Source organism: Miscanthus floridulus, chromosome 8, assembly GCF_019320115.1.
Source record: "Miscanthus floridulus cultivar M001 chromosome 8, ASM1932011v1, whole genome shotgun sequence".
Lineage (NCBI taxonomy): Eukaryota > Viridiplantae > Streptophyta > Magnoliopsida > Poales > Poaceae > Miscanthus > Miscanthus floridulus.
Window position 1 is genome coordinate 38,558,775 of NC_089587.1, and position 60,948 is coordinate 38,619,722.

The 60,948-nt window shown below is 42.9% G+C and overlaps 9 protein-coding genes across 11 annotated transcripts; 6 read left to right on the plus strand and 3 right to left on the minus strand.

Annotated features, from left to right (window-relative positions):
* The first annotated feature begins 143 nt into the window (after positions 1-143).
* LOC136476200 (reticulon-like protein B2) lies at positions 144-4,268 on the plus strand. The gene is made up of 5 exons (XM_066473950.1): positions 144-440; positions 3,050-3,230; positions 3,307-3,448; positions 3,539-3,608; positions 3,695-4,268. The coding sequence occupies exons 1-5, from the start codon at positions 308-310 to the stop codon at positions 3,862-3,864; spliced, it is 696 nt and encodes a 231-aa protein (XP_066330047.1). The 5' UTR covers positions 144-307; the 3' UTR covers positions 3,865-4,268.
* An 801-nt stretch (positions 4,269-5,069) lies between these two features.
* LOC136471680 (F-box/FBD/LRR-repeat protein At1g51370-like) lies at positions 5,070-7,136 on the minus strand. The gene is made up of 3 exons (XM_066469423.1): positions 5,991-7,136; positions 5,734-5,868; positions 5,070-5,614 (listed from the first exon to the last, which is right to left on the minus strand). Exons 1-3 carry the CDS (start codon positions 7,047-7,049, stop codon positions 5,261-5,263), a joined length of 1,548 nt encoding a protein of 515 aa, XP_066325520.1. The 5' UTR covers positions 7,050-7,136; the 3' UTR covers positions 5,070-5,260.
* Positions 7,137-23,844: 16,708 nt separating this feature from the next.
* On the plus strand, positions 23,845-26,380 carry LOC136471681 (N-(5'-phosphoribosyl)anthranilate isomerase 1, chloroplastic-like). Its single transcript, XM_066469424.1, has 5 exons — positions 23,845-23,957; positions 24,238-24,297; positions 24,990-25,348; positions 25,432-25,589; positions 25,903-26,380. Exons 2-5 carry the CDS (start codon positions 24,240-24,242, stop codon positions 26,132-26,134), a joined length of 807 nt encoding a protein of 268 aa, XP_066325521.1. The 5' UTR covers positions 23,845-23,957; positions 24,238-24,239; the 3' UTR covers positions 26,135-26,380.
* Positions 26,381-26,790: 410 nt separating this feature from the next.
* LOC136476202 (U1 small nuclear ribonucleoprotein C-2-like) lies at positions 26,791-30,357 on the minus strand. Of its 2 annotated transcripts, none has more exons than XM_066473953.1 (5): positions 30,231-30,357; positions 29,897-29,939; positions 29,049-29,090; positions 28,696-28,948; positions 26,791-27,442 (listed from the first exon to the last, which is right to left on the minus strand). In XM_066473953.1, the coding sequence occupies exons 1-5, from the start codon at positions 30,236-30,238 to the stop codon at positions 27,108-27,110; spliced, it is 681 nt and encodes a 226-aa protein (XP_066330050.1). In that variant the 5' UTR covers positions 30,239-30,357; the 3' UTR covers positions 26,791-27,107. The 2 variants fall into 2 exon arrangements, with proteins under 2 accessions (XP_066330050.1, XP_066330049.1); XM_066473952.1 differs by having other exon boundaries at positions 26,804-27,442; positions 28,687-28,948.
* Positions 30,358-30,411: 54 nt separating this feature from the next.
* LOC136476201 (pentatricopeptide repeat-containing protein At3g16010-like) lies at positions 30,412-33,843 on the plus strand. The gene is made up of 2 exons (XM_066473951.1): positions 30,412-30,627; positions 31,762-33,843. Exons 1-2 carry the CDS (start codon positions 30,546-30,548, stop codon positions 33,594-33,596), a joined length of 1,917 nt encoding a protein of 638 aa, XP_066330048.1. The 5' UTR covers positions 30,412-30,545; the 3' UTR covers positions 33,597-33,843.
* A 1,230-nt stretch (positions 33,844-35,073) lies between these two features.
* On the minus strand, positions 35,074-38,595 carry LOC136471682 (uncharacterized). The gene is made up of 7 exons (XM_066469426.1): positions 38,283-38,595; positions 37,277-37,387; positions 37,074-37,172; positions 36,876-36,986; positions 36,478-36,778; positions 35,961-36,100; positions 35,074-35,813 (listed from the first exon to the last, which is right to left on the minus strand). The coding sequence occupies exons 1-7, from the start codon at positions 38,424-38,426 to the stop codon at positions 35,262-35,264; spliced, it is 1,458 nt and encodes a 485-aa protein (XP_066325523.1). The 5' UTR covers positions 38,427-38,595; the 3' UTR covers positions 35,074-35,261.
* Positions 38,596-43,023: 4,428 nt separating this feature from the next.
* On the plus strand, positions 43,024-53,371 carry LOC136476203 (uncharacterized). Of its 2 annotated transcripts, none has more exons than XM_066473954.1 (12): positions 43,024-43,223; positions 43,318-43,527; positions 43,784-43,868; positions 46,898-46,973; positions 47,571-47,747; positions 48,050-48,155; positions 49,296-49,405; positions 49,519-49,608; positions 49,737-49,817; positions 50,012-50,818; positions 51,252-51,413; positions 51,515-53,371. In XM_066473954.1, the coding sequence occupies exons 1-11, from the start codon at positions 43,046-43,048 to the stop codon at positions 51,342-51,344; spliced, it is 2,013 nt and encodes a 670-aa protein (XP_066330051.1). In that variant the 5' UTR covers positions 43,024-43,045; the 3' UTR covers positions 51,345-51,413; positions 51,515-53,371. The 2 variants fall into 2 exon arrangements, with proteins under 2 accessions (XP_066330051.1, XP_066330052.1); XM_066473955.1 differs by having other exon boundaries at positions 43,321-43,527.
* Positions 53,372-54,252: 881 nt separating this feature from the next.
* On the plus strand, positions 54,253-58,387 carry LOC136471683 (chloroplast processing peptidase-like). The gene is made up of 6 exons (XM_066469427.1): positions 54,253-54,870; positions 55,840-55,908; positions 55,992-56,060; positions 57,132-57,218; positions 57,706-57,773; positions 57,882-58,387. The coding sequence occupies exons 1-6, from the start codon at positions 54,394-54,396 to the stop codon at positions 58,033-58,035; spliced, it is 924 nt and encodes a 307-aa protein (XP_066325524.1). The 5' UTR covers positions 54,253-54,393; the 3' UTR covers positions 58,036-58,387.
* Positions 58,388-59,596: 1,209 nt separating this feature from the next.
* Positions 59,597-60,593, plus strand: LOC136471684 (expansin-A13-like). The gene is made up of 3 exons (XM_066469428.1): positions 59,597-59,738; positions 59,865-60,180; positions 60,272-60,593. Exons 1-3 carry the CDS (start codon positions 59,597-59,599, stop codon positions 60,591-60,593), a joined length of 780 nt encoding a protein of 259 aa, XP_066325525.1.
* The last annotated feature ends 355 nt before the right edge of the window (positions 60,594-60,948 follow it).

A 60,948-nucleotide genomic window follows, 5' to 3' on the forward strand; every position in this document is an offset into this window, starting at 1 on the left:
TTAAAATCATAGCTTACCAAAATCTTCGGCTTACGTATCTTGGAAGGTGGAAGGCCACCAATCAGGCCCTGAATTCTCGTAGCCTCTGCCGTCAATTTTCAGAAGGTTCCAGGAAAGGAAGCACACACACTGGACACACCAGTCCAAACTCCAAAGCACGATCACAGGAGGCGTAGCAAGAAAGAAAGGCCCAGCGCCAAAGAAAAAGGCAGCACACCAAGAAAGTGGGGAACTGCTTCTGCCTCCACTCCTCCAGCCTCCTGCTCGTCGATCCTGCCGCTCCACAAGCTTGATTCCTCGATCGGCCATGGCTGCACCCGCGGAGGAGACGCCCGCCGCCAAGGATACGGCGTCCTCGCCGCCGCCGGCGGCGAGGTCCCGGGGGTTCTGGTTCCTTGGGGAGGACAAGTCTGTCCACAAGGCTCTCGGCGGGGGTAAAAGTATGAGGCCTTTTCTGATCTTCTTGCCTTATTGTGTTCTTTTTTGTTTTTGGCTAGTTGATTGCTTCGTCGGACAGGAATTCTGCTCTCCTTAAGTAAGCACGACACGATTCGTGTAGGCGGATTTCTTTTCCCCCTATCGATTTCTTGAACGCGGTAATTAGTTGTTACGTTTAGCTCCAGTCATCGCTGCCTTGCTAGGAGCGGAATTCTTTCATTCTTCCTCTAGGGCTATTCACAGTTCGCAAGGGTTTCTTGATATGGGTACAGAACTACGGATAGTTCTTAACACCCAGTAGTTTTTTTTTGTCAGTTTACTTGAGTAGTTAGGCTGTGAGCGCCGACCGCGACCAGTACAGTAATCTCTGTCTTCCAGACTTTCATGCCTCTGTTCTTGTTGAAAGGCGCAGGTTCATATACGAGTTTAATATGTCCTTAGGAAATTTCAATTATATCACATTTAAATATGCACTGATGGATTGGGGTTTTATTATTTTGCTGTACCCCTACAGAGCAGTAAATACGTAGCCAGCTTTCGGCGACTGAGTGCAGATAATCACGAAAAGTATCATTTCTATCCAGTCGGCGATTTGGGGCTTCTCCAATCTACATACTCCCTCCGTATCACAAATAGAGGACGTTTAGGACATGAGTACGATTACCAAGGGGTGATTAATTAGGGATTAGTTTTCCTGTCTTGCCCTTATTAAATACAGCAGAGGGTGCTATAGCAATCCATCGTAACTCGGTTGGCCAAGGCTCCGTGGTCTGAGACCGGAGGTCCACGGTTCGACCCTGGCGGCCACGGTAGTTTTTGTTGCCATGATTTTTGCATGGACGACGTCCACCGTGCCGCCGTCCACCGCGCCGGGCTCCATGGCGAAGCGCGCTGAGGGAGATGGCGAGCGTGCGTGCTCCGCGGCGAGTCGTGCACGCTGACCCTAAACCCTAGCCGGCGGACTCCGCGCGCGGCGAGCGAGCTGTGGACTGCGAGTCGCGAATAATTAAGGACGCGAGCCGAGGAGTGCTGAGGGAGGCGAGCGGGGCGATCGGACGGGCGGCGCGCGTGGGAGTCGAGTCAAGGAGACGCGATCGAGGCACGCGCGTGGACGAGGGAGGCGAGCGGACGGGCGGACGGGCGGCGCGCGTGGCCCAGGGGCAATCGCGTCCAAAACCAAGTTCCAGCGCGTGGACGTCTTCTTTTGCCGCAAACCCGCTCGGCTCCAGAACGTCCTCTATTTGTGATACGGAGGGAGTATATATGTAGTTGTCATCCTAAAGCCAATAAGTATCTGGATTTTGCTTGTTTAAAAGAAAGGTTATGGATTCTGTTCATAGACATGGGAATGAGAATGCTACAAATTCCTCAAGATTTCCTAGCTTTTCAGGAATGCGACGATTAGCATATCATGCTATTAACACAAAGAAACTTTGGATTACAAAGACATTTTCCACATCCGCAGCTAGGATCTGACAAAAAATCCTAAACACAGATACACTGTTATTTATCTGGAACTGTTTAGGTAGGGGAAGATTCAATACTTTTAAACTAAATTCTATAAGCATCTTACATGATCAGTATGTTCCCCTGAATCCCCTGCGACAGCAACAGGTTCCCCTGTTGGCGTCGACTTCCTGCAGCGCCGGCTGCTGATTCCAGTATGCCCATCATAAACACATGTGTTGGCTGAACAGCCGCTAAGGTGATGCATCTCCATGTGTCCTGAAGACCTAAACCTTGGAATTATTATTTGTAAAGAGAGAGGACGGTACCAGAAACATATCTGAAAAGAGAGAAACGTGGACATATCTGAAAAGAGAGGACGGTACCAGAAACATATCTGAAAAGAGAGGACGGTACCCCCCACAACACTGCTTGCTGGAAACGAAATAGACGCGATTTGAGTACACCTAGACCGCTAGACGCTGCTGGCGGCGGATAAGAGACGCTGATGGCGGTGCTACAACCTAGAAAAAAAGAAATAGTTCTGTTCAATGAAGAAATCATGGGCCCAAATAGCTGATGTGACGTGTTTGAAAAATAGGATGGTGATAATTAGGGGAACTGCTGTGGGAGAACAAGTTTTAGGAGGGGTTTCAGTTTAGGGTGCACCCTGTATACGAAAATGAGATTAATTTAAGTGTTCTCTTGGAGATGCTGTAAGGTCCCTGGTAGACTTTTCTTTTTTGTAATTTCAGTGTTACTTCAATTAAATGATTAGAAGAATTGAAAGCTGCAGCCCATGCCCTCAACCATGGTTAAGGTATTGAACAGCAATACAGAAGTTTTGGATGAAGATAGAACAATTCAAGGGGTTAATTTTTATTTTCCTGTTAGTTTGCATTAGAAATGGAAGATATGATAGAGATGTGGAGGGAAGGGACAGAGAGTCAGAGACCATTTTTACAGCCTCAGCGATACCATGTCCTGTGGTGAAAAAAAAGGGGGAGGAAAGGAGAAATAAAAATCTGATATGCCATGTTATAAATGATTTTCATTAGGAAAATAACCACAACAGAATTATGTTAATGAAAATGTTACTCAAATTTATGGTTGCATAATCTATCCTGAAGCCATTCCATCTTCTCATCTGTGTTCCTCTGTGAAGCTGCTGATGTACTGTTGTGGAAAGACAAGAAGACCTCTGCTTCTGTAGTTGGTGGTGCAACTATCCTATGGGTTCTGTTCGAAATTGTGGAATACCATCTCCTGACCCTGGTTTCTCATGTGCTGATTGTTGCACTGACCATCTTGTTCCTATGGTCCAATGCCACTGTCTTTATCAAAAAGTAAGGAAGAGATACATAGATTTATATGCACTTCACGCTGACCAAATTTCTTAAATATCAAGTGTTTCACTTTCAGGAGTCCTCCTGATGTTCCTGAAGTGCAGATATCTGAAGATCTTGCTGTGAACATTGCGCTAGCATTGCGTGCTGACATCAACAAGGCACTTGCCTTGCTTCGGGAGATTGCTCTGGGCCATAACCTGATGAAGTTCCTAGGCGTATAAATCTCAGAGACCCATTTGTTTTTTTCCCTTTTCAGTGACAGTTTGCAAGGTTACACTGACCAAATCATTGTTCCAATGTTTCAGGTGATCGTTGCCCTTTGGATTCTTTCAGAGATCGGAGAGCTCTGCGATCTCCTGAGATTCATGTACATTGGTATGGGTTTTTACGCTCCAAAAACTCTGTTTTAGTGATTCTTTGAGCTCCCACTCTAGTTAGCTAAACATCAATTCTCCAAACAGCGGTCTTGATCCTCCATACGGTGCCGATATTGTACCACAAGTATCAGGACCAGGTGGACGAGTTCGCTGCAAAGGCACACAGTGAGCTCTGCAAGCAGTACAAGGTCCTGGACGCCAAAGTTCTGAGCAAGATTCCGAGAGCTCCACCAAAAGATAAGAAACAGAACTAGATCAGGCCACCCAGAAACTCAGACCTGGAGGATGACAGGCGACTTGTTTTCAGCTTGGGCGGCGAGAGTTTGTATTCAATGGTCTGATGCGGTTCGTCATTCGTGGGCTTTGTGTAGGTGTACAGCTATCACGTATATGTTCTGGTCGTGTAACCCTATATGTTTCTACCAACCTGTACGGATGTAGACGACCCTCAAAAGTGTCGTAAATATATTCCACCAGGAATTATTTTGGGTCCTGGATTTAATGGCCTTTTGGTTTAATGTGTATATGTAGCTTAGGACTCAGGCAGTTGTGTTTATTTATTTGCTCATTCTTAGTGGAGAGTTTTACAACCTTATTTTTAAGAACGTAGAATGTAATGAAATATGAATAAAAGTTTTATTTTATCGTTTCATAAACATTTAATTTTGTGGCTCATCTAAAGTTGAAAGCGAACTAAAAGAGTTCCGTCGGCATGGCACTTATATTTTTTTTCTCTTTGAAAAAATATTGCCACATCACAATGATAAGGTCGTAAGGTAATGGCTCCGTTCGTTTGGAGAAATTCTGGATGAATCTAGAGTAATTTATGAAAGGAAAGCACTGTTCCGGATGAAAAAAAGAAGCGGATCGGAACATCAAATTCGGGAAGGTAGCATAAGAGTCAAGCCCAGAGGATCTCTCGATGACTGGTGACTGATGGAAGACATGCTTGATGCCCGCGAAGACCTTGAACTGAAGGTCTGGAGTTTACGGCTGAGCAGGAGGTCCGCTTTTTGGTAAACCGTGATGTTAGAGTTCATTACTGGACCACATTTTTGTGGAGTACAGTTCATTCATTAATACCATTAATATAGTTCCTGAGACCTGAGTGGACTGTGGACATTGGAGGTGGTAGTTTGAGCCATGCTTGTGCTGTCTCAGATACCAGGTGCCTGATGTTGTTAAATGTTTGAACCTGATTTTTTTGCTCTTGATAGCAATGCTAAGGGTCCGGGGTTTTCCCCTGAAACCATAAGAAGAAACATCTAATTGGTGATTTTGTAACTAAGACACGACATGATTAACTACGTACAGCACTGCTTCCTTGAGTTGGAATTTACTGGACTAATATGTAGTACCAACTGAAGATTTCATAAATCTACTGAGGAGGTTGCTGATATTCAGAACTCGAAATAAAAAATGTCTACTGCAGCAATCTTGCACAATAGCACACGGCTCATATTTACTATTTCTACTATAGTCAGTTTATTGCATATACCATAAACTAAGAATGGGCTATATTTTGTTTAGATATCCCATGTTCCAGGTAATAGATATTCAAAACACTACAATCATGAGAAATAGTTGTTCCAACAAATACCAAATGAGAGTGGCAAGACCAAGGCGAAAGACCTAGACCAATTCTACCATCTACTCCGTACATTCGAAGGGGTTTGCTACAGACAAATCACGGACATGATTAACATGTATACGATGGGTACATGTTTTGTTTGTAAAATGTAACCGTGCACCTCTCGAGGCCCTTTTCTCCATCTGAAGCATCCCATATTGTTCTGCAAAAAAAGCCTCATTGTAATTTGTGTTTCCAACTTTGAGCCTCATTAACTCTAACTCTCGCGCATTCAGTAGAAAGAATGAGGCAAAGTTGATTTGTGATCTGATGCCTCGATACATCAACACTATTTTCTTGAGATGGATATAAGAGCTTTTAATGAAATCCCTGTGTTTACGACGCCACCGATTCATTTCTCCTGAAATATAAGACTGAAGAGCAAAACAGATTAAAATGGGAAAACTCAAACCGCATTGGTACAAGATTAACACCAAGTCAAGAAAAAGAATATAAGAACATTGTGATCCACAAACTGTAACTGAAGAACTACCTTTATGTACAAGTTCTCCAGACATGGAAAGCATTTCATCAACTCAATAACCATATCGAGATTAATACTATATGATGCGACAGCTAGAGTCTTGACACTGCTCAATGTTGTTGTCAAGCTTACAACTTTTAATCCCTGAATCAAGCATTTAACAAAACATCAAACAATGTGCAAATGCAGATGACATGAAAATCTCTGTAATAGAAAACAAAACTCAGCAGACTTTTCATGGGAAGAAAATAGAGTGCCATGACTACCTGAATAAATATGGTGCCAAACACGAGCCTGGTACGTTCAAAGCAATCATCATCAAGACAGCCTAATGTCTCCAGTTTAGGTGCAGAGATTATAGTTAAATTGGTTGGCTTGAATGAACCAAGACAGAGAGATCTTTCAAGACAAGGGGCATCGACAATTATGACTTCCTGTAATAACTGGAGATTGTCCCTACAACAATAAGAATCAGTGCCGACACCGATGCTTCTAAGGGTATTGGAACTAATCCGGAGACAGCCAACCCCAAAGATGTCGTTAAGCAGCAAACACTCCAGGACAGGGCAGCTGGAAATCATGGTATGCAGTGAGCCCTCGGAGAAGCTGACATTTTCAAGGCCGAGCTGCTTAAGGTGGGGAAAGTGAATCCCTTCCACTGAGCTATCCGGGAGCTCGCATTTGCTCAAGGTAGCAACTCGGAGGGTAGCCGAGAACCGGAAAGTAGAGGCAGGTGGCGGTGCCAACGGATACGGGCGATCATACCTATGTGTCATATGTTTCCCTTCCCAGAAATCAAGCTCCTGGAGGTTGTGAAGCGCCGGGGAGCTGAGCCAGGCGTCCACGGTGGCGGGACGGTCGTGGAGATAGTGCGGCGGGACGCAGAAGCGGCGGCCGGGGCCCGGGTGGGCGGAGAGGATGAGGGAGACCGCGCTGGCGAGAGCCTCGTTGACGGCGGTAAACAGCTTATCGTCGCGGAGGCCCTTGGGCTTGGTGCAGAGGTCTCTGCCGTCGATGACGAGAGGGGAGGCGAGCCAGACGTGGCGCCACCGGGAGGCGAGGATTTGGGTGCGACCGGCTTCCTTGGTGGAGAGAAGCGAAACTATCTCACCGAGGACGGCGTCGGGGAGACCGCTGATGCGGTCGACGTCACCGCCGCCGCCGCCGCCGCCACCACCAGCATCAGGCGGCGGCGGCGGTTCCTCGCTGTGGGTTGTAGGTCCTAGATTGGCCGCCTCCGTGGCTTCCGTCGCCCGTGGCGGGGGCTCACCGGCTGCGAGGTCCTCGGATCTCCTCCTCTTGGCACTGGGACACAGAAGCTCCATCTCCGCGGCCGGTCTTGTGGGGAGGCAGCGCCGCCGCACCGGCAGTCCGGCACAGAGGCTCAGGACTCTGGTGTGTGCGGTAGTGTGAGGGTGGGCCGTGCTGGGTTTTATGGACCAACACAAAATGCAAACAGGTTTGTGATCTGGTCACCGTTTCGCAAGGTTCTTATATATCATTATAGCATTAAAAATCTAATTTATATGGACGTAACTAGCGCCGGACGTCGCACCTGCCCTGTCTACTGCGCCGGACTCCACGTACCGCCTGACTCCACGCGGTGTCTGCGCCCCCGCTCGACCCCAGGCGTCGTCTGCGCCCCGCACATACTTACAACATGCATAAAACAATTAAAACATATGTCTGAAATACTCACAAAAACAACAAAAAAAAATATATAAAATCATTGCAAACATACGCAACATTAAGATTAAATACGTGTAACATATGTGTGAAACATATACAATATTCAGATAAACATACTTGCAACATACGTCTGAAAAAACAGAAGAAACATTAGGAACGTACGTTTGCAACATACGTGTATAACTATTGGAACATATACAACATCCCGATATACTTTTGCAGCATCCATATGAAACATTTGCAACATACCTCTGAAATATTTAAAACACTAGAAATATACGTTTGCAACATGCGTTTGCAACATCAGAGGAAGGAAGCGCGAGGTGCAGCTGGAGATGCCCGCTCTAGGTCTAGCCACTCTGGATCTCGTGATGTCGCGAGGTGAGGTTGAATGTCGTCGGAGCAACAGAATCGACAACGGCCATGACCTCATGGTGGGGAACGGTGGTGTCGGCAGCACCTCGACGCGGTGGGGGACGGGGCACGACGCGCAAGGGCGGAGACGAGGTACGGCACGACAAGGCGGAGTGAACGCGACGGAGGATGGACCGCGGCGCGGCTGCAGACGTGGCGTAGGATGGGGACGCCGCGCACGAGGCGGCTTGGGGCGGGGCGGACGGCGTGGTGAGCCGCGACGAGAGAAACAAGAAGTTGGGGATTTCTATTGGATGTCGTAGTGTAGATACAGGAGAGTGCGTAGATCGGGAGAGAGTGTGTAGAGTCGAGATGACAGACTATAGGGGAGGTGAATAGTCATTTCTAAAACTAAACGCACCGGCTAACCGAAACAAATGTGCAAACTACTTAGCTGCATAAGCTAAGCAATGTGATTAACAAGGCTACTAAAACCAAATCAGCCACGCAAGGGAGCTACTTCTATACTACACAAGCAAGAAGGTAACTAGCAAGCTATACAAACTAACTAATTACAAGAATAACTACACAAGCACAATGTAAAGAATGTAAGTATAAGCTTGTGTTGGGGAATTGCAAACCAACGGAAAGAACAATGTTGACATGGTGATTTTTCTCCCGAGGTTCACATATTTGCTAATACGCTAGTTCCCATTGTGTCGGCCGCTCACTTGATGGTTCGGTGGCTAATTGGTATCACCCACCAAGCCCACACGTTAAGCACCGCAAGAACCTACCCACAAGTGAGGGTAGCTCAATGACACGCTCAACTGGAGTTGCTCTTTACGGCTCCCGCGGAGCGAGCACAATACCCCCTCACAATCACTTCTCCAGAGCACCGCATAATCTTCTTTGTGTGCTTCAACGGAGACCACCACTAAGTCATCTAAGAGGTGGTAACCTCCAAGAGTAACAAACACCATTGCCTTACAACTCGATCACCTAGTACCACTCGATGTAATCTCACTATGCAATCGTACTAGAATCACACTCACACTCAATCGAATGATCACTATCAAGCGTATGTGAGTTAAGGGGCTCCCAAGCACACCTACATAAGCTGCCAAGGCTTAAGGGTGTTCAGCAACCAGCCCAAGGCCGAGCTCCACCTCTATTTATAGCCCCCAAGACAAATACAACTGTTAGAGCAAAGCTGCTGGTTTCTGTCAGGGCACCGAGCATGGTGGTGCCCCTCCAAACGGTCAAATTCCAACGGCTCGTTGGTCATCGGACAGGGGTGACGGTGGCACCACCCTCGGTGTGGCGGTGACCACCTAGGACAACCCTCGAGAAAACCATCTCTTTGGAAAATTAGGACGGTGCACCACCATCACCATGGCGGTGACCCACTGCGCTCAACACCGAACTCGTCAGCCTCGGTTAAAAAATGGTAGTGCCACCAGACAGGGCAAGGCGGTGCACTGCCCCTAGCACGGCGGTGCACACCGGTGGCGGTGGTGACCATGTCACCCAAGCCCGTGCGAGACAACCCTCCAACTGGTCACCGGACACAAGGGGGCGGTGCCACCGCCAGGGCAGGGCAGTGTGAAAAGTCCTAATATGCCTAGAGGGGGGTGAATAGCCTATTTTAAAGACTCTACAAAGCACTAGAGCAATTGATTAGTACAACAAACTGCGTAATGCAATTTTGCTCTAGCTCTATAAGGGTTGCAAGCCACCTATTTTAATAATTCTAGTTGCTATGATCACTATCACACACAACAAGCTAGGTCACTACTCACTAAGCTAGTGTGCTCTCAAAGACTAACTACACTAAAGAGCTTAATAACTAGTTTGCAAAGAATATAAAGGAGTGGGTAGGGTGATTATACCGTCACGTCGAGGAATGAACCGATCACATAAACACAATTAGTCCACCTAGGTTGTCACTCAATTACTAAAACTAAATAAGGACCTTTCAATCTTCCCCTTTTTAGTAATTGACGACAACTTTACAAAGATATGGAAATTATACTCTTTTGGATTCATGTTGCTTACCCAAACAATTTTACCATGTGTAAATGATTTTGGACAAGTACCACAAACCTAAAATGGTAGCATTAGCTCCCCCTACATATGTGCTAGAGTGTTTGGTTTGAAGCTTGTACATATATATAGATTGAAACTATGGGAGAGTAATTACTACCAAATGATGCTAAGGTGTATAGAATAAACCTTTAAAGTGTGATACCAATAGGAGTTGCACTTTTAACACCATCCTTAGCACAACACTTGGAAATCAAAGCATTAAATATCTCGTGAGATCAACATTAAAAGTAAGGTACTAGCATTACTTGAAAAGCATACCAAGTGTCTAGCTATCATCCTATGCATGCTAGTTTTCATTTTATCAATCAAATTTTATAACTAGCATACACCACACAAGCATGCATATTGAATTTAAAAACTAATGCAATTCAAGCAAGTACATGAATATGCACATATCAAATGCAACCAATAAAAGTTCATGAGCTTGCTCCCCCTACTTGTGTGTTTCTTTTGTCCAAAAATTTTGATCCATCTCTTTTCTTCAATGTTGCTCCCTCTTTGTCCATGTCCATGTCCAACCTCTACTTATTTGTCTCAATCTCTCCCAAAGCTTTCATATATTTGTTACTAGTGGCGGAGCCAGGATTTATACTCAGGGGGGCCGGCCGTCAGGAATTATACTTAGGGGGGGCCGACTCGGTCTTTTTCATTGCGATAATTTTATTATCTAGTTGTGTTTTGTATGATTATATTATCTAGAAGATATTAATAGGTATATATGACAAGAATTTTATATAATCTCCCTCTTAATATAAATAAAAAATATTAAGTCATACTACTAATTTTTTTTGTTGTGAAACATTGGGGGGGCCATGGCCCCTACCAACCCCCCCTTGGCTCCGCCAGTGTTTGTTACAATATCTCCCTCTTTGTCATCAATTTCTATAAAAGGTATGCTTCTTATTGGTACAAAGATTTGCAATTGGGGTAGATGGTTTAGGCTTGAATCTTGCATTTTTATGGACATCACTTGATTATTGGAATGACACCACATGTAGATACCACTTGTAGGACTTCTTGAGATACCCCACATAGGATCTTTGATCTTGATACCAATTGGTGGGACACCTCCCCTAAGTCATTTCATGGGTCATCTATTTGATAGACTTGAGCTCTTGTTGGTGAGGGATACATTCTTCATTTGATGATCACTTAAAGTTGAGGATCACTTGTGAAACCATCGTCTTGCATGATTGATACCACTTGTAGATGTGATACCACTTGAAAGAATCTTCTAGTATGGAACCACTTGTTGGATTTATCAATAAAAAATATTTCTTGAACCATTGTTATCTTCATGAGTACCACTTATAAGATATCACTTGTGAGTTGATCTAGACATCACTTGTGAATTCTTGATAAAATACTTGAGTCTAGATACCACTTGAAACAAATAAACTAGATATCCATTTGCATTGTTACTCTTATCACTATCATGAGATTCTAATTTTGACTTGACTAAATTGATTTGCCTAAGCTTCCAAGTTCGGTTTGAACCAATGACAAACTTCTTCACACCTCTTATAAGGGTTATCTTGCCAATGTTGTACTTGTCACTTGTTTAGCAATCCAAATTAAATCAAGTACTTGGGTTCACTAGCTCATGAATAAACTTATATACTACCATTAGATCAATTAAACATTCAAGCAATAGTGGTAGGCTATGAATTAAAAACATTTCATTTGTTATGCATGATACTATAAAGCATGTACTATATGCACTAATCGCATACTAGTAAGGGATGAAATGATCATGCACATTACAATAATACCTTTGCTATGTTAGAGTAGAGGATAGTCACATATATTCTAATTCATTACTCCAATAGCAATATGAAATCCAATTATAAGCTTGGTGAAGACCAATCATGAATAATGAAAACCATTCTTCACCCATATGATTTAAGAACCACTAATAATCAAGTGTACTTTCTTATTATGGTTAGCTTGCTTCTTTATTTTATCTTTGCTTGCATGAGAGCATCAATGTGAGAATACCACTTAAAATATCATGATTAACTCTCTTTTGGGTGTTCCTTGCTTTTCTTGATCAACCATTTTGATTGCTTCAACTAAGCATCTCAAATGTCCCTCGGATCATCACTTCCATGTTGGCCTTCAAAGTACCATACTTGGTTTACCTATACATAGGCGACAAGTCCCTATACTAGGAAGAAGTGACCTCTCTCTAAGAATCATTCTTGAAACTCACTTGAAATGAATTTATTGATTGACCCAAGTGATGGACTTAATTTGATAAGTAACCTTGATTCCTTCTTTAAGTCATTTTCTTTCTACTTGTTTAAGTCATTTTCTTTCTATCAAATGATTTTCAATTATCACTAGAACTTAAACTCCATCTTCATCTTGAGTTTGATATTGATCTTTGAGTATCAAATATGTGCAACGTATACTCCACAATCAAATGCACTTGTACTCTTTGCTTGCCATGCTTCTAAATCATTTCAAAACCAAACTTAGGTACATCAAACACTTGTAAATATATTTCCAACTTGAGGACCTTTCAATCAAAGTGACTCCAAATAAATCCAATAATTGTCACTTTTCTGATAGATTCTGTACTCATCATAGAAAAATATATATCTCTCAAAGTACAAATCCAAATATCACGAAATTTTGTGGAGATGTGATTGACTAAGTTATCTAGCAGCTGTAAAAATTTGAGCTTCATTTGACTTCTATATTGCTACCAGATTTCAATTCTTCCACCATTGCTACATGCTAAAAACTGCTGCACTATAGCTGTCAAGATCCACTCCACAACCGAAGCATCTCTTATCCAATTATCATGAAATTTGAATAAAATATTATATAATAAGTCTAGAGCATGTACACCAATTTTTATACCAATCCAGTAAGTTTTGATTACTCAAATATGACTTAGATCACAGCTAGCTCAGATTTTTAATATAAGACATATTTCAATCACTTGAGCTATACTTCATCAATTCTGAATCAAACTTGAAACCAACTTGTTTGAATACTTTCATAAGATATAAATACATTCAATCCACTCACTAAAACTCCAAACCACTCCTCACTAGCAAGGTGACCAACATGACAAATCTTGATGGTAAGCATCTTAAGAACTTATGAGAGAAGTCGTTGTCCTTCACTTCTTCACCAAGTGCTTTGAAATCATTGAGTAGCATTTATAGCCTATAGAACATATCTGGCACACTCTCATCATTCTTCATCTTGAAACTAGCAAACTTCTCCTTGAGGATGTATGCCTTGGCACTCTTCACCGCTTGTGTGTCCTCAAATGATTCCTCCAACTTCTTTTAAGCCTCATGAGCCATCTCAATGTTCTTGATTTGTTCAAATGTTCTCTCATCAATAGCATCATGAATGTCACTAAGAGCAATGTCACTATTTTGGAGAAGCACTTCTTCGGCCGTGGTGGGATTCTTCAGATTGGCTATCTTAATTTTGGTCTCCACCATTTTTCACACCTTTCTATTGATTGACTTGATATGTGTGGTCATCTTTGACTTGCAATATGGATAATTTATGCCATCAAATTGGGGTGGCTTCTTAGTATTGTTGATTTGGGCCATTTTGATACTGAAGGTTGTTAAGCCTCAAATCATGGTGACTATGACTCTGATACCACTTAAAAGGTCCTAATGGCTAGAGGGGGTGAATAACCTATAAAAATTTCTACAACAACACTAAGCAATGTGGTTAGACAAATATTAGGCGAAGCAATTCTTGCGCTAGCCTACTAAAAATACAAGCCACCTACCACAATTTTAGTTACTATAGTCTCTAAGCACACAAAGGGCTATGTCATTACCACTAAGTTAGTGAGCTCTCAAAGACTAACTAAAGAGTCTCACTAAACACTAGACAAGACACAAGCTAACTCTCAAAACTAATTACACTAAAGAGCTTAGCTACACTAAGAATGCAAGTACAAGAGAGAGGTAGTGAAGATATACCACCGTGTCGAGGAATGGACCAATCACAAGATGAAATCAATCAATCATAATAGATCTTGGTGGCAAGAGATGACACAATGATTTTTTTTCACAGAGGTTCACTTGCTTGCCGGTAAGTTAGTCCCCATTGTAGCGATTCACTCACTTGGAGGTTCACGCGCTAATAGGCATCACACATGTAACCCGCAATTGGGTGCCACACAACCAACACAAGATTAGGATCACAAAAGCCATGAGCAATCCCCTAGAGTATCTTTTGGCTCTTCGTCGGAGAAAGGTCAAGAACCCCTCATAATCACCATGATCGAAGCCAGAGACAAGCACCTTCCTCCGCTCGACGATCCTCGCTGTACCAAGCTATCTAGGTGGCAGCAACCACCAAGAGAAACAAGTAAATCCCGTAGCAAAACACAGTCACTAAGTGCCTCTAGATGCAATCACTCAAGCAATGCACTTGAATTCACTCACAATCTCACAAAGATGATGAATCAATGATGGAGATGAGTGGGAGGGCTTTGGCTAAGCTCACAAGGTTGCTATGTCAATGCAAATGGCTAAGAGAGTGAGCTAGAGCCGGCCATGGGATTTAAATAGAAGCCCCCACGAAATAGAGTCATTGGGCTCACCATAGAGCTCTACTCGGGGTGACTAAACATGCTAGTCACGCTGACCAGATGCACTAGCCCTAGCTCCAGTCGCTGCCAGATGTCCATGTGTCCCCCGTGTTCAATGTCGATCGCCTAATCCCAACAGTCAAAATCGCTCGTGCCTTCGCTGAAGTGATGATCGGACGCATGACCTTATGACCGGACGTGTCACCGCAACGTCCAATCACGCCTACGCCCGAGCCAGCCATGCAGTAATCAGACACACCATTCCCCACGGTAGCCCAGCGTTAGATCACTTCCAGTAAGCATCCAGAGCCGATTTTTCTTGACCGAACACATCAGGTCACGCATGACTGGACGCGTCGGTGAGTCCGGTCACCTCTGCCTCACTCTATTGCTTGCGTCAATGTACATCACCACCTGACCAGACACAGGCCCTATGCATCCGGTCACTTTTACTGTACAACATCTGATCACACGACCGAGCGTGCCCTTCTCTGCGTGCCACCTGACCAGACGTAGGACCGAGTCCGGTCACTGCCCGAGGCAGAGTCCGATCAACTCAGGACACCTCCTCCACTTCTCAAACTTCGCCACCCTTTATCAAATGTGCTAACCACCAAGTGTATCACCTTATGCACGTGTGTTAGCATATTTTCACAAACAATTTCAAGGTTGTTAGCACTCACTAGAATCTAAATGCATATGCAATAAGTTAGAACATCTAGTGGCACTTTGATAACCATATTTCGATATGAGTTTCACCCTTCTTAATAGTATGGCTATTTATCCTAAATGTGATCACACCCACTTGGTGTCTTGATCACCAAACCAAAAAGCTCCTATCAAGTTTCATCTTTGCCTTGAGCTTTTTGTTTTTCTCTTTCATCTTTTCCAAGCCCGAGCACTTGATCATCACCATGCCATCACCATCATCATGATCCTCATTTGCTCCATCACTTGAAATGTGCCACCTATCTCATAATCACTAAAGCAATAGGTTAGCACTTAGGGTTTTATCTATTTACCAAAACCAAACTAGAGCTTTCAGCTTGGTCTTGATCTTCAATTTGAGTACCACATATGTGCCAAGTACATGCCACAATCAAATGGCCTTGTACTCTTTGTTTGTCATACATCTAGCTCGTCTCAAAACCAAACTTAGATTTCTCAATCACTTATAAATATGTTTCCAACTTAAGGACCTTTTAATCAAAGTGGCTCTTGATCAATCCAATAATTGTCACTTTTCTCACAGATTCTATACCCTTCAAAGAATAATCCATATCTCCCAATGTATAGATTCAAATACCACAAAATTTAATGGAGATGTGCTTCACTAAGTCATCTAGTAGCTGTAAAATTTTGATCTTCATTTGACTTAAAGATTGTTACCAGATTTTATTTTTTCCACCACCGCTACATGCTGAAAACTGCTGCACTATAGCTGACAAGATCCACTCCAAAACTTAAGCATCTCTTATCCAATTCTCATGAAATTTATACAGCAACTTATACAATAAGTCTAGAGCATGCATTCCAAATTTCAATCCAATTCAAATAGATTTGATCACTCGAATTCAGACTTGATCACAGCTAGCTCAGTTTTTACAATTTTGGACAGATTTCAATACTTGAGCTATATTTCACCAAATGTGAATCAAACTAGAACCCAATTTGTTTGAATACTTTCACAAGACATATATTCATTCAATCCACTTACTAAAAGTTATCTTATGAATTTATCCAACTCAAATCAATTCAAATTTGATTACTAAGCAATTTATCCAATCAAACATCTCATAGAAAGCAACATATGCATATATATCCAATTTAATCAACTCATATGCACCCAAATGAATGAGGTCAACTAGGGATATACCTTGATTAGTTCATGATCATCTATAGCAAGCTTTAACTCAATTATTTGCAAGCCACCAAATAATTTCAATAAATCACCACAACTTGAATATGACACTTGTATGTTGTAGCACTTGGACTTAACTTGTTTTGACTTGGCATTGGGTTTGGATGTGCACTAAGCTTCATAACTTGACTCAATCATATGATGAACAATATGAATTGAATTGAATCAAGCCTCCAATGTTGATGGTACCTACAAACAACCATTCACTTTTTGATGGTACCCAAACTAGTTTGAGTCCTCTCAAGTTAGGAATAACATACTTAGTCATTGCCTTAGTATGGATGATGGGATGTTTTGCAATAGCAATCAATGAGGTACCATTTCCATCCTTTCTAAGCATATTATTATCATCAATTGAAATAGGCTTAGAATTATTACCTAGGGGACATGAATGTGCCATGTGTCCCATTTTCCGGCATGAGTAGCACTTTCTTTTTAGTTAAGCCTTCTCTTCCTTGCTCATGTTGTGCTTCTCATTGCCTTGCCTCTTGTGAGTTGCTTGAGCCATCATCTCAAGCTTGGTAGGACACTTCGAGGCAAAGTGTCCCTCATTTTTCACTCAAAGCACTTGATATGGGTGAGGTCTTGTGTTGATCTTGATTTTCTACCTCCCCTTCTTGTCGTCTTCTTCATCATTATCAAGTCACCACCATCTTTTTGGTTGATCTTGATTTGCTCTTAGGGTGATTCTTCTTGCTCAACTTATGGCTTTGGTTGATGCTTCACTTGATGCTTCACCAATTGCTTGGTTGGGCACATAGAGGTGAGATGACCCCATGTGTGGCACTTGAAGCATTTGACATGCTTGAGACTCTCTTTTTCTTTCTTTAACTTGAGCTTCTCTTCATTGGGGCAATCATTTGCAAGATGTCCCACTTCATGGCATTTGAAGCACATAAAACGAGATAGCATCTCCTTTTCTTGCTTCTTCATCTTTCTTTCTCTTTTTCTTTCACCCTTGGTCATGCTCTTCTTGTTAAATCCGACGCCACACTTGTCACCATAGCTTCTTTGATTCTTCAACATGTGCTCAAAGGTGACTTTGAAGTTGTAGCACCTCTCTAACTTGTTGCTCAAATTCTACAAGACATAGAAATAGAACAAGCATCTATATGTGAAGAACATGGTATATCTAATAAATCATCACAAGAGGTGGATACATGCTTCTTGACTACATCACAAGAGTTAGTCACATGTTGCAATTGATCACTTGACTCATGTGATGAACTCTCATTCTTTTTAAGTTTCTTTGAAAACACTTTAATAAAAGAAGCATGTTGTTCTAATAATTCTTCATGAAATGTAAGTAGTGTCTCATGAGTCAATTTTAGCTCACCGTGTGAAGATTTAAGAACATCAAGTAAGTGCTTATGTTCTTCACATGAGTTCTTTAGAAATGAGTTTTTATTTTCCAATTTCAATATTTTAGCTTTCTTATTTTATAAAGACATGGTCATGCTAGCAAGTCTACTCACAAGCTCATCATATGAATCAACATGATCAACCACATTAGTATTTTATACCTTTGTGCCACCTTTGAAAGCTCTAGTTTGGTTTTGGTGAATTGATGAAACCCTAAGTGCTAACCTAGTTTATCAAGTGATCATGACATAGGTAGCACACTTCAAGTAGAAGAAGCTAATGAAGATCATAGCATGACAATGGTGATGGCATGGCGATGATCAAGGGCTTAAACTTGAAATGAAGAAAGAGAAAAACAAAAAGCTCAAGGCAAAGGTATAAACCATAGGAGCTATTTTGTTTTGGTGATCAAGACACTTAGAGAGTGTGATCACATTTAGGTTTGATAGCCGTACTATTAAGAGGGGTGAAACTCGTATCGGAATGTGGTTATCAAAGTGCCACTAGATGCTCTAACTCATTGCATATGCATTTAAGATCTAGTGGAGTGCTAACACCCTTGATAATATTTGTGAAAATATGCTAACACATGTGCACAAGGTGTGTGTAGGGTTGAGATGGGTTTGGGTCCCTCTCTCCCTCCCGCCGAGCTTGCGAGGCGAGATTCGGCGCTTTCGGGAAAATGAAATGCCTATTTTCTATTACGCCGGATGCAAATTCTTGGTGGTTGACACATTGGAGCAAGGGTGAAGAAGATAGAAGTGAGAACAGAGCTGATGCCAGCGTCGGTCCAGTGACCGGACGCTGAATCCAGAAGCACCAGACGTTGACTGCCTGCGTCCGGCCGCGTTGACTGTCGGTACAGTGGCTAGGGTTTACCACCGGACGCTGGCTGTGTCCGGTCGAGGTGGACCGGACGCGTCCGGTCGAGGAAAACCAGGTTTCGACCCTTACTGTACTCGACCGGACGCTGAGGTTCCAGCATCTGGTCAGTTTTAATCAGACACGTCCGGTCGAGGTCGGTACCTTACTGGAAACGACCGGACGCTGGGGGTTCAGCGTCCGGTCAGTTGAAGCTGCTGCGTCCGGTCAGCGTCATAGCCATTGGAATCTGACGAACAACGTTTGAAGGCGATGACACGTGGCGTCCATCGGGCGACCGGACGCTGAGGGCCAGCATCCGGTCAGTATGACCGAAGCGTCCGGTCAGAGCGCATTTTGCCCAGTGAAGGGGTATAACGGCTCTATTTGATTGGGGCTCTATTTATAGCCCCATGGCCGGCTCAAGGGATGACTCTTGTACATTTTCATTGACATAGCAACCTTGTGAGCCTAGCCAAAGGACTCCCACTCATCTACATCATTGATTCATCATCATAGTGAGATTGGGAGTGATCCAAGTGCATTGCTTGAGTGATTGCATCTAGAGGCACTTAGTGATCGTGTTTCGCTGTGGATTTCGCTTGTTACTCTTGGTGGTTGCCGCCACCTATACGGCTTGGAGCAGCGAGGATCATCGAGCGGAGGTGGTGATTGTCTTTGGCTCCGATCGTGGTGATTGTGAGGGGTTCTTGACCTTTCCCCGGCGGAGCGCCAAAAGGTACTCTAGTGGATTGCTCATGGCTTGTGTGATCCTCATCTTGTGTTGGTTGTGCGGCACCCTATTGAGGGTTTGGCGTGTGAAGCCAATTAGCGCGTGAACCTCCAAGTGAGTGAATCACCACAACGAGGACTAGCTTGCCGGCAAGCAAGTGAACCTCAGTAAAAATCATTGTGTTCATCATTGATTCCGAGGTGATTGGTCATCATTGTTATTCATCTTCGTGATTGATTGGTTCATTCATCTACACGGTGGTATAACCCTCTTGATCACTCTCTTTACTTTACCGCAAACTAGTTGACAAGCTCTTTAGTGTAGCTAGTTGTGAGAGCTTGCATGCTTGGTTGGTGTGGCTCTTTAGTTAGCCTTTGAGAGCACACTAATATAGGGTAGTGTCATTGCTCTTGTATGAATTGACACTATCTAAACTAGAATTGTGGTAGGTGGCTTACATTTTGAGTAGGCTAGCGCAACACTCGCTTCGCCTCATAATTGTCTAACCATTTAGTTAAGTGTTGTTGTAGAAATTTTTATTAGGCTATTCACCCCCCTCTAGCCATTAGGACCTCTCAACCTTGTGATATGAAGTAATGTGGTGAAGATGGAGAGCTTGTTGTGGCATCACAATCATGGCTTGAGCATGAACCATCATCATCAAGATCATCACCAAGTATGCTTGAGGTAGAATCATCATGTGCATCACTTGTGACATCATCATCAACCTTGTCAAGTTAACTTATGGTAGAACGATCATCATCGTCACTTGATCATGAGGTGGAGCAATCTTCCACAATCACCGAATTGTGGTCATGCTCAACACACTCATGCGCCTCCTCCTTGTGATCATTCCCCTTCTTGAATTTTCCATCATCATTTGTGGAGGAGTCACCAAAGAAGGCTTAGAGTGCCATCCATATATCATAAGCACTCTCCAAGTTCCACATACGTCTAAAAATATCTTCATGCAAAGCACACGTTAGATAATATTGAGCACGTGTATCAAGTTGCAAGCAATCCTTTTGAGCTTGGGTTAGATTTCTCTTATCCAAAGCATCATGAGAAAAGCCAACAACAATGATCCACAACTCCTTTGGACCCATTGCACGAAAATGATCAAGCATATGGTGTTTCTATCGTGCAAAGTGTGTGCCATAAAAAATATGTGTGTCACACTCAACATCTAGCCTGAAGTTCGCTATCCTCTTAGGTCGGTGAAGACCACAAATGAGAGACCTAGCTCTGATACCACGTGTAGGGTCAAGATGACAGACTAGAGGGTGGTGAATAGTCCTTTCTAAAATTAAATACACTAACTAACCGAAACAAATGCGGAATTAAAACTATCGATCTAGCCAAGACTACACCCCCTCTATCTAAGTTTCAAACACCTTACAAGGAACCTAAATAGGCAACAAAGGTGTTGGACTAGCTAGACCTCACCTAATCAATTCTAGAGCAAGGTCACATAAACCTATGCACTAGTACTTTGTCAACCGAGGAGCTCCTACATATGCTAGTAATGCAAAAGAACAAAGCTCCTAAGCTCACTAGCAATGCTCAATAACAAGGCTACACAAGCCAAAATAGAGAGCGCAAACTACTTAGCTACACAAACTAAGCAATGTAACTAACAAGGTTACTAAAACCAAATCAGTCACGTAAGGGAGCTACTTCTATGCTACATAAGCAAGAAGGTAACTAGCAAGCTACACAAGCTAACTAATTACAAGAGCAACTACACAAGCACAATGTAAAGAATGTAAGTACAAGCTTGTGTTGGGGAATTACAAACCAATGAGAAGAACAATGTTGACACGGTGATTTTTCTTCCGAGGTTCACGTATTTGCCAATACGCTAGTCCCCGTTGTGTCGACCGCTCACTTGGTGGTTCGGCGGCTAATTGGCATCACCCGCCAAGCCCACACGTTGGGCACCGCAAGAATCTACCCACAAGTGAGGGTAGCTCAATGACACGCTCAACTAGAGTTGCTCTTCGCGGCTCCCGCAGGGCGAACATAATAACCCTCACAATCACTTCTCCGGAGCATTGCATAATCTTCTTTGCATGCTTCAACGGAGACCACCACTAAGCCATCTAGGAGGTGACAACCTCCAAGAGTAATAAGCACCATCGGCTTACAACTCGATCACCTAGTGCCACCTGATGCAACCTCATGATGCAATCGCATTAGAATCGTACTCACACTCAATCGGATGATCACTATCAATCGTATGTGAGTTAGAGGGCTCCTAAGCACACCTATACAGACCACCAAGGCTTAAGGGTGCTCAGGAACCATCCCAAGGCCAAGCTCCACCTCTATTTATAGCCCCCAAGCCAAATAGAGTCATTAGAGCAAAGTTGCTTGTTTCTGCGAGGGCACCGGACATGGCGTTGCCCCTCCCAATGGTTAAATTCCAACGGCTAGAAATTAGCCAATGGTAACTGGACAGGGGTGGTGGTGGCACCGTCCTAGGGGTGGCGGTGACCACCTAGGCCAACCCCTGAGAAAACCATCTCTCTAGAAAATTAGGGCGATGCACCGCCATCACCATGGCGGTGACCCCCTGCCCTCAACACCAAACTCGCCAGCCTCGCGTAAAAAACAGCGGTGCCACCAGACAAGGCAAGGCGGTGCACTGCCCCTGGCATGGCGGTGCACACCGGTGGTGGCGCTGACCAAGTCACCCACGCTCACGCGAGATAGCCGTCCAGCTGGTCACCGGACACAAGGGGGCGGTGCCACCACCAAGGCAGGGTGGTGCCACCTCCTACACTGCTGCGCCACTGTACACCGGACAGGTAGGGACAGTGCCTCCAGGGCAGCCCCTAGAGCTCGGTTTTGCTTTCTTTCTTCGCCTTTCGACTTCTCCTTTGCAAATGTGCTAACATCACCAAGTGTTCACCATCTTGTGCACGTGTGTTAGCTTTTCACAAATATTTCCCAAAGGATTAGCACTCTTTTCTCAACGCCACTCAATTCTAACACGTATGCAAAGTCAGATCGCTCAAGTGGCACTAGATGACCGATATGCAAACAAGTTTGTCCCTCTTAATAATACGGCTATCTATCCTAAACCCGGTCATAAACTTCTCTACACACTTATGACTGGTGAAATAAAATGCTCTATAGGTTATACCTTTGCCTTGCGCATTCCATTCTATCTCCTCTGATGTTGATGCAACAGATGCACCAATCATATCACAAATGATATGATCCACTTTATATCATCACGTGACCATATTGGTTCATCGATCTTGACTTCACTTGCTCTTCACCGTTGCTTTGGTCCATCGGTGCCAAGTCATCACTCAACTTGCCCTTCATACTTGCAAGCGGTCCATCAAGGCAAGTCTTGTCTTGATCTTCTCCACCTTAGTCACATGACTCCATGTCATGTCTCATATGAAATGAGCTCCTTCATCACATGTGTGAACCTTGCAACATATCTAAGCTATTCACCTCCATGGCATAGGTTGCTCACACATGATGGATTTATGGACTAATCACATGTGTCTCTCACTCAAACACATATTAGTTCACCTAAGTTTGTCACTCAATTATCAAAACCGACCTTCCAAAGCGTAGATGGACCTATTGGGCCAATCGCTGTGCTGGTTCAGGAATATGTCCGAAAGGACACGCCCGAACAGACGCCCTCACCAGAGCATTAGCCTCTGCTAAAAAAATAGAGCATTAGCCATTTTTTATCTCCTAAAATTACCATTGTAGATCTAGAACCAATTTTAGATGTCTCATCATCTATAAACTTTCAAAGCTGTGACTAGCCAAAATTGTTGTTATAGTTTCGCTATTGTCAACGTTGAAACAAAGACAATGCATAGTTAAAAGAAATTTTAGAAAGGGTGTAGGAGAGTAAGATGTTTAGAGCATCTCTGAGAGTACCCAATATTTTTTTTCCAAAAACATGGAGTTTTACGACTCCTAAAAAAGTATTAGAAGGAATAAAGAAAGCAATCTCCAAGAGTTTCTAATAATACACTACTAAGATAATTTTACATCAGGAATCGTATACTATTTCTAAATTATCTTAACCACTTATATATATTCTTTCTCTCTTGTACATTTGCATCAGGAACCCTTTTTCTACTCTTTATTCTTTTCACGCCCTTCCATCTTTAGGTTGACCGACAAACATACGCGTGGAGAGAAGATACGCGCGACTCGAAAGCGCGCAACTTTACGCGGAACATGGTGACTTTTCGCAAGTTCTAAAAAATTAGGAGGATGAATTATAAGTTATTAGAGAGGAGTTTTTTCTCATCTTGCTAAAAACCAGGGATTTAGGGAACTCTTAGAGATGTTCTTAGTGTTGATATTTTTTTTAAGATCTCACAGCGGTTATTTAGACAGATTTGGATTTTTCAGGGAGTAGAATACCTGGGAGGGGTGAAGTAAACAAGTATAATTTTTCCATTTGGACGAAGTCCACTTTAACAACAGCATATCTCCAATTTTCTGGTTTCTTGAGCCCTTCATCAAAAACAGCCCGTACTTTCTCGTGTAGTCGTGTGTGACCGCCGGCGCCGCCCTAATCCAGGTCCCTACTCCCTAGGTCTTCGTTGGATCCTTCGCTGTCGATGAGATCCCACCAGGTATCCGCACCCTTTCTCCCTTCCTGCTGTGCGAACCCTAACTTAAGTTATGTGGCTATTTGTATTCGGATCTGATCGAAGTGTGTCCATGGCCACTAACTTCGATTTTTTTTTTTTTTGCCAAAAATATTGAGTCCCATGTTCTCTACTTGCCCCTGGTCTGGAACTTCATTTTATTTATTCACTTTTAAGTTCTGAACTTCTGATGCATTCTGTTTCTACCAAATGGCCAATTAGTCATGTGCTAATCCCTTTTATGTTCTCATTTATGCCTTCTCAGTAATGGCGTTGCCAATCTCAACAAGACGCTATCAGCAATTTCCTTTAGTACAAAACAATGGTGAGCATTTGTAGTCATGTTCTGTTACTTGATCACAAATGTTTTTATTCTCTACATTCTCGGTTGCTGGAAATGAAATGTTGACGTAATTCTTCAGTATACAAAACTGGTTCTGAAAAAGAAAATTTCCAACAAGTTATCCCAGAGAAAATAAGAGCCATTTGGAAGAGACTGCAAGCCTCTGTTGTAATATTGTATGTATCCACTGTATTTAAGATGAACTGGCTGCATGTTGGTGCGCAAGCTAATCATTTTGTCTGATCAACTTCACTAAGTACTTCTGGACTAGCCTTGATTATTTTATTCTAGTTAGCTTTATCATTTGCTTTTCTGGTGCAAGCGGTAGAGTCTTACCGTCTGTGACCGGAAGGTCTCGGGTTCGAGTCGCGGTCTCCTCATATTGCACAGGCCAGGGTAAGGCTTGCCACTAACACCCTTCCCCAGACCCCGCACAAAGCGGGAGCTCTCTGCACTGGGTACGCCCTTTTTTTTTAGCTTTATCATTTGCTTTTCTGAAAACTACATATTTTAGCAACTAACAGATCAATGATACCCTTCTTTGGTTTATTGTGACATTTGAGTATGTTAGTATTTACTGCAGTATATCAATAATCATGTGGTTTTGCACAAATAGTACTTCAACTCACTTCCTTTATATGCTCTACCACCTTACCCTGTCTTTTCCCATACAGGACTTCCAAGAATTTCTAGAGTAAAAATGTCATGCTTGGGAACAAACCAAAGTAACCATCATTCTCATACCGTCGTATCTTCATCGTCTAGTTGTGGAGATACCAGAAAGATCCACCCTGTAGTCAAAATGTGTGGCATCACATCGGCTAGAGATGCAGAAATGGCTGTAAAGGCAGGAGCTGAACTTATAGGCATGATACTGTGGCCCAACTCTAAACGCTCTGTCTCTTTGTTGGAGGCAAAAGAAATATCAAGAGTTGCACAATCTTATGGTGCTGAATCAGTTGGTGTCTTTGTGGATGATAATGAAGATACAATACTACGAGTGTCTAATTCATGCGACCTTAACTTTGTCCAGGTTCGATTTAGAAATGCTGTATCCTATGTTGTTTACGCTGGTTATGACTATTATTTACACACTCCAGAATTTTTAATATGCAGCTTCATGGTGATGAATCTCGTGCATTGGTTCATACTCTTTCAAAGAACAATCGTATCATTTATGTACTAAATGCTGATGACAATGGAAAACTAATCAACGCTCCTGATATGGAATATGAACTTGATTGGTACTTAGTGGACAGTGCAAGAGGCGGAAGGTTAGATCTTGCTCTTATTGCTTCTATAATCCCATGTTTGCTCGATGTGCTAAAATTAGTTATGTTTGTTCTACAACAAGGAAATCATATGATTGTAATTAAAACCCAAAAGAGATAGTTGAGGCAACTGATCATTCAACTGTCCGTGATGTGAATACTCACTAAATTCAGCATTATTATATTGCATTACTTCATTGCAAAAGCAGTATCTTGTCATTCCTTACTCTATAATTCGTAGAGAAGTTCTCTTGGATTGTATGCTAGCTAATGGACATATTTCTATATGACAAATGCGACCAATTTTCATTTGCAGTGGAAAGGGATTCAATTGGCAGAAGTTCCAAATGCCGTCTGTCAAAAGCAAGAATGGATGGCTGTTAGCTGGAGGGCTTCATGCAGATAATGTTTGTGAAGCCTTTTCTGCTCTGAAGCCAAATGGTGTTGATGTTAGCAGTGGCATATGTGCTCCTGATGGTATCCAAAAAGATGCAGACAGGATTGATTCCTTCATAAGCAATGTAAAATCCCTGAACTTCCTATCATAAGGTCATTTGCTGGTCGAGAGCTTAGTTTTATATCATTTGCTCACTCCGCGGAATCCCTGAATTACTGCAACCTGAAGGCAAGCTGTCGAAATTGCGCTTGGGGCTGAGGGAAAAATTAGTGATTGAATTTTTGAAGAGTGAGCATATGTATCACCGTTTATTGTTGAGTGTAGCAAACTCCTTAGTGAAGGTAAGATGTTGAAATTGCACTTGAGGCTAGTGATTAAATTTTTGAATCTGAATATTATATGCATCACTGTTTGTATTTGTGGATTTTGTACGCATGTCCAGTTCAAACGCAAAAATAAAAACACATTGCACAATCTGACAAAATCCCTGCAGTAAACGATATACATATTATGACTTTAGTTATAACTGGAAAATTTTCATTACCTGTATCTTGATCAAATTCGTCGTCTGCTATGTCAGCTAGCGTTTGATACGAGCAAAGAGTAGTGCCACCATGGTTTTTGTTAGGCAACAAACAGGGGTGGTGTAACCTGAAGCTGGTTATTGGAAGGTAACATGAAATCGCTTCAATTTCTATGGACTTGGGAACCTGAGTTTTGCCTGAAAGAGCACATTTGCTGGTAAAAGCGAGACAAAAAACATATAGAACATGAATACTGACGTTCTCGAAAAAAAAACATGAATACTGGTGAATCACAATTTCGAGTCGAAGCATCCCATGCCAAAAATTTCTCTGACGGGAAACCTAGTTTTGACTTTCAAGCGTCCTTTTTTTAAAAAATTAATATATGAAGTAAAGTCGATTACATAGTTAACCTACATCGACTAGCATACAGGGCCCCAACAGCACCGATTACACTTGAAGATTTTCTCAACAGTCCCTTGAATTCAAGCTGACAGAAATGGCCTCAGTTAAATGATGGCAACATTAACTTCCAAACGAGCAGCCTTTCTGGGAACATCAACTTCATATGTCAACCAAGTAAATGCTTAAGGAACAGAATCAGTGGTTGCCCTCTGATGGCTGTGCATAGGAGAACGCAGGCGGCTGTGGAGCAGTCGGTGGAGCTGGAGGAGCACCAGAAGTCGTACCTGCGGGTGCTGATGGGTTCGCTTGGTAAATGGCTGGAGGTGCTGCACTGTTAGGAATGGGGGCACCTGGGACTCCAGATGTTGGAGGCGGAAGCGTTGGAGGCCTTGGGAGTGGGGCCATCTGCATCGGCATAGAACCAGGTGGAGCGCCTGGTTGTGGCATGGAGCCAGGTGGGGCGCCTGGTTGCGGCATGGAGCCAGGTGGGCCGCCTGGTTGCGGCATGGTTGGTGGGCCGCCTGGATATCCTGACACATTTGAAAAAACAGTAACACAAAGTAGCTATTGTTAGGTTCGAATAAGTGAAATCGATATGGAAAATGTAAAGAAAACTCTTCCAAAGGCCAACTTATCAGCTGTGTAACTCAGCACAACATTAAGCAACTCCCTCCATCCACAAGTATAAGCATTTCTAGGAATTTTAGGGCAGTTGAGGAAGAGAAATGATTGTGGTAACCCTCAATCAATCGCTAAGATTACTGAGACGCCGTTGCCTTTACAGAGATGCCAGAAATAGAAGACTCCAACACCAACATCACATTGATGCAAACAAGTATTTTTTTTTTAGTTATGAGGGAGATAGGGTTGATGACGCAGCGGATGTCTGTAGACAAATTTTGAACGCTAGTAGTAAATAAGGATGAGGGAGAGGGAGAGGGAGGGTTAATTAACGACTAGTAAATAAGGATCTTATAATACTTAGTCGATATGATCTACAACCTACCAATTTATCTGAATAATTAGACACATAATCTATTTATCAACTTATAGAAACGTAGTACCATGTTTGAGATAAACGTGAATACAAAAAAAATATCAGAGTACTCTAATCTAAGCATTTTAGATAGATCTCCAATTCTCCACTCATCACAAACCACGTGATTAATTGCTTTGGCAAAGGTAAAAAAACTGGGGTAGTTTTTGAGAATACATTTACAGCTTGTTCTAAAAATTCTGTTTCGTTCCCCAGAAAAAATATCAGTACAGAACAGTTTGCTCATATTGGTTTCCTCGCATAAAATAAAGATCAGTTTCTTCTGGATTGGAACTGTGCAAAGGGTTTAGAGATCGCTTAAAGTCACTAGTAACTACAAATCAGGATGTACCCAAAACAAATCAAATCCATGAAATCTCATGATACAAAATAAACCAAACCTAACTAACCGACATATGGTAGGTAACAAGCGCCTTATATACCGATGCCCTATTAAGTAACATGAAAATAATTAATGCACTGTGCAGATACATGCAGAAGAACCTGATTCGGGCCATAACAAACAAGTAGCATTCTTTGCAGAACATTGAACTTTTGATGTTTGTTCTACTAAGGTTGGAGGCAGGGGTAAATGTAGTTATTTCGTCTTCAATGAAGAAAGCAATATCGAATTAATGGGAAATGAGGCATAAATGGGTTATAGACATGTACACATAGTAGCCATCATAATACATGCTAGTAATCATGATGAATGATACAAACAGCAGCCCTATTTACCTGGAATACCTGGAGCTGGTAAAATCGGGGGCCTAACTCCTGGCATCAAGTGTGCTTGAGGGAATCCATGAGGCATGCCAGGGGTTGGCAGAATTGGAAGATGAGGGCGGGCCACAGCTCCTGGGAATGCAAGCAGATGTTGGTTGAAAGGGGCACCTGCCTGGAAAGCTGCAGCTTGTCCAAGATGCTCCTTGATTCTTTGATCAATTAAACTTTGAGTTTGCTGCTCCTCAAATTGCTGATAGTAGGTTCGAACATTCGCCTAGAATATTTCAAATAAGGTTGAGCAATATTTTATAGATGAATAGGCACCAAAAAACAAGTTGGGACTATGGAGATTATACAAAGAATAAAATAAATACCTTGTGTTTGTATCCAGCATTGTGTTGCTTCCGGACAGATGGCTGCAACATTTTTTACAAAGTAGTCAACTAACGTTTCAAAAAGAAGACGAGAAATAAAGAGTACATGGTAGCAAAGAGGAGACAGCATTCATGGATCTTTACAGTTTGCAGAAGCAACTATGGGCCTCTTTGGCAGGGCTCCGGCGGCTCCGGCTCCCGCACCTGTCGGCCGCCCATGGGCCGATATGTGCCAGGCGGAGCCGGAGCCGCGGAGCCCGAAAAACGAGCTTCTCCGGCTCCACCTCTGTCTGTGAGAGAGGAAAGGAGAGGAGAGAAAAACGGCTCTGGTGAACAGTAGCCCCCTGTCGGCCCATGGGCGGCCGACAGGTGCGGAGGGGCGGGAGCCAGAGCCGCCGGAGCCCTGCCAAAGAGGGCCTATGTTGAAATCACTTGTATGCAAGGTATGAAAGTCTAAAAGGGAGAACACCTATTTTAATTCAGGAAGCCAAGAGAACTGTAGTTTGTGAATATCTCATACATTATGCAAGCTTGAATAGGCGGCTACCTAGTGCACTGATATATAAAGGATGGCGCACTGCAGTCTATATTGAGCATCAATAATTTCAAGGACCACGCAATGTCACAAAATATTCTTAGGGAGTTGGAAACATAATTGAACTGAGCCACTGAGATGAACAAGTGGCATAAACAACTCTTATTTCGCTTATGTTGGTTAAAGCATGGCAGCAACACAACTTATCCTTAGATTAGATTACTGCATACAATCCTAAGGAAACCTACACAGAAATGACGAGCCTGCTACATGTCTGTAGCCTTATAAAATTGAAGCACAACAAGACACTCACCGAGTCATGGGTCAGGTAGGTGTCGCAGTAGTCACAGTAATACCTGCACGGTAAGAACAAGAGAGAAGTCAGAACACGAGCTAAGACATAAATCGAAAAGAACATATACAACAACGCAGCACAGACAGAGGCAGGTAGTATCATCTAACTGGCTCCCGGTGAGCAAACCCAGACCCCAATCACACCGCACCGTGGAATCAACCAGCGAGATCTAGGCGCAAATCATGGAACCAGTGCTAGGGTTTCAACGCCTATCACCCCCCACCCCACAACCGCACCCCCGCGGATGGACATATGGGAGCAAGTTGAGTAGCCAAGACGAAGACGCACTCACCGAGGCATCGCAGCGGCGGAGGACGGCAGCGGCGGAGAAGGGGATCGCGTCTCGGTCGAGAACGGAGTCGGAGGCTCGGAGCAAGAGCACCAGTCTGCTGCGCCCTAAACCCTTGCCAATACGAGCCGCTCGAGAGTTCCAGCCTTCCAGGACCCTTAAAGGGCTGGGCCGGTCAGTGGCAAGTAGGCCCATCCGATTCGGGCTCGATGACGGCCCATAAGCTGAGTCCTGACCACCGGCCACCGCCCCTGCGTAGCGAGTACTTCGCCCTCGTCATTCGTCAAGGCGCGGCGCGGCCGCCGCTGGCGGCCAGAGATGGCGCGGCGCGGTGTACAGCTCCTGGTGGCACGGGGGATCTCCTCGTCGCCGTGCCTTTCTCGGAGGATCAAGCAAACGGGTGAGGCGCGTCTTCCTTGTTTCACTTATTTCGGTTTCCTAGCTCGCTTTCGAGGAATTTCGGGTAGTGTCAGTACCCTGCCTATCAGTGTGTGCTTAGCACATTTTTGGATTTCGCATGAAGTTTTAATGAGAACTAGATTGATCTAAGTAAGGTCGGATTTATAGAGATCAGACAAAATCGAAAGCAGTGTTGGCTATGAATTTGGGATGGATGTAGATTTGTGTTGGGAAACATGCTTTCAACTACCTGGTGTATCCAAAAGTAAAAAAAAAAAAAACGATGGATTCTTTTGATATGTCACCAGAATGCGGAACAGACACTAGTGAGGAGTCGCGAACTCGCGATGTACTGTATATGCAACAAAAAATGTATTGCACTTTGTTTTATTTGGGCTCTGTTAGAGTTTGTGGGAATCCCCAACCCCAGCTTTATAATTGCAAGAGGGAAGATATTACATAAGTCAGATTTGATGAATTGCTGACACATAATATGTCTGTTGATGAGAACCGAGCAGAGCTCGGGTGGCTTGCTCTGCCGGTGGGCAGGCAGCCAGCGCGAGTTCGATTCTTCAGCAATCGCACTCGCGTCTCTCACCAGGGTTTGTCCCCAAATAAATTATGTTGCCTCTCGCGTGGAGCTACAAAGGGAATGCGACGCGCCTCGTCGTCTGCAGGTCTATGGACCCGGTGATCTCAAGAAGGACGCGATCCAGTAATCTGAGTATAGTTGTAGGTTTGTTGGTGTACGTGGTGTGTGTGTGGTGTGCGTGTGTAGGGTTGGTGTGTGTCTGTACATGAGCAGATACTACAGTTGTACCCAGATAAGAGGCACCAAAAAAAATGTCTGTTGATATTTAGCAATGTAATAATGTGAAATTTGCTATGCTTAGTATGAGTAAATTAATTCCTATGTTCAATCAGTACCAGAAACCAAGTAGAATGAATTTCCAACAAACATAGTTCACAAGTTGTCCTTCCAGATTAGAAGCTGAAGCCAGTCTTGATTTGACGTGCGTTTTGTTAGTTTTAGTTTTAAACCAAAAAAAAAGCTTTTCTAATGATGACTGATGCTACGTTTTTTCTTACTATCTTTTCCCCTTTCCTTGACCACTCTTGATTTTTTGGCTTTCAGAAAGTGAGATTGTTCGGATGTTTCATCCTCCAGTTCGTCAGAGTGAGGAAGCAATAGCAACCACTGTGCCAAGATACGCGCATTCTGTGCGTGTCTTGGATGAGAGGTTCATTAGGATCCTGAAGATATTCAAGTGGGGCCCTGATGCTGAGAAGGCACTGGAGGTTCTCATGCTTAGAGTTGATCACTGGTTGGTACGGGAGGTTATGAAAACTGACATTGGGGTCAACGTGAAGATGCAGTTCTTCAGATGGGCTGCAAAGCGGAGGAATTATGAGCATGACACATCCACTTACATGGCATTGATACGTTGTTTGGAAGTAGTAGAGCAGTATGGTGAGATGTGGAAGATGATCCAAGAGATGGTACGGAATCCCATTTGTGTTGTCACCCCAACAGAGCTGTCAGAGGTAGTTCGGATGCTGGGGAATGCTAAGATGGTCAGCAAGGCAATTGCAATCTTCTACCAGATCAAAACGCGGAAGTGTCAGCCAACTGCGCAGGCATATAACAGCATGATAATAATGTTGATGCATGAGGGCCAACATGAGAAAGTCCATGAACTATACAATGAGATGAGCACTGAGGGTCATTGCTTCCCAGACACTATGACGTACAGCGCACTGATTTGTGCTTTCTGCAAACTAAGTCGCAGTGATTCAGCAATTCAGTTGTTGAATGAGATGAAGGAGAACGGAAAGCAGCCAACTACCAAGATATATACAATGTTAATAGCTTTGTTCTTCAAATTGGATGATGTTCATGGAGCATTGAGTTTGTTTGAAGAGATGAGGCATCAGTATTGCCAACCGGATGTATTTACTTACACTGAGTTGATCAGGGGCCTTGGTAAAGCTGGCAGAATAGATGAAGCATATCACTTCTTCTATGAAATGCAGCGAGAAGGCTGCAGGCCAGACACGGTTGTTACGAACAATATGATAAATTTCTTAGGCAAGGCTGATCGTTTGGATGATGCTATGAAGTTGTTTCAGGAGATGGGAACATTGCGGTGCATTCCTAGTGTGGTGACATACAATACTATCATAAAAGCACTTTTTGAATCAAAATCTCGTGCTTCTGAGGTTCCATCTTGGTTTGAGAGAATGAAGGAAAGTGGAATCTCCCCCAGTTCATTTACCTATTCTATCCTGATTGATGGATTCTGCAAAACTAACAGGATGGAGAAGGCCATGATGCTACTGGAGGAGATGGATGAAAAGGGTTTCCCTCCATGTCCAGCGGCATATTGCAGCCTGATTGATGCTCTTGGAAAAGCTAAGCGCTATGATCTTGCTTGTGAGCTTTTTCAGGAACTAAAGGAAAATTGCGGCTCGTCCAGTGCTCGGGTGTATGCAGTTATGATTAAACACTTAGGAAAGGCTGGACGGCTTGATGATGCTATAAATATGTTTGACGAAATGAACAAACTTGGTTGTGTTCCTGATGTTTATGCGTACAATGCTCTCATGTCCGGATTAGCAAGAACGGGCATGCTTGATGAAGCTCTTAGTACAATGAGAAGAATGCAAGAGCATGGGTGTATTCCTGATATCAATTCATACAATATTATCCTTAACGGGCTGGCAAAAACGGGAGGACCTCATCATGCAATGGAGATGCTTTCTAACATGAAACAATCTACAGTAAGACCTGATGTTGTCTCTTATAATACTGTCCTTGGTGCCTTGAGTCATGCTGGCATGTTTGTGGAGGCAGCAAAGCTGATGGAAGAGATGAATACATTGGGGTTTGAGTATGATCTTATTACATATTCGTCTATACTTGAGGCTATTGGAAAGGTTGATCATGAATATACTGGCCAAGGTTGCTGATGGGCAATAGATAGTGTTGTTTGTTTTCGACATAACACGCCTAAATGCAGGCTTTCTTTCTTGATAAAATATTCTTTAGGAGAGCTTTATCTGTTTGCATGTGTGAAAAGATGTGCCTCATGCTTACTCAGGTGGATTGTTGTAAAAAAGAAATACCAAAGGCTGAAACTGATGAAACTGTAAAGGTGTATATTTCACTAATTGATCATGTCTCATGTATTGTCCAGTCCTATTACTTTTGAGTATCTTTTGCTAATACACAATTACAAGTCTAACTACAGTTAGTTTTTGCGAAAGTGCGAATCATCTGACAGTTTTTCCTGAAAGATTTGAGATCATTGAAGCACAAGCCTAACTACTGTATGTTGAGATGTTTCTTCAGCAACCCACATTCACAAGTATACATTCCTGAAGTCCAAGCAGCTGTTACTGTGCACAACTCTATTTTTTTCAATCATTCTATTACAGTGAAAGAAAAATATGGAACACTTATTTGTCACACATTTCTCTTGTGTGGCCATGTCCTCGATTTGGACATGGATAAATGATAAATCCTGGTTTCCTTTTGATGTTGGCACTGCTGAAAGCCTAAAACTGACTTTTATTTCCGGTTACTACTCTAATGGGGCCAATGTCTGGACTTCTTTTGTTTCATGGTAGCATCAAGATGTTCCATGGAAAAGAAAGGTTCCTGGGTCAAGCTATGTAGGCATCCACATTGCAGATCTACCTTCCGCTACTATCATGTAAAGCAAGATTCCATTCCACCGAAAGACAATGCAAGAGCAAGAAGGCAAGTTTGGGATCAACACTGCTCTGGAGGCACATGAAGTTGCATGCTTAACTTTTAGCCTCTGACAGAGCCTCTGGTTACTGAGATTCCTGTATAAACTGTGCATGTATGGTCCTTGCCATATACAGATACGCTCATGCATTTGAGCACAGCTCAACGGCATGTGAACAATCACATTGTTTTCTGAAAGTGGATGTCATCACATGACCGATTCGTGCATTTGTTTCTGAATCCTGGTCCTGACCATGGTCACACCTGGGCCAGCTGATGGGGCCAGTGATGTGAAGATAAGGATTTCGTAAAAAAGAACTGGTCATGTAAAATTTAGTTAGGATTCAAACTCAATTATTTCCACTGTCAAATCTGAATTATTTATGCACGTACCGTGCGTTACCGATGTATAAATTCAAGTTCGACTCAAACATCAACTCAGCCTGACATATCAGAGTCATGGGATGATCAACATACCATATGTGGCACTAGCTATTCCACAAATGTCAAATATTTTTAGAAGATCCAGAAATGAATGAATGAGCTACTGCTCGCATCAAAGAAATCTTGCGGTCTTACTTCTGTAGGCAAGCATCGGACCTCTGACACTGATTGTTAGGGCATGAATGTATAATTGTATATACACAGGTAATATTTATTTATATGTATACCTCATCTGGAATAATATAGGAATTCAAGGAACCACATGCATTTTACTACTACACTGCTACTGTTGGACGGCATCAATCTAGCAATGACTAGATACAACAGAAAGAATAGCCAAAAGTGTTTAAGGATGAGACCCTGTCATTGTACGGCCATAACTTCATCTTTGGAGACAAGCAAGAAATAATCAAGAAAAATTCTCCTGAATTTACATGTCACTGCAATTGCCGTTGTCTGGAAATCTGCCGAAGCCCTGCTTCCAGGTCTTCCAACGTGATCGTGATCATAGTATCAGTGTCGTCGCAGTTGAAATCAAGCCGTGAATCCAGGTTCTCACGGGCATTGATGAGCAGTGTGTCTACAAGGCCTCCATTCATCTGTTTCCGCCGCTCTTCGGTGGTCTCTCTGGCAATCAGCTCTCCAATGACTTCAATGCTGCAGCTTGGGTGCAGCTTAAACCCATAAAGCAAGCTACTCTCACTTGGGCTCTTCATCTTCATATGTAGGATCTCTGCTAGTTCTGTCGTGCTGAAATCGTCAAAATAGAAGAATTTTGTGACCCGCCTACAGAAGCCATCATTGGAAGCGATGACTCGCTTCATTGGCTCACAGTACCCAGCAAATATGACAACTATCTTGCCACTGTCCATTACAGACATTATCTCCTCCAAGGCTTCTAAACCATAATCCTTGTCGTCAGATTTTTGCATTGGTATCAACCTGTACGCTTCATCCACGAAGAGAATACCTCCCTCTGCGTCTTGTATCTGTTGAACCATGATCATGGTAACAAAGTATTATGTAAGGTAGAACATGTAATAGAAATAAGTTCAGAATTTGTTTCGCAATTTCTCTGAAATTGAAAATTGTGCAGCTGACAAAGCCTTTCTGACAAAAAATAGAGGATAAAATACCTTCCTCCTAGTCTTTGGTCCAGTATGCCCCACGAATTCTCCAACAAGATCAGTTCGCTGAACTTCAGTTACTTTGTCAGTAGGGAGAATTCCAACCATGTGAAGGAGCTTTCCAAGAATTCGAGCAACCATGGTTTTGCCTGCAATAGAGGATGGATAGTATAAACAGAATATTGATGTTTTCAGTAACTATCTACCCGAAACTTGTGCATTTTACTGCACTGTACATGTAAGTGCAAAATGTATAAGAAGCAGGCAAATTTACAAAGAATGTAGCCTTTTAAGGACATGTTTAGCCAAACTTCCAGGTAACTACTCTTAGTTCATGATCAGAGCAAAAGCTCCCAACAAGATGTTTAGTATCGCATAGCTGATTGTAAATGTACCATACAAACCCAATGCAATGATGCGCAACACTATGAAACCACCTTAAGGATAACCCATGGCAAAGCATTTGATCATAGAACTGAACAGAACTGTGGTAACACAAAAAAGGTTGCTTCTTTCGAAATTTTACCAGTTCCCGGATTGCCAAGAAATGCCATATGGGGAGCTCTCCTTCTAGCAATCCCTAAGCCCATAGCCCGTCGCTTCTCATCAAAAAGCATTCCCTTTGCCCATCGGCGCAATTGCATTTTTAGCTCCTGCAATCCAACAATTTGTGATATTGCCTCTTCAAACTCTGACATTGCTTTCCCTTCGAGGCATGACATGAGAGCTTTCTTTTTTCTTTGCTCTTCCATATGATGAGTGAGGAGTTTCAGAAGCTTCTCACTACCAGCTCCTCCTGGAATATGATTTAAGGGCATTTTGCCTTCCTGGTGGATAGATGTTATAACAAACCTTACCACATTGTAAATTATAATATGATTTTAAACAAGTAATTGAAAACCATTACTGTGAATCAAGTAGTACATCATCTTTCGCAAAGCAATCCGCGTTGTAGCTTAGTAACACGCTAACCGTGCTGCAGTCTCCAGCTTGAAGTGCATGCCAGACAGCTAAATGCAATGGTGTCATGCCGTTCTGCACCACCATGGGTTGAACGTAATAAAATTTGTGCATGCAATACGAGAACCTCAAAGGAAATGAAAAGAAACAGGTAGATCATACATTGGCTTTGGTTTCTATGTGTGCACCATGTTCAAGGAGTAGATTTGTTGATCCGCAAGAACTGTTCTTCACTGCCATATGCAGAGGAGTCTCTCCATACTGTCAAAAAATGAGATAATTGGTTTATGTATTAAGCTCGATGCATGAAAGAAGTGTGGCAGAGTACCCAATCAGATGCAAAAGATATGTGGCAACTTAATTACCATGTTCTTTGCCTCCAAATCAACTGTTTCTGTACCTTGCTGGTTAAGCAAGAACTTGACTATTTCTGTATTATTGTAGCCAGCAGCAACATGAAGTGGCGTTTGACACATCTGCAAATTACTATATTTTCAGAGAGGCAGATCGCACAATGTTTAATTTGTTTCCGCCTTGTAAATGACTAGTGTAAGCTGTGTCAGGAAGGCAATTGAAGCCTCAGCCAATAAAGTCAGGTTAGTGCATTACAGCAGTATAGGATATAGGATAATCAGGTCACAAAACAGAAAGGTCTAAACTCTAGATTAGCAAATGCAAGGCGATAAGAAGGGACACGAAAGCGAGCCCGCCTAATGGAAATGGCCGCAGAGATTTTTTAAAGGAGACCAAAAGCAAATCGTAACTACATCAGACCTAACAAATTAATCTTGCCTGCAAAGAACCAAACACGCAAGATAAAAACAAATCTCGAGAGCAAGTGTTTGACATTCCGAAATCCGGGGAATTTTTAAACAGGACAGAAGAAATAAAATTATCAATCATTAGTATATCATCTTCTTGGCCCAGAAAGCATCGAAACGGCAGCGACAGAAGGAACCAGACGAGAAACGCATAGGCTACACAATGGAGCAAATGGGCAATTAAAGTCGCAATCAAGACGGAACGCAAGCTAAACGCGCACTAAAGAAGAACGGGAACGAGGAGCAAACGCCGCCCCACCGCCCAAGAAATCTGTTCCAAGAAAAGGAACTATAGAAAGCACAATACCAAAGGGCAAATTAGCCAACGCCGCCTCACCGCCCGGGACAAATTCAAGAACCGGCTCAAGAAAGTCAAGCTACGTTTACACGACTCCGAGCAAACTCACGTTTCTCCACATTAAAGAAAAAGAAATCAGTTCCTAATGAATCTAATACGCTCACCCCTCACAGCAAGCATCAAGAACCGTGAAACCGACCAAAGATCGTATATTTCTTTAAGCGAGAAAAGAAGCACGGATGCTGCACGCACCACGGGATTCTTGTCGTTGAGGAGGGCGGGGTTCTCCCGCAGCTTCCTCTGGACGCCGGCGAGGTCGCCGGCGCGCGCAAGACCGTGGATGGTCTCGGCTTTGACCGGCCGAGGCCTCGGCCAACCGTTCTGGCTCCCCGGCATCTCCTCCCTCCCCCTCCTGTGAACCTCCACCTCCGTGTGTGCGCCCGCGCGAGCGCTCTCCGTGTGAGTGAGTGTGAGGAGGAGGTGCCGTCGAGGAGGAGGAAGAAAGGGAGGCGACGGCGAGGCCGTCAAGAGGACGGGGCGACGGGACCAGTGCTTTCGCTGTAATTGGCCTTTTAAAAATAGTCGCGTTTCTCGCATTATTTTTTGTTTTTTTATTTTATTACTTTTTTCTTGTTTTATTTTTGGCATGTATCCCGGATTCACTCTGCTAGTGGGCTGAAACCCAACCACGTAACCACACCAATCCATACAATATTCAACAAAAAATAAACCCACCCCAATCCTATCCGTCGTCTACAGAAACCAACCCACCCCCACGTACATGCATGTGATCAGTGCATATTGGATCACTTTGGGAGGAACAAACCTTCGATGTGGCAATATAATCTGTCCTCTACCAGTGAGTTCACACATTCAATAAAGTGACATGATCTCGATCTATTCAACAAGTTAACAGCATGTTCATACAAGTAGCACCATGTTCCACACTATGAAAAGCAGCACCATGGTCACAGAAATAATACAGATAAATTCAGCTCACGGTATTTTCAGAACTGCAACAGGATGCAATTTTCTGAAAACAGATAACAGGAAACAACCATGTCTTCATATCAAAACGCTGACTGGTCACAAAGAGAAGACATGTTCACACTAGAAATAACTTCTTCCTCGACTTCTTCTCAATCTGCCATATCAACTTCAAAGCACTGCAGCAAGAAATGCAACAGCTCACTATATTCACAAAGGTTTGAACAGCAGCAGTGCAGGTCAAGAAACAAGCAATGGGGATCAATATATTCAACAGACAACCAGAAATTTACTACTGCCAGAAATTAGCTATATATACTTCTAAATTTGATTTACTAGCTAAGATCACTCAATCAATATGCTGGAAATCACTAATTGGCTAATACACAACAGCATATGCTGCAATTGAGCAATTTCAGAGCGTAGACTCAAGCAATATGCTGGAATCACTAATCGGCTAATACTCCGTAGTATGCACAGCAGATGCACCAGCAAGCTGCAGACATATAAATCACCCAAAAAAACAATTTCGGAGTGTATGTGGAGTAATAGCCGAAGTAAATTATCTCCTCAGTACATACAAAATTTTTGAAAACTTCCTTGTGGCAATGCCGAGAACTAAATAAAGGGCACTATAACACAACAACTCAGCAAGCTTGCAATTTCCAGTTGCTTATTAGAAAAGTAAAAATGAACGAAAAAAAGAGGACAGGAAAAAGGTACTGATCCTCCTAAAACGTGTCAATGTAAGAACTTGTGGGTGTTTGGTTTGATCTACTAAACTAGCTACTAAACGGTTTAGTTACTTTTAGTAACTCCAGAGTTACTAGAGAGGACTAAAGCCCTTTTAGTAGCTTTTAGTCATAGCATTTGGTTAAAAAGTTACTAAAGTGACTAAAAGCTACTAAATTTAGTAGCAACTAGGCGAACCAAACAGGCCCTTTGGGGGTGTTTGGATCCAGCTACTAGAATTTAGGAGGTGTGTCGGAAGGATGTTGCATGGGGTGTTCGTATACTAATAAAAAAATAAATTACATAATCCGTCAGTACTCCATGAGGCGAATTTTTTAAACCTAATTAATCCATCATTAGCACATGTTTACTGTAGCAAGACATTGTCAAATCATGGACTAATTAGGCTCAAAAGATTCGTCTCGCAAATTAGTCGCAAACTATGTAATTAGTTTCATAATTAGTCTATATTTAATACTCAATACATATGTCTAAACATCCGATGGGACAACGACTAAAATTTAGGAGGGGCAACCAAACACCAAATTCAGCAGCAAAGTTTAAGATGTCATATCACGTCGGGATATTAAATAGGAGTGCTTCGATAATAATAAAATAAATTATAGAAATCTTTAGTAATCCGCGAGACGAATTTATTAAACCTAATTAATCATAGACTAATTAGACTTAAAAAATTCATCCAACAAATTAATTACCATTTATATAATTAATTATTTTTTAGTCTGCGTTCGATACTCCGTACGTCCAAATATCAATATAAGGACTAAACTTTAACGGAACGCTGTCGGTGGGCGGGCGTGGGTCTGCACGCGGGGAGCCGCGTCGCACTCGCACAGCTGTCTCTGCATGCGCGGCTGGGTGGACGGACGCGGCGCGGCTGCTCGATCGCTGCCAGGTGCCAGGAGTGCCCGCTCTGGCCGAGCCGCGCCGCAGGTCCAGGTCCAGATCCAGCAGCTCACCGGAATCCAAAAGCCAGTGGGCACTGCCCAGTGCGGCAGCGGCAGTGCTCACGGAGTGAGTGTCAATGGTCGAGCGCAGAATGAGCGCAGTATCGACGTAAAACTATCATATACAGTTTTTATAGCTTTCATATACAACAGTTTTTTCGTACGGATTTGTATTCCGTACTCTTTTTGGTCCTCTTTCTTTCCTGCTTTTCCGTACTAATACTATATATATATTTTCGGTCCTCTTTCTTTCCGGCTTTTTCAGGTTCCTTTTTGTTGGATTCAAGAATTTTATTGGACTTGGTCTAATTTATCAATTAAAATCAAATAAACCTTAAATGTGCAATAGAGTCTTAGTCCCACATGAGAATTTGACTCAAGGTTGGCTCAGTTTAAATAGGTGTTTATTTACGCCAAGCCTGGTTGAGTTGGGCTTTCACGACATGGTACAGAGTAGGTTGATTATAGGTGGATTGATTGTAGTTAATGGCCAAATTTGTAATGGTCACGATTATGGCTGCGGTTATTATCAGCTCATATAGTTATGGCTCCACTAAACAGTAACCGATGGTTATGTATGTAGTTACTAGAAACTCTTATGTTTATAGCAGTAGTTACTAGTGATTGATGAGTGCTTCATGATGTTCTGGTTCGTCCTCTGCACTTCACCTTCTACCTCCCGTGTCTATAAGGAGTGCTTGTCTTCAGCCTCGCATATGAGCAACATACATCTAGCGCCAGCGGTGGAGCTTGAAGAGGATTCGAGGGGCTAATAGTATTCAAGTTATTAATATTGTGTGAATTTTTATAACTTTCTATTGACTAAATATAGTCATCATTAAGAAAAATGCAATCATCAGGGGGGGGGCATGGCCCACTTTGGCTTCCACATAGCTCTGCCACTATCTAGCGCACTTCTATTGTTGTTGCTTTCTAGTTTTCTCATCACAAGCGTTGGGAGAGCAGGCCTACAAAACTTATGGTGTTTAGGAAAATTAACTAATGAGATTAGGAACCTAATAAAAATTACATGACTTTTGTGACTTATAGTGCTTTGTTATGTTTTTTGAGAAAATAAATTGGTTTTTATTATTTTTAGAAAATACAAAACAATATTTTAAAGTAGCTATTGTCCTGTATTTGATAGTTCAGTGATCAAACATCACTAGTTAACTTAAAAAAACACCACTAATTTTAAAAAAGCGGAAATGCTAAACTCAGGGCGTTCGACGCTCCGAACGTGTCCTTTTTAGGCTTGCGCAACCCAATACATAGCCTGCTCTCGACTTTCCCATAAAAAATATCGATTCCCCATACATCCCGTCGCAGCCTTCTTTCACCACATGCATGCGTCTTCCGCGGGCGACTCCACATGCCGCCCGCTCGTCGCTCACCTTCCTAGCTCAAGGGACGCTCGACGCGGGTAGCGCAATCACCCCGCGCTGTCACCTCCACCGTGGGGGACCGCACCTGCCTGCCCTATCGTCGAGAGCCGCGTTGCAGCTCATCGGTGGCCGCACAGCCGCTCGCCCCTGGCATCCCCCCTCCCCCGCGCCACTCCGCGACATCAAGCTCCGTGTCGATGAGCCTCTATTCATCCAAGCAGCAAGTAGATGCTACGCGGAAAGCGCATGTTGCAAGAGTATGTTTCAAGTGTTTTAGATGTTGCAAGTATTGTATATCGATGTTGCAAAAGTATATTAAGATGTTGCACATGTTTATAATGGTTATACACGTACGTCTCAAATGTGTGTTCCAAATGTTTCGTCTGTTCTAGACTATGTTGCAAGTGTTTTCTTTCGATTTTGCAAAAGTAGATCTAGATGTTGTATATGCATACATGTTGCAAGCATATGTTTTTAAGTGTTTTAGGTGTTTCCATACGTATGTTGCAACTGTTTTATCTAGATGCTGCATATATTTTTGCAATAGTTTTCAAGTGTTTTCATGCGTTTTCGCAAATGTTTTTGACGATTGTTTCAAATGTTTTATCTGTCTTCTTTTATATGTTACAACCATTGCATCTGAATGTTTCAAAATAAATCAAGTGTTGCACATAAGATACGCGTGGGAAGCGACTCACGGCGTGAGCGACGTCCGAAGCAACACTGGCCTACTGCTAGGGAACCATCCGGACGCTAGCGCTCCACGTCGGACATTAGGACGCTAGCACGTCCCTTAAAAGAGTTGCATTGTAAAAACAAAGACAAAATGGACTTCTTGCTAACTTTTTTTCACGATGGCCATATTAGTACATTTTTTTATACCTTGCCGGGAGCATTAAACCCTGCAGCCGTTCATCCCTATCTCCCCCTCTCAGCTCTGGCCATGCCGCCTCTCCTCTTCTCCCTCCGGGCGTCGCCCTGTTCAGGCTTCCCGCTCCGCCGCCTTCTTCTATTCCGCTGCTCCGCCTCCTCCGCTACCCGCTCCTCGTCGCTCGCCCCTTACCACGCCTCCTTCGCCCGCCGGATGGCCCTCGCCGGCATCCACCCGCACCACCGCATCGGTTCGCCCCTTCTCCCGCTCCGCTGTTTTAGTCACATTTCGTTTCAGTGGGTTTGAACTTGCTAATTCGGGTTAATTTTGTTGGTCGGTTGCAGCAGTCGGGGTCTCCGGCGGACCGGACTCGATGGCGCTGTGCGTGCTCGCCACGGCCTGGAAGAAGGCGGCGGCGCGGAAGGCCAGTGATGAGGAGGGACCCGTCGCCTCAGCATTCGTGGACGGGCTCCTAGGAGTTGTCGTCGACCATGGGCTGCGGCCCGAGAGCGCCGATGAGGCGCGTCTAGTGCGTGACCGCGTCCGCGGCATGGGTAATATCATATACTTAATCTCGTAGAATTTACTGTTTGATCTTTAGTGAGAACTTTTATAGAGGTAGTCGAGCGCCTGGACACAATCTATACAGTTTAGGGGATTTCCAGCGCTTTCTGTTTCATTAAGAATGCTTAACCTGGGCTTGTGATCCTCAGGTCTTGTTTGTTTTGGAGGATTAGGGAGTTGTGGTGATAGCTGAAGTCATACCTCTGCCATTTGGCCGTTTGTTGAGGTTTTGTGATTTTGTTGCAGGTGTTGAGTGTGAGATTGCTAAGTGTGAGTGGCCTGATGGTCGTCCAAAGCAAGGGCAGGTGCAAGAGGCTGCCCGCGAAGTGAGGTATTTGCCTTCCATTTTACTTTACCCCTTGTCTAACCTGATGCTACTGGGTTAATTTGACTTCCTGTAAACTTGGCATTTAGTGGCTCAAAGTTGGAAACCTGCTTATATTTAGTTTGTTCTGGTATTTATCTGAAATGCATAACGAATTTGTATTTTCTGGACATTGTTAACAACTTGTACCCCAAAATAGTCAGGGTTCCTTGTTAAAGCCTAACTGATGATGTTTATAGAACATATTACATATGAGATGAGTTTTTTGTACTTGTGTTCGCACAAAATATGTACAAATCAATGATCTGGCTGACTGGTTGGAAACCACAGTTTTGGCAACTCTATTTGGCAAAAGTGTCACTGTGACATCGTTGAATTTGGCCTATTGTGGCCCATGTTGTGTGTTGATGTGAGATTGTGGGTATTTAGTTCCACCTTGCGTGGTGAGGGTGAGTAAGACCGACATATGAGGTTTCTAGAGTACGTCTCCAACCCTGGGTAACCCTTTTATGTGAAGCAAGGACGAAAGCGTAAGCGGGTTGGTGGGAGTGTGTGCTTCACTCTGCGTGCAGAGCTGAGCCGTTTGAACTAGGCATTACAGTCGTGCCTTACATCTTCTGTGGACAAATTGTTTGTAACAACTGTGTCAAGAAATGCTTGTAGTAAACAATGTTATAATATGAGCAAAAATGATATTTCCCACAAAAATATCATGAGAGTAGGCACACAAGTGCTCTCCCAACATGATCATATACTGGTATTGAACAAGAGTGTATCATGTAGAATTGATATACAGGTGTATAACCAAATCTGGACACGAGTTGATTTTAATCATGGCTCTCGGTTTTGATTGAGATATTAGGGTCCATGACTAAAGACTCCTGCTCCCTTGAACAACACAGGACGATTTTAATCATGGCTCTCGGTTTTGATTGAGATATTAGGGCCCATGACTAAAGACTCCTGCTCCCTCGAACAACACAGGACCTCACTAACAGGACAAAACAACTAGTCAAGGAACTTGAAGACACTGTAAAATTACATAGACTGCTGCTAACTTTCAGAACAAGGCAACGCAAAGATGTTACTCAACAGCAATAAAATGCTTTCTGAAGAATTAGAACGACAAGAATCTTTGGTCAAAACACAAATTATCACCAAGTCCTCACACAAAAGTATATATGTCATTAATCCACAAGGTTTAAACCACTGTGCATGGTTAATTTCCCAGTGTCAGTGACAACCTAGCAACCTTGATCATATATCAGAAATATCACAAACAAGCTATCCAGATCAATAGAAGGAAAGACTAATGCTCACAGCGCGATGTGCCCAAACAAATCAATGATCGAGGCAAGGCACGGCTCACCAGCCACTGTCCCAGAAGTTCCTATGTGCCGTCGTTGCCGCTGGCATGGAGGACGGAGATACAGAGCTTCACTGCACCGCGAGTCACCAACATCGCCTTGGCACCTTCTTCCAATCAGCTCACTGCACCGCGTAAGCGCGTGCGGGCGAGCCTGGGTGTTGTACCAGTCATCAGCACCACCTTGGCACCTTCTTCCAATCCAATAACTGTACGAGCTCTGCAGTGCACTCACAGGCCTGTAGGAAAAAGGAAAACAGGGGAAATTTTTCCGAGGTTAGTTGAATACTAATGCTTATAGAGGAGATCAGCCATGGAAGAAGGTGACCAAGAACTGAGTCAGCTCCGTACTACGCGCTGCAGCTTCAATCCCAGCAGTCCATCCTCGATCTGTGTGCTCGCAGCCACTGCTGCACGGTGCACGCCCGACGGACTCAGGCATGGCCATTGCGCCACTGCCACTCTAGAATGAGAGCCGCCACTGCTTGTTCCACTCTGCTACTCAAAACCTAGCACTGCCTGTATTCCACGAGAAGTTGGGCTGGGCTAAAGAACAGAAGCAAGAAGGCCCAGAGAACAAGCTGGATTTGGCCCATAATCAGAATTTTCTACATTAAAACAACTACAATCATTTCTGTGACACATGGAGCATAATGCTAGGAAAGAGTTGCATCCGTAAGTTTGCCAACAATCACTAAATTAATGCTAAATTGTAACAAACCGTGTCTACTCCTGATACTGCTCTTGTATCCACTACACATTCTATATTTGTATAGTTTTATACTCCCTCCGTTCCAAATTATAGTTCACTTTAGCTTTGTCAGTCAAACTTCTCTAACTTCAACAAAGTTATAGAAAAATTCATCAAACTCTACAATATTAATTTAGTTCCATTAAAGTATCCTTGAATTATGTATTGATAATGCATTTATTATTTTAACTAAAAGATGTGCTCCTTCCATTCCAAATTATAAGACGTTTTAGCTTTTCTATATAAATAGGTTTTGCTATGGACTTAGATATACACTATGTCTAGATACATAGTAAAAGTAATGTATCAAAAAAAACTAAAACATCTTATAATTTAGAATGGAGGGGGTAATTGATATTAATATGTTTTTTTTCTAAGAACTTGTTCAAAGTTAGAGAAGATTGATTTAGAACAAAACTAAAGTGAACTATAATTTGGAGCAGAGGGAGTAGAACATTTCCTATAGCCTTGAACTCTATAAATGCACAGATGATTTCAACCAATGCAAAGAACTATTTTTTTTAGTGGAAATGCAAAGAACTGTTGGACCCAAGAGGTAGGTATTCTAAAAAGACCACAACGTTCAACTTTGCATAACATAAAGGGCGTTCCCAGTGCAGAGAGCTCCCGCTCTGTGCGGCGTCTAGGGAAGGGTGTTAGTGGCAACTGGCAAGCCTTATCCTCCCCTGTGCAATGCGAGGAGACCGTGACTCGAACCCGGGACCTTCCGGTCACAGGCGGTAAGACTCTACCGCTTGCACCAGGCCCACCCTTCTCAACTTTGCATAACATGATAAAATTTAAATGAATGTTGAGGCCTTTGTGGTATATTTGTGTATACTGACCCAACCTATGCACTGGCAATTTATTGTGTCAATTTATTCACCTTGATAAAGCCTCATGTGTTAATAAGTTCAGGTACCAAAAACTACTGGACATTTGTATAAAGGAACAGATAGGAATCTTGCTTATTGCACACCACTCTGACGACCAGGTCTGTTAAAGCTGGTTTAATTATTCTTGCTCTTTTGATGTTGATGGAGAAGTTATCCCAATTTTATAATTGTAGCTTAACAAATAAGACTTAGTTCTCAGTAGTAATTAACTTGGTATTAAATGATAATACTCCAGATAATTTACAAAATCTGGAATTCCCTCTTGTACAGTTATAAGCGATGTCTAGGAAAAAAGGGCCAGTTGATGAGTGTTTCCTTTTGTTGGTCAGTTGATGAATTCCTACTTGATGACACATGCTCTGTTGCGCATTACTTTTTGAATTTTTTTGGTGAGGAACTGGAACTAGATAGGGTATTATTGTGTGGTTCTGTACTACCATGTCTTTTTTTGCCCATCCGTTTTCAGGCAAAACAAATGGATAGCTGATTGAGTGAACGAATAATATAGATTTCAGATTGAATAGACTTTTAAATTATATGTTGTAATTGTAACAGTACCCATTGAAGCATCAAATTGAGGTTTTGTGAATAGGCTGCACACTTGCATGATGTGTATTTGGTTTCCATGGTATTTACGTACAGTCATACTTTTTGTGTTAGAATTTATCTGAATGAGTCCAGTCATGTAAATGCAGGCAGAGCTCTTTGTTCTCAGACTATCTCGCCAAAGTGGGGTTTTAGGGCTTGCTGGTACAGCCTTTGTGTCTCAGTTGTTTGCATCTAATGTAAAATATGATGGGGAGAATTTTCGACGGTATGGCATTCTTCTTGTGCGGCCTATGCTTGAGTTTTCAAAAGATGACATGTATAAGGTCAGTTAAATCTCATATGGACTTATTAATGTGTTACCACTTACCAGTGGGTTGGCAGACATTTTCTCAGACCTTCTGATTATTGAGATTGGCTAGACATCTTATATTTAAGTGTGTTCTTACAACTTCAACAATTTCTCAATCGGAACCAAAAGGATCTTTTTGTTGATTTAATCCCTTTTTTTTAATAAGAAATTTCTTATGGACAGATTGAAGTGTATTGCCAATGTTTCTTGTTGCCAATCAGTTTAAGAATCATCTTTTCATATTGCAGTACCTAATTTTTCAATCTTTTTTCACAGATATGTCAAGGTAGTAATCAATCCTGGGTGGAAGATCCAACAAATACTAATATGAAGTATGCTAGAAACCGAATTCGGTCGTCTTTAAGAAAATTATCCACTGAAGGTCAAGCTGTACTTAAGCTGCCATGTTTGATTCAATATTATAGTCCTTTTATGTTGTTTTCACAATTAATTTGTTATGTTTTCAATTTTAAATTCATATATCGTGCAGGATCGATGTTTATCAAAGTTGCGCATGCTTTTAGTTAATCAAATAATCAACTACACAATTTGAAAACTTGAAATGCATAACCCATAGACATTCACTAAAATTACTGAGCTTGGTTGACCATGGCTGACAACGCCTGGATAGTGTTATGGTACATCCCCCAGTTGTGGGTCTGCCAACCAAAAAGGGACCATTTTCAGCATGTTCCTAGGTGGGTCTGGCCTTCCTTTGGTCCCTTTTCTCAACCCTTAAGAAAATTCCTTGCTGGGCTATCATCCCCCATAGGTTGGGGTTTTTTAAATCTATTTTTGCTTTGTTTTGATTGAACATGGCTACATTTTGCACAAACGAAAGTCCGCCTTCTGTTTGAGCCTGATGTCCCTCTTGTTTTCTGTGGTTAGGTGCCATGCTAGTTATCATAGCAAACTCTGTGATTCATTTACTTGAATAATCACTGCTTGCCAGGTGGAGTTACCTCTTGTACTTGAAAACTGTGCAACCTTTCATGTTTCTTGTCCAAGTTAGACTCTTCTGGGAAGGCTGCATTTCGCCACAGTAGAAGTATGTCATTGATGCACATAAATCACGGATATCTGGCTAGTAGGTGTCTCAATGTCTGCACATTTCTTGAGGGCTAAAACATGACCTTCGTGCTACCAGATGAATAACTAAAGTTGTGTCTATGTTAAACTAGTACACCGTCTGGTCACAGAAATAAGTATCTCTTTTTTTTACAACAATATGGCCTGCAAAACAACTTTGACCATTAGTTTAATAGTTTCAATTATAGTTTATTATGAAGTGCAAGAAATTTTAAAAAATATGAAAGTAGTTTCCAGGATAATTTTTTTATATATTGTCACATCATCTTTTTTCTATCAAAGTATTAAAAAGTTGTTGATATTCAGATTTTTTTTTTAAAGTTCCACTGCAACATCCCAAACTACTCGTCTTCTGTTTCTGCTGGGAGTATGTGTGCAGTTAGCCTCGAGTGCATGAACACACATTATTCTGATAAATTCTTGTTTACATCAGGTACCTTTCTCTCAGGAGTTCATGAACTGATAAGCGCATGCCGGCTGACACGGGCATTTGTTGATTGTGCTTGCAGTATGATTGCAAAGCAGTCTGTGTCAATATCGGAGGTCCATCCTTGCTCTCTACTTAGATATGAAGTTTCCTAGCCTTAGGTGATTCTTGTGTTATTATTGTGTTTCTAGGCTGGCTTCTTCTCTTAAATATGTTTTCTGTCTTGCAGTATGGATATGCTATTATTGACCTGGAAAACCTTGATCCGTTAAATGTTGACGACCTTAGTCTTTCACAATATTTAGCATATATCTTGCAGGTATGCATTAAATTGGATACTTTATTTGTTGGTAGTAGCAGATTTAATTCTTGCAGGTATGCATTAAATTGGATACTTTATTTGTTGGTAGTAGCAGATTTAATTCTTCATTTTTTTCTCTTTTGCAGTTTGTTTCACAAAGGCACAGGCCACTTCGTGGTAGATCTGCTCGACTGCTACTCGATTACATCCGTAGCAGTCCCTGCAAGGTTTATTCTACTTGACGATTTCAGTGTTGTATTGGAAACTTCTGAAATGATCAAATTAGTAGGACAGACATTTGTGGCTCTATATGCTGGTTCATGATAGATGAAATATAAAACATATATGCTTACATGAATACATGATTAGTCATTATGCAGTCGCTTAGGAATTCATTCAGCAGTGCTTGATTCTCATGCAGGCTGCCCTTACTGTAGCTGGTTGTTACCTTTGTGCTGTCCCAAGGTCTAAAGGTACAAAAGTACTTGTTTGTTGTTCTGTTGATTGGATCGAGTCATCTTCTGCTGAAACTTCCTACAAGTGTTCCTATGAAGAGCAGGCACCTCCAGTACCTGCTATTGATCACATAGTCCTTGAAGGACATCTTCAGGCTAATCAGTCTATACAGAACCACTCGGACATACATTTTCTGTATTCCAAATCTTCCATAGATGTTCTGAACAAAGCGAAGGATCTCAACATAATAGATGATTTTACATTAGAAAAGCTCCATTACTTACGAACAGATGAGCACGATAAATTTATTGTGAAAGAACATAAACACGAAGAACAGGACCTGGAGGAAACAAAATTTCCTGATTGTAATGTTTTAAGCCTTTGTCCTGGTGAAACATGTCACTTTATGAGCAAATTCTTGATTACATGGAAAGCGCCAGAAGATGTCAATGAAATATGTTTGCTTGAAAATAAAGAATCTCTGTCCAAGTTTTGTACTGTGAATTTGGGTGGAAGTCTTGAAGTCCGGCACATGGTTGATACTGACTGGTTGTACCTTGCTGAAGTTTGTAACACCCCTTCAGTGGAAGAGACCCTTAGTGATCCAAAAGCATCCTGTACCAAGATGGAAATGGATCCTGCACCGCATCACTCCAGATTCTTGCAACATTCAGCACAAAAAGCTCTTCAGATCCTTAGATCTATTCCAGCTGCTGCAAGACGAACACTTCCAGTACTAACCAATGCGCAAGGTGACGTAGTGTGTATACCGGTAAGTATAAGTATAGCCATCAGCATTACCTGATTTTCCTTGGAGTTGATGCTTTCAGTAATTCAATGTCTTTTGCTTTAAGAGAGGTCTTCTCCAATATCCTATCCGCTAACTCGATTGTAGTAATTATATTTAACTACTGCATGGCAAGTTAGACAACCTATCAACACTACCTGTAGAGTAAGTTAATGTGGGCAGTTACTGTATCACAATGTCCATTGGAAATTAGTGGCATCCTGGATTTAAAGGTTCTGGAGGCTTGGTGATAAATTGCATGCAATACTTTGGGTGATATTATGCCTTTTCTGAGAACTGGCTGGTTTTCTTGTACAATACAATTATGCTGTGTTTGCTACTTGCTGTAAATAAAAGTTGGTATTTTTCCTCCGGATAAACTTGTTATCGTGCTCAAGCTAATATTTCTCCTTATCAGAGTGTTGGCTTCAGATGTTGCCCCAGTCTATTGATAGAAGCAATATTTTGTCCAAGAGTACCTCTCGGTGGAGGATACAGTTCATATTTATGATTGATTGAGCTTTGTTTTGGATGAAATGAAACATTGGGTGGATATTCACTGCTGGGATAGTGGCTGCTGGTAAATATCTGCTGCAAAGGATTCTGAGTCACTTAGTTTATCATAATCTCTGTGCTTCTTATAACCTTATCTTAATGTTTTGTTCTTGTTAACCTCTACAGTTGCTGAATGATGCAATCTGTCTCGGCATCTTTGACTCAACCGTTCAACTTCTGCGACCAGTCCCAGTGGATCTTGAGTAGAAACGTTTACTTTGGCTTTCCCGTGACAGACAAGGTTGGTTATAACTGATAAGAGAACATATACAGCAGGGACAAGATTATGTAATCGCACTGAAGATACAAATAGAAATAATGTAAGCATACAGGTTCTTACAGGCGGGCCCAAGGGTTATTAGTATTTTGCCTATGCATCTTGAGTTTCTGAGTTTGCTCTTCCTCACCGATATAAGGATGATAGGTCCATCATGCTGAGGTATCTGTTGTGTAAAAGGATGAGCAATCAGGACACCAAGTATGCTGAATGGTGGGAGGGGCATCAATGCATCATCAAGGTCAACTTGTAGTCCCCAGTGTCGATCTGACATACCATGGATATAATTTGTTGGGATGATATCTGGTACAAATGCAAATTGATCTTTTTCTGCCAGTGTACAAGGTTTGTGTCAGAATATGAAACTTCCACCGCATTCCTTAGGCAACCATGGCATCCGCAACCCCCCTTTTTGTTTATTACAAGTGGCATTCTGACAGTGCCCCCTTAGCTTGGATCAAGACTTGTCGCCCCCCCTGAGCTGGACGGTCTTTGTATATCCGACTTGCAAAAGATGAGTTGGGCTCTCCGAATGAGGTGGCTGTTGCAAAAACTGAACTTAACAAACCTTGGTCAACCTTTCCTGTACATGTTTATCAATGTGTACGGGCTTTCTTCTCCATGGCGACCTGTACTGAAGTGGGTGATGGAGCATACACCCTCTTCTGGTTAGATAAGTGGATACATGGACAATATATAGCTGATATTGCTCCCCATCTGTTTGCCTTGGTGCCCAAGCGGAAGACCAACAACCAGATGGTTTTCACTGACTTGCAGGGGCCTTGAATGTTGGTGCCCTTGATCTGTGGGATCTCCTTGCTCAAGTGAATTTGCAGCCCGAAGTGGATGATAGCACATTTGGCGTCTTGCACCTTCTGTGGAATATTCAGCAAAGTCGGCTTATGATAGTTTCTTCCAAGGATCAGTATATTTTGGCCCTTGGAAACACATTTGGAAGAGTTGGGTTCCGGGTAAATTTCGCTTCTTCATGTGGTTGGTTGTCCTATTGGATGGTTGATCGGCTGGCTCACCGGGGGTTGCAGCATCCCCCTCGCTGGCTCGCTGCCCATTGTCTGATCAAGAAAGTGAAACAGTTAATCACCTTTTGGTAGCATGTGTTTTCTCGTGGCAGTTTTGGTTTGGGTTGCTGCAAAGGGTGGAGCTCCATAACCTCTCTCAGCCAGGAGTGTTCCTTTGATGGCTGGTGGTGTAAAATCAGAGCAGGTGGACGGGCAGATTCAACAAGGTCTAAATTCTATTTTAATTCTCGGAACATAAACCATTTGGAACCACCGTAATCCCTTTGTTTTGATGGAGCCTCATCAAATCTTGAGAGCATCACACTGTTGGCCGTTGAGATGAGATTATGGGGTTTGGCAGGGGCTAAGGGCATTGCTTACCTAGCTGCCTTATCTGATGGGAGGACTTAAAAGGTGTTCTGTACTCCTGGTCGTGGTAGTGATATGTGGTGTATCATGGGCAATTTACCTATCTGAGAGTGTTAAGTCGTTGGTGTGTGTTTTTGCAAGTTTTTTTTCCCACCCAGTTTTTCTTGTTCTTAATACAATGATACGTAGCTCTCCTGCGTTTTCAGGAAAAAGTGACATTCTGTGGCTGCTGGTGGGTATAATCACCTCAGGCAGGATGAATGCTAACATGCTATTCTCTTGAACATTTACACAATCTATGAATTTTTTAACTTTTAAGCCAATATCAATATGGTCTGTGATCTTTTGGGAGGAACACTGAACTTGTAGGGCGTGATTGGTTTCCTATTTGGCTTTGCCAAGCCGGCGGTGTGCAAGTTTGATGATTGGATGCCTGAATGAGGAGTTCGGCCTGGCCGCCGGTTGCTGAAGATGCTCGAGCCGTGCTGAGGCGCGCGAGCAAGATGAAACAGAAAGTACATGGCGCTTGGTCGGGTGGGCAATCGATCTGCAACTCGGAACAGATAAAACACAAGAACCAATCAGCGTCATCCCGCACGCATTGAGCCTGCGAGCGGTGTCCTAGCTCCCATGTACACGCTGAGCCTGGCAAGCGGTGGTCCGGCTCTCATAGTCTCATGTATGAGCCCAAGAACGAATCACGCGCGTAGTATGATCCTATCCTGTTTTACTGGGAAGTCTTGTGTGTGCTATAGTTTTGGCAGAAACGTTTGCTAGAGATATGGCCATTTTAGTTTCAGCTAAACAATTCGGCATCACGACTCACTGTCATGATTAACTTGATTACTTCAAAGGAAAGCCATCCTAAGTTGCAATGCAGGTCAGTTTAAAACCATTTCTTTTTAAATAGTTCATTATCTGGAAAAGGGTATTTCAATTTCTCAGAAGCTCCTTCCACTTGCATCATATAAACGGATGTAAAGTTAAGCTGACCTCAGAGGTTGTCCAGAATTTGGAGCGCAGGAATTTCGAAGGTATAAAGCTTAAACAGTGCATTTGATCGGTTCGCGGATTCCATCGAAATCTTCTCAAAAGTTATACGTACAATTTTTTTAAAAATAAAATTGAATATTACTAGCATGCTTAGTATTTAAGCACACCACACCGGCCAAACACCCATCCTCCCCGCCAGGCCGCCACTAGCTTGCTTATCCTACCTTCCAGTCTTCCCTCCCTCCAGTCCATCCCCAACCCAAATCAGCGGCTGGCACGGACGCCACGCCGTCGAGCCGCGCGGCCGGAGGACCACTGCCTCCTGCATATCACCGGTTTCCGCGGCCATGTCATCCGTCCACTTCTTCCCTGCTTCCTCCCAGACCCCGGTCCCCGCCCGCCTCCTCAAAACCTCCCCAAAGCCACCCCTCCCGTGCACCCGCACCCTGCCCACCACCGCTTTCCAGAGCGTCGGCGGCAATTGCAATGCGTGGAGCTGCCCGTACCTACGGCTGCGGCGGAGGGTCCGCACCCCCGCAGCGCCTGCCGACGCGCCGTCTGTGGGCCCCGACGGCGGGAGCGGGGGCGGCGGCGCCGGGGGAGGGAGCGGAGGGGAGGACGAGGAGGAGGAGGAGGAGGGGGAGAAGAAGGAGAAGGGGTTGCTGCCCGAGTGGATGAACGTGACCACTGAGGACGCCAAGACGGTGCTGGCCGCGGTGGCTATCTCGCTCGCTTTCCGAACCTTCATCGCTGAGCCGCGCTTCATCCCCTCACTCTCCATGTTCCCCACCTTCGACGTCGGCGACCGCATCGTCGCCGAGAAGGTGTGTTTCCTCTCCATTCCGTCCATTTTCGGTTTTCGGTTTTATTCATGTGCTGAGCTCAGATGGCACTTGGAACTCCGGTTGCTCAAATACCTAAGCATTTCGAATGAATTTTGTGCCTTTTTGACAAATGTATGCTGTTATGCACCATTAATACAAATTCAATGAAAAGGTAAAATGATATGTTGGTGGTATTGAATATTTTTTTTTCTTTGTGAATATGTGGTAGTTTCAATCTGGGTTACTGCTGTTTGCCTCAACTACCGTAGTCATGAGCTTATTTTTGTTGGGAGTTGATATCCTATAAGGCAGGACCTAAGTTTCCTATTTCACTTGTCTATAGCATATATGGGCTCAAATTATTCACTCAAGGTTTCATAAACTTTGCTGTCCACATTTTGTAGAAGCTCTTGGTGTGTAGCAACATCTTTGTTCAAATATGATGTTCTAATTTGGTTCTAAGTGAAACTACACATATTGACTACTATACATAAGAGCAATCTTCAGTCAATATGCTCTAAATCTCTTGTTAGTTATTTTGTAGTTCCGGAGCCATTTAATTTGGATGCAACTCAAGAATTCAGTTCCAATACTTTCAGCATATTATATTTTTTAAACTGCGCTATGTTTTGTACATAATTCTTATGCCGAAGTACATGATGTTACCAGGAACTGGATTTTGTGGGTCTGTCAAGTGGTAACTGGTGCCTAATGGCTAATGCACTTCGAAGCTAATATTGCTTGGCTTTATCTAATTTTATCTTTTTATTAGTTGGTTTGTAGACTAGTTCACTTTAATCTTTCACATTTTCTAACTCGGATAATTTGTTTAATCCATTTGAATTTGCATGATGACACTATGGCCCACTATATTCTGGATATGTTTGTCTTTGCTGAAAGATGAAATCTGATGTTAAGTAAGAAAAGATATTATTTCATTGCATAATTGACCGTGTTAACATTTCTCAGGTTACTTACTACTTTAGGAAGCCATGTGTCAATGATATAGTAATTTTCAAAAGCCCGCCAGTGCTGCAGGTACTTGCAGGTACACATATGTGCATTGTTTTTTGATGATATATGTTGTTTATTGATTTAGAATCTTTCATATTCCTTTTCAGGAGGTTGGGTATACTGATAATGATGTTTTCATCAAAAGAGTAGTTGCCAGGGAGGGCGATGTTGTTGAGGTTTGTTTCAAAATCAGAAACTATTCTATTATGAATGCCACTATATCTCTTGAGTGTAAAGACTCAATCATTTTCTCTTTGTCCCTGAATTCCTCTTTGAGACAAAACAATTAACTGTGCACAGATGATTGTTAGGATGCGGTATAGCAACAAGTTCTTAATGTTATTTGTTTTTCTGGTTTGTCTACTGCTTTTATTGTTCCATTGGTCGCATTTGTTACCTAAGGCATAAACCAAACAGGAGACCTTCTCATATGTCATGTTGGAAGGAACTGAGGACCTGGTTGAATAGATGAGATTTGAATCCAAATCTTGAACTAAATCATCCTGGAGCAATCTCTTCCAAGCACCTCCTGATATTGTAATTCTCCATATAGAAGGAAAAAAGGATTTCCAAAATATGCATACGAAACAACTTTGTAATTTTATTACCATTCTATTGCTCCCTGTGCTTGCTATGTCCAACCTGTTGCTTCTTTACCACTTCTGCACGTCTGTCATGATGGAAGTCCTGTATTTCACCAAGTTCAACAGGATGGCTTTATCCCAAACACATGGTCACTTGGCTAGCCACCACTGTGTGGATGTTGAATTCAGCTGCAGGCAAACCTTTGTCTGCTTCATATCCATTCATACCAGGCACAATGACAGTGACTGTTGGTGTGGATACCAAATCTGAGGTCTTATTGTGATAAAAAAAAAATCTGAGGTCTTATTCTCCCAAGTTGGTGTCAACAGTTACTGTCTGCTGGTTTCCATATATTTACGTTTACCACAGCTGATTGTTTTCTGTTGCATGCTAGAATTATCCACAACGTATTCTTTTTTTCCACAACGGCATGCTAGAATTATCAAGGACTCATAAAAGTGATTTTGTCTTAATAAGTACTTATAATAGTGGAAGAGATAAGAAGAAAAACATACTATTAGTTCATTCAAATTGCATTACTCATGGTTAATCCTATTGTTGATGTGAGTTTATGTTCAAGAAATTGCCATAGATATTAAGTACTTGTTTATTTGTATGTTACTGCACAATTTTCTTATGTTTTGTTGCCTGGTGCGTCGCAGGTTCACGAAGGAAAACTTGTTGTGAATGGTGAGGCTAGAAATGAAGAATTCATTCTTGAGCCACCTTCTTATGACATGAACCCTGTGGTATGATTTTTCTGGGCTGCTCATGGGTAACATGTGAAATCCCCACACCCCGCAATACTTTCTATGACAAACAAATGGCAGATACAATAATTACGTTTTGTTGGACTACAGACTCCCAGCAGTGACTGTATTGTTGTTTGATAGATGAATTTATAGGTTATGTGACCTGCTCTTAAAATTTGTCACTTCATGAAAAAAATGCATTTTGAGTGGCTCAATGCCATGTTATGCCAAATTATGAATAAGACAAAGCTGATATATTTTGAATCACATTAGTCAATGAAATTTGAGTTGCATCTTTCTTGAGAACACCCACCCAATTGAATGCAAATGCCTAGCAACATGCACAGATTAGTTGTTGTATAAATAGGGTTTCTTTTGCTTTATGCATGAATGATGTCTTTATGCTAGAATTTACTTTTCCAATCCTTGTAAAAGCATGCTGATTTTTCATGTTTTTTTTTGTTTACTTAACCATGTGATGCAGCAAGTACCTGAAAACTCCGTTTTTGTGATGGGAGATAATCGAAACAACAGCTATGATTCACATGTGTGGTAATACGTCAGTTCCATTCAAATTTCTGTTTTATTTTCTCATGTTGCCACTAATGCCATTTCAGAATTTGAATTTAATTGACCGGCACCATTGCACAACCTTTGCAGGGGCCCTCTTCCAGCAAAGAACATATTGGGGAGATCAATTTTTCGGTACTGGCCTCCTGGTCGAATAGGGGGTACTACCAAGGGTTGCTTCAACCCTGAATTAAACCCAGAAACAAAACCAGGATCGCTTATTGATGTCAAATTGACAAAGTAGGAAGTTGATTAGTTTTGGTGGTGCCTGATGTGTAGTGGAAGCTTCCCACTTTAGATTATTCCTCTTTTTGTAGAATGTCACGGAGGAATCCTTTGTGGCATGTAGCTCCGTTAGAAATCAGAGAGTATTAAGACATTTCATTCTCATTGGATTGGAATGAATGGCCAAAAGGCACAGAAACCATTTTGTCTCAGGGTTTCTTGGCCTTTTGCCTTGTTGTATACAAGGGAAACTTGATATCATCTTCTGTTTTTTGGAAGATGCCTCCTAATCAAGCTGGAAAAAAATATGGTCCCACTGTTGAAATCGAGAGTTTGGAACATGATGAAATCCGTGTATGACATGAGACGCAAGTAAAATGAACATCCTGTAATGGAGAACATGTTCATTCAGTGTGCTATGCCGTGTGGTTGAACAGTAGTCCATAAGGTATCATAAATTACTACATCCGTGGTTACTATGCTGTCTTAGTTCTGTCCAAAGCCAAACTTGTTTAATTTTATCTTTTTTTTGTTGTTGCGAGGATTGTTTAATTTTATCTAAACAATTAAACAGCAGAATGTATGAAGTATGATACCGAATGAATATACTATATATCAAGATATAATTGACGGTAGATTTAACAGAACTATTTTGATATATTTGATGGTAGACTTGGTAAAACTAACCCTGACACTGTGCGCTCTAAATACTGTCACTGTCTGTCTAACTTCCTCAGTCGAACAGCATCTCACTGCTCCCCAGCCATGAACTCGATTGTCTTCCTGTACGGCGAATCTCCCCAATCATGCATTTGCATCAAGGGGCGGAGTTAGGGCGCGTTTAGTTCTCAAATTTTTTTTGGGCTCGATTATTGTAGTACTTTCGTTTGTATTTGATAATTAGTATATAATTATTGACTAATTAGGTTTGAAAGTTTCGTCTCGCAATTTCTCACCCAACTGTGCAATTAGTTTTTTTTTCGTCTACATTTAGTATTCCATGCATACGCCGCAAGATTCGATGTGACACTTTGGGATGAAATTTTTTGAGAACTAAACATGCCCTTAGCTTAACAAACTGCTGCATCTGCCACTGGATTGGTTGCCACGGCAACGAATCCCAAAATGGATTCCCGGGCAGATCCCCTCACAGAACGTGAACGACCCTGAGGATCGATTATGACATGGCTGCACTGAGGAGCTAGCGCACATGCGAGCAGACACCAACATGACACGATAAGGCACCGTCCTTTTTGCGCATTAGCACACCTCACCTCCACCCCCTGGCTTTGCGCAGGATCGCTCACACTCCTCTTCAAGTCTTCATCTTGATCCCTGCGCAGGTGCCACGAGGGGAGATGACAGCCCTTTTTGCTCAGTTGCTGCGCCCAGTCGCCACACGCTAACCTTTTCCATCCCCAGGTCGTACTGCACGTACGCGCCCGGCGTTTCCGTTGCGATATATAACAATCACCATTCGTCGTATCTCGGCTGCCTCGATCGCTATTCGACCATACACATCCAGCAACCGTTAGAGAGGAACTGTGTGATCGATCAATCACTAAGCCAGACACGCACACATGTCCGGAGCTCCTTACGCCCGCGCGGCGCACGCGTTAGCGCTGGCCATGGTGGCCGCCGCCGCAGCGGTCGAGGCGCAGACGGAGTGGCTCAGGGCGCATGCCACGTTCTACGGCGGCGCGGACGCCTCCGGCACCATGGGTAAGCTAAGCTAAGCTAAGCTAAGCAGCCTCTTATTGCTAACTGCATGCGAGCTGACGACGAACGGCACCATATGCATGCCACTGGAATTCACTCTTCTGCCGTATCGTATGCATGCATGAGCAGGGGGCGCGTGCGGGTACGGCAACCTGTTCGCGCAGGGGTACGGCACGCGGACGACGGCGCTGAGCACGGCGCTCTTCTCCGGCGGCGCCTCCTGCGGGCAGTGCTACAAGCTGGTGTGCGACCGCAAGACGGACGCGACGTGGTGCAAGCCCGGCGTGTCCGTCACCGTCACGGCCACCAACTTCTGCCCGCCCAACTGGAAGCTGCCCGACGGCGGGTGGTGCAACGCGGTGCGGCCCCACTTCGACATGGCGCAGCCCGCGTGGGAGAAGATCGGCGTCTTCAGAGGCGGCATCATCCCCGTCATCTACAAAAGGCACGTAATTAACCACATGGGGATCGATCGATGCAGGAACTACTTCAACCCGATCTGCAGATGATTAAACACATTTGCCTGCTGCATGCAGAGTCTCTTGCGTGAAGAAGGGTGGGGTGCGTTTCACCGTTAATGGCCACGACTACTTCAACCTGGTGCTGCTCACCAACGTCGCGGGGCCGGGATCCATCAGGGCCATGGACGTCAAGGGCTCGCAGCCCCGGGCGGAGGACTGGATGCACATGGAGCGCAACTGGGGCGCCAACTGGCACTCCCTCGCCTACCTCACCGGCCAGGGGCTGTCCTTCAGGGTCACCGTCACCGACGGCCAGACCATCGTCTTCACCGACGTCGTGCCGCCCAAGTGGAGGTTCGGTCAGTCCTTCGCCAGCACCCTGCAGTTCAAGCTGTGATCTGTGTGCAGAGCTAATTCAACCCGTATGTACCATACCACCGTGCGTGATCGATCATATTTTGTATGCATGTGTTGTGATGTACATAAAGAGGTTTACTGATTTCGTAATTATCTATGCGTAAATTAGTAAGTCCCATATTTTTTTTCCTTTGGATTACAGGTGAGCAAAACGAATTCTTATTATTGATGATTTGGGCCACCAATATAATTAACTTGTTTGTTAGGATGGCTCGATTTGGTTGTCACATGACTTGTTGAGACTTGTGAGAGCTCATTAACCACTTCTATAGGAACTTTGGCTCGATTTGGTTGTCACATGACTTGTTGAGACTTGAGAGAGCTCATTAACCACT

What these genes read in the sequence shown, in the direction of transcription:
- LOC136476201 (XM_066473951.1), top strand. Translation starts at nt 30,546, where the DNA reads ATGGCGCGGCGCGGTGTACAGCTCCTGGTGGCACGGGGGATCTCCTCG. An exon ending in TCGGAGGATCAAGCAAACGG is followed by an intron (nt 30,628 to 31,761) that starts GTGAGGCGCGTC and finishes TTTGGCTTTCAG; the next exon opens with AAAGTGAGATTGTTCGGATG.
- LOC136476202 (XM_066473952.1), bottom strand. An exon ending in CCTACCTGACCCATGACTCG is followed by an intron (nt 29,091 to 29,896) that starts GTGAGTGTCTTG and finishes AAAATGTTGCAG; the next exon opens with CCATCTGTCCGGAAGCAACA. An exon ending in ATGCTGGATACAAACACAAG is followed by an intron (nt 28,949 to 29,048) that starts GTATTTATTTTA and finishes GAAATATTCTAG; the next exon opens with GCGAATGTTCGAACCTACTA.
- LOC136471683 (XM_066469427.1), top strand. Translation starts at nt 54,394, where the DNA reads ATGTCATCCGTCCACTTCTTCCCTGCTTCCTCCCAGACCCCGGTCCCC. An exon ending in CTTATGACATGAACCCTGTG is followed by an intron (nt 57,219 to 57,705) that starts GTATGATTTTTC and finishes CATGTGATGCAG; the next exon opens with CAAGTACCTGAAAACTCCGT. An exon ending in AGCTATGATTCACATGTGTG is followed by an intron (nt 57,774 to 57,881) that starts GTAATACGTCAG and finishes CAACCTTTGCAG; the next exon opens with GGGCCCTCTTCCAGCAAAGA.
- LOC136471680 (XM_066469423.1), bottom strand. Translation starts at nt 7,049, where the DNA reads ATGGAGCTTCTGTGTCCCAGTGCCAAGAGGAGGAGATCCGAGGACCTC. An exon ending in TTGGCACCATATTTATTCAG is followed by an intron (nt 5,869 to 5,990) that starts GTAGTCATGGCA and finishes TGCTTGATTCAG; the next exon opens with GGATTAAAAGTTGTAAGCTT. An exon ending in TGGAGAACTTGTACATAAAG is followed by an intron (nt 5,615 to 5,733) that starts GTAGTTCTTCAG and finishes TTTGCTCTTCAG; the next exon opens with TCTTATATTTCAGGAGAAAT.
- LOC136471681 (XM_066469424.1), top strand. Translation starts at nt 24,240, where the DNA reads ATGGCGTTGCCAATCTCAACAAGACGCTATCAGCAATTTCCTTTAGTA. An exon ending in GCGACCTTAACTTTGTCCAG is followed by an intron (nt 25,349 to 25,431) that starts GTTCGATTTAGA and finishes TTTAATATGCAG; the next exon opens with CTTCATGGTGATGAATCTCG. An exon ending in GACAGTGCAAGAGGCGGAAG is followed by an intron (nt 25,590 to 25,902) that starts GTTAGATCTTGC and finishes TTTCATTTGCAG; the next exon opens with TGGAAAGGGATTCAATTGGC.
- LOC136476200 (XM_066473950.1), top strand. Translation starts at nt 308, where the DNA reads ATGGCTGCACCCGCGGAGGAGACGCCCGCCGCCAAGGATACGGCGTCC. An exon ending in GCCACTGTCTTTATCAAAAA is followed by an intron (nt 3,231 to 3,306) that starts GTAAGGAAGAGA and finishes TTTCACTTTCAG; the next exon opens with GAGTCCTCCTGATGTTCCTG. An exon ending in ACCTGATGAAGTTCCTAGGC is followed by an intron (nt 3,449 to 3,538) that starts GTATAAATCTCA and finishes CCAATGTTTCAG; the next exon opens with GTGATCGTTGCCCTTTGGAT.
- LOC136471684 (XM_066469428.1), top strand. Translation starts at nt 59,597, where the DNA reads ATGTCCGGAGCTCCTTACGCCCGCGCGGCGCACGCGTTAGCGCTGGCC. An exon ending in GGACGCCTCCGGCACCATGG is followed by an intron (nt 59,739 to 59,864) that starts GTAAGCTAAGCT and finishes ATGCATGAGCAG; the next exon opens with GGGGCGCGTGCGGGTACGGC. An exon ending in ATCCCCGTCATCTACAAAAG is followed by an intron (nt 60,181 to 60,271) that starts GCACGTAATTAA and finishes TGCTGCATGCAG; the next exon opens with AGTCTCTTGCGTGAAGAAGG.
- LOC136471682 (XM_066469426.1), bottom strand. Translation starts at nt 38,426, where the DNA reads ATGCCGGGGAGCCAGAACGGTTGGCCGAGGCCTCGGCCGGTCAAAGCC. An exon ending in ATTGCTTTGCGAAAGATGAT is followed by an intron (nt 36,779 to 36,875) that starts GTACTACTTGAT and finishes TCTATCCACCAG; the next exon opens with GAAGGCAAAATGCCCTTAAA. An exon ending in GACCAAAGACTAGGAGGAAG is followed by an intron (nt 35,814 to 35,960) that starts GTATTTTATCCT and finishes ATGGTTCAACAG; the next exon opens with ATACAAGACGCAGAGGGAGG.
- LOC136476203 (XM_066473954.1), top strand. Translation starts at nt 43,046, where the DNA reads ATGCCGCCTCTCCTCTTCTCCCTCCGGGCGTCGCCCTGTTCAGGCTTC. An exon ending in AAGAAAATTATCCACTGAAG is followed by an intron (nt 48,156 to 49,295) that starts GTCAAGCTGTAC and finishes TGTTTACATCAG; the next exon opens with GTACCTTTCTCTCAGGAGTT. An exon ending in AGTCTGTGTCAATATCGGAG is followed by an intron (nt 49,406 to 49,518) that starts GTCCATCCTTGC and finishes TCTGTCTTGCAG; the next exon opens with TATGGATATGCTATTATTGA.